General features: G+C 41.7%; 1 protein-coding gene across 1 annotated transcript; it reads right to left on the bottom strand.

The window, feature by feature from the left end:
• Nucleotides 1–32,348: 32,348 nt before the first annotated feature.
• Nucleotides 32,349–66,229, bottom strand: BARX2 (BARX homeobox 2). The gene is made up of 4 exons (XM_075278562.1): nucleotides 65,831–66,229; nucleotides 36,806–37,112; nucleotides 35,271–35,355; nucleotides 32,349–33,271 (listed from the first exon to the last, which is right to left on the bottom strand). Exons 1-4 carry the CDS (start codon nucleotides 66,015–66,017, stop codon nucleotides 32,972–32,974), a joined length of 879 nt encoding a protein of 292 aa, XP_075134663.1. The 5' UTR covers nucleotides 66,018–66,229; the 3' UTR covers nucleotides 32,349–32,971.
• Nucleotides 66,230–72,089: the final 5,860 nt, after the last annotated feature.

The raw sequence follows: 72,089 nt of genomic DNA, 5'->3' as shown, positions 1-72,089 counted from the left end.
TGTACCGTGAGTATAGATTAGTGACAGCTATTGTAATCTAAAATAGTGATCATGCCTTTATCCACGCTAACGTTTTATGGTACATGTATGTGCAAAAATGTGTATTTGTCATGCACTCATTTTTTCCTTTTTCCTTTCTTTGATTGTATATTAGATTTACTGAGACAGTAAGCAGTGCTTTTTATCCCGGCACCTATTTAGATTTGATACATACTTACCTTTATCCGAGCCCTCCTTTAGTTGATACACTGTAACGATCATTAGTGTTCTTTTGTTGTATGGTATATGTTACCTGTGGGATATCCCTAGTTTTGATGTAGCCAGTGCACACTTAGACCCTTTTAGATATGTGAGAGTAGACTCTTATACTCCGTTATCAGCACCAGCCGAGATCCTAGAATATTAGCCTAGAGAGTGTTTCACTCCAGGCCAAGTGGTATGATTGTATCCGTGCGTTTTAACATTTTTGCGCATGCACGTGACGTCATGGTGTATGTAAACAAATGTTATTGATGGAGGATTCTACACCTCGTACGCGCTAAGCGTGTGTAATATTAGGAACGCGATACACTGTGTCTAGCAGAGATGATGCCCGATGTAGAGATACAGGATGGAGATCGGAGCTGTGGGGCAGTCGGAGATGTGGAATGCAATGCGCATGCGCTGCTACGGCCCCGATGTTATGACAGCTCAGCTGATGTATACACCCCTGGTTGGGTGTTGAAAGAGGCCGATTGGCTGATGGTAGGAAGGTGTGTCGGGGTTACATGTATTGAGTCTCATATGTTATACATATACCGGGCCGGATTGGCTCGGCATGGACGTAGGGGGTGTGGCTACTGGCCTAAAAGACCGGCAAGAGCAGAGCGTTTTACCGCTGCTGTGGAGCGGTCCTGCCGGCGGTCAGTGCACCTACCGCTAGTCTGTTTATCGGTACATGGTGGCTGCTGCCACATGTAATGCAACAACTTTCGTACATTCTAAGCCCCTGATGATTCTCACATCGAGATGAAACACGTAGGGTGAAGTTGCAGTTTAACTAGTTATATGCCAGTACATGTAGTTCTGAAGCTCCCTGACTATTGGTGTATTAGTGGTCCTACTTCCTTCCCTGTTGGTGTTGCACAAGGCCAGTATCCTCAGGGGGGAGGAGGCGACTTTCACCGTGTTATGTTCATCTGGAGTCAGTGGAGTAATTTTTGATTCAGGACTATCAAATATCTGGCATATTCTAACTGATATGGATAGGGAGTCAGGTTATTAGTGGTAAGGGCGATATAGTGTTGGACAGGTACACTTACCCTTCACGTATACCTCACTTACCTTTTGGTGTTGCTTGATCCTGAGCACACTTGTTGCACTTGGGTGTATTTACCGCCTATGCGGCCGGATTCCAACATCTGTTTTTACCTTTTTCTATGGCTTTTATCGACATTATCAATAAAGGTGAAGTTTTATTTTTATTTTTGTACTCCTTTAGGAAATTTTCCCCCCAGTGAAACTTTTGTAATTAGAAGTACACAATATCTGTAAGCCAGTGAATTCCCAGTTATAAAGTGGTGTTATAACTTTATAAAAAAAACATTATTAAATATCACCAAAAGTGATCCCTTTATGGTAGCACATACGGCACAAAGGAGTGAAAATTACAGAATTTCAAGCAATATTTCTGGCATATTGTCAGAGAGCCTAACAGTTTAAAAGTGATAAATCATTGACTTTATGAAAAAGCCAGATGCAACACCAAGGAGATAAAGTGAATGACCGGATGCAGATTGCTTTTTTCTAGACACATTTTCCATTATGGGTGACTGACATGGGGTTTAGACGGGAGAAGAAGGAAATGGAGATAACAACAATGACTATGTGCTAGGTGTGGATGTGACCAGATTTCATAGAAGATCATGGGGAGAAGGAGTAGGATGGTGTTGCTCACTTTGACAATTCTATTTTGCCAATGAGCTGGTGATGCCATTTCACTCGAGTATGGATATATATAGTTCCTACATGTGTGACCGCCTGGCCATGACTAATCTTCTGCTTCCAGATCATGCACCTTGTCATCAATTTGTAATTTGGCAATGTACAAAAAAAATTTCCATACCAGAGTTGATGACCACACATAGCTGCTGCCACCAACACCAGCAGCAGTGGAAACATGTTTGCCTTAGATCTATTCCAGGCAGGTTTTTTTGTTGGAGCACATGGGATGGAATTCTTACTACTGCAGCTGCCACTCTGACCCAGTTGCCCGTGTTATCTGCAATAGAATCATCATCAGATTCAGTAATTTAATCATCTTCTCCACTTTTTTTTTTACTTATTATGGCACTGGGATCTCTTTATACCTTAACAATTCCCACTTCCATATTTTCCTCTGATGTCCTTACTATTATCACACCATCTTGCAGTGATAAATAATGACAGTTTCTCTGTATTTGTTAACAAGAACACTACTTCTAAAAATACCTAAAGGAGTAATTCCATTTCATTTCCTATCTTTACTGCTAATTTATGTAAATTCGACAGTTTTCCTAAATACATTGCATTAGCAATGCTGCATTGTTTGCCTGCTATGTGAAATTAGTCCTCACATTGTTTATAGATTGCCTGTTATCTGATCCAGGTCAGATGCTGTTACTCACTGCTCACTATTCTGTGGTATTGACTATCAGGTCAGCTAATTATGAATTGCTGATAAAGATTGGGAAAGAGACTGTTATCGCATTATGTAAACAGAAAGATTACATTTAGTTTAATCTAAGTCCTTTATCTGTCCAGGTAAGATGTACAGTCATGGCCAAAAGTTTTGAGAATGACACAAATATTATATTTTCACATGATCTGCTGCCCTCTGGTTTTTATGTGTGTTTGTCAGATGTTTTTATCACATACAGAAATATAATTGCAATCATATTATGAGTAACAAAAGCTTATATTGACAGTTAGAATGAGTTAATGCAGCAAGTCAATATTTGCAGTGTTGACCCTTCTTCTTCAGGACCTCTGCAATTCTCCCTGGCATGCTCTCAATCAACTTCTGGACCAAATCCTGACTGATTGCAGTCCATTCTTGCATACCGTATTTTTCGGACTATAAGACGCACTTTTTTCCCCCCAAATTTGGGGGGAAAAGAAGGGTGTGTCTTATAGTCCGAATGTGGCGCCTGGCACCCGCTGTACTAGAGAGGCGGAAGCCGGAAAGGGATAGACGCCGGGGCCTGAGACATCGCTGTGCTCCTCTGCCCTGCATGAAGCCAGCAGCAGGAGGAGTGATGCTATTCCGCTCCTCCGTCCCCCCGCCGCTGGCTTCAGGCAGGGCAGAGGAGCGCAGCGATGTCTCAGGCCCGGCACCTGTGCCAGCGTCTATCCCTCCCCGGCATCCGCCTCTCTAGTACAGCGGATGCCGGGTCAGTATCGGTGGCCACTTCTCCCCCGGGGCCGGTCCCCACCAGCCCCGTACCTGTAGAGTTGCAGGCCGGCTCCTGCGCAGCGATATCGCAAGAGCCGACCTGTTCGGGTGACAGCCGGGAGCCTAATGAGGCTCCCAGGCCTGTCACTGCTATATTAGTATTGCGGCTGGTCCAGCCGTAATACTAATAGACAGAATGTCCCATAGACGGCAATACAGTTGTATTGCCGTCTATGGGACTTGCAATCAAGTGACCGCAGGTTCAAGCCCCCGGGGGGAATAAAATAGTAAAAAAAAAAAAAAAAGCTTTAAAAATATAAATAAAAGTTCTAAATCACCTCCTGTCCCTAGAAAAAAAAAAAAAAAATATATATATATATATATATATATATATATATATATCATAAACCACCGGGGTTTTTTTCAATACAAGGTGATCTAAGCAATAGATATTCCCCAAAATGGTATAACTAAAAAGTACAGCTGGCCCCACAAAAAAAAACACTCTATGCATCCCCGTACAGCTGCAGGGTCACCTGTCAATGTGGCCTTGCAGCTGTTGCAAAACTACAACTCCCATATATTAAATATTTTACCATTTTTTGCTTCAAAATTTTTTTTCCCTATTTTCCTCCTCTAAAACCTAGGTGCGTCTTATAGTCCGAAAAATACGGTAATCAATGCTTGCATTTTGTCAGAATTTGTAGATTTTTGTTTGTCCACCCGTCTCTTGATGATTGACCACAAGTTCTCAATGGGATTAAGATCTGGGGAGTTTCCAGGCCATGGACCCAAAATCTCTATGTTTTGTTCCCTGAGCCATTTAGTTATCACCTTTGCTTTATGGCAAGGTGATCCATCATGCTGGAAAAGGCATTGTTGATCGCCAAATTGCTCTTGGACGGTTGGGAGAAGTTGATCTTGGAGGACATTCTGGTAACATTCTTTATTCATGGCTGTGTTTTTAGGCAAGAACGTGAGAGAGCCGATTCCCTTGGCTGAGAAGCAACCCCACATATGAATGGTTTCAGGATGCTTTACAGTTGGCATGAGACAAGACTGGTGGTAGCGCTCACCTCGTCTTCTCCGAATAAGCTGTTTTCCAGATGTCCCAAACAATCGAGAAGGGGATTCATCAGAGAAAATGACTTTACCCCAGTCCTCAGCAGTCCACTCCCTGTACCTTTTGCAGAATATCAGTTTGTCCCTGATGTTTTTTCTGGAGAGAAGTGGCTTCTTTGCTGCCCTCCTTGAGACCAGGCCTTGCTCCAAGAGTCTCCGCCTCACAGTGCGTGCAGATGCACTCACACCTACCTGCTGCCATTCCTGAGCAAGCTCTGCACTGCTGGTAGCCCGATCCCGCAGCTGAAACACTTTTAAGAGACGGTCCTGGCGCTTGCTGGTCTTTCTTGGGCGCCCTGGAGCCTTTTTGCCAACAATGGAACCTGTCTCCTTGAAGTTCTTGATGATGTGATAGATTGTTGACTGAGGTGCAATCTTTCTAGCTGCGATACTCTTCCCTGTTAGGCCATTTTTGTGCAGTGCAATGATGACTGCACGTGTTTCTTTATAGATAACCATAGTTAACAGAAGAGAAACAATGATGCCAAGCAACAGCCTCCTTTTAAAGTGTCCAGTGATGTCACTTCTTACTTAATCATGACAGATTGATCTCCAGCCCTGTCCTCATCAACACCCACACCTGTGTTAATGGAGCAATCACTGAAACGATTTTAGCTGGTCCTTTTAAGGCAGGGCTGCAATGATGTTGAAATGTGTTTTGGGGGATAAAGTTCATTTTCTAGGCAAATATTGACTTTGCAAGTAATTGCTGTTAAGCTGATCACTCTTCATAACATTTTGGAGTATATGCAAATTGCCATTAGAAAAACTGAAGCAGTAGACTTTGTAAAAATTAATATTTGTATCATTCTCAAAACTTTTGGCCATGACTGTATGTGTTCTACAAACCTGTGTAATGTAATATACAGGGTGGGCCATTTATATGGATACACCTAAATAAAATGGGAATGGTTGGTGATATCAACTTCCTGTTTGTGGCACATTAGCATATGGGGGGGGGGGGGGACTTTTCAAGATGGGTGGTGACCATGGTGGCCATTTTGAACTCGACCCTTTGGGATCCAATTTTAGTTTTTTCAATGGGAAAAGGGCAATATGACACATTAAACTTATTGAGAATTTCACGAGAAAACCAATGGTGTACTTGGTTTTAACATAACTTTATTCTTTCAAGAGTTATTAACAATTTTCTGACCACTTATAAAATGTGTTCAAAGTGCTGCCCATTGTGTTGGATTGTCCGTGCAACACTCTTCTCCCAGTCTTGACACACTGATAGCAACACCACAGAAGAATTGCTAACACAGGCTTCCAGTATCTGTTGTTTCAGGTGCTGCACATCTTATATTTTCACAGCATAGACAATTGCCTTCAGATGACCCCAATTGCCAAAGACCTCATTTGCATATTGACAAGAATGGCAACAGAGATTACAATTTACAAATGAGAAACACTGTTTGATTCAGGTGACCTTAATTTATCTATATCTTTAAAATTATTCTCATTGACCTGGTATCCTTAATATCCCACGATGGAGCGAATACAGAACTTTGTCACACCAGATGAGACATATTACTCTGAGTAATTATTGCCATAAATTTTCTGTATCCATTTTCTAAAACTTTCTATAGATGTCAGGTTGCAGGTTTGTTGTTGAGTATTATCTATAAGTCAGCAGCAAAAGAGTTAATGTGAAAATACAATTTTTTTAATAAACTGCTTCGTAAGCACCAAATTAATCTAGGCATATGAATGTAGTAAAACAAGCTTTATCCTGTTCTTCTTTTCAAGTGAATGTAGTTTATAGGATTATAAAATTAATATGTAACATTTTATCTTGTTAAATCGTATTTACCGTGACTCTATCACCCAGAAGTCTCACCTGCCAATGCGGTACATTCATTAATTTATATCTGCATTTGTTCAGAAATGTTATTGCATGTTCATTTTACCTAAAACAAGTTCATCCTATGCTTTACTGAATAACTAAAAAATAAAGGGAGCAAACACCAGCACTGATCTCACTGCTTACCTAACCTTGATACTGTAATTTTTATGGTTTAAAGGGGTATTCTCATCTCAAGGATCCTATCTAATCTGCTGGTTTAAAGGGGTATTCTCATCTCAAGGATCCTATCTAATCTGCTGGTTTAAAGGGGTATTCTCATCCTCCTGCTGGTTTCCTAAATACATTGCTTTAGAAATGTTGCTTGCTATGTGAGATTATTACTCTAATTGTTTACACAGTGTTTCCTTGGTGCAGCTGTAGCTGATCTTATCTCTCAGTACAGGATGAGTGAACTAGGCATGGGACCTTCATGTAGTAAATGAAGATTGAGTGTCCCTTCAGTCCTCTGCTGGAGGACTGGTCCGTTCTCTCACTGCCCTCCAATGAGAGGGGGTGAGGAAAGCCCAGAGGTGGAGCTCATCCTTACAGCACAAGGATCCTGCCTGGACCCTGCTCAAGCTGTCTGCATCCTGCAAAGGCTTCCCTAAGAGAAGAGCTCTATACAGCAAAGTCAAAGATAAAAAAAAACAAAACAACAACAGGTACATGCTGGGGTAGAAAAAACACACACAGGCATGCAGCCCACTTATAATGTTCAAAGGAATCCCAGTCTGAACCATGCAGATAAGGCCACTGGTGCACGGATGAATGAATGTCTTCAGCTTGAGGCAAAGGTATGTTCAGATAGCAGTTCCAACTTATCAATAAAACTTAAAAGCTGTCGCCTTTCTCCTGCATATCATGGAGTAATTATTTCATGATTTTTATAAATTTTTCATAATTGCTCATTTGGAATAAAAGCTAAGTTTTATTTATAAATTGGAACTGCTAGAGTCTTCATCTGAACATGCTGGGGTTACTATTCCTAGTAATGTCAGGCATTTGGGGTTATTAATTTAGTTTTAGTAACTCCATGTGTCTCACATTAATACCAATTAACCCCATCATGTCCCTCACATTAACCCCTGTGTGCCTCACATAAGGGTTACTAATATGTGAGACATACATAGAGAGGTACTAATAAAGGGCTTTGATAATGAAGATACCTAATTATTAAATCCATATATCTTACATATCAGTAACTCTTATGTGAGGCACACAGGGGTTAATGTGAGGGACATGATGGGGTTAACTGCTATATTAATATGAGGCACATGGAGTTACTATATTGTAATGCACATTGACCAGACTTTTTATCCACAACTGAGGATAAAAGTATGGACCTGTATATTTCAATGGCCACATACACACAGCCGTTCTTTTTGTGGAAATTTTTGCCAAATTGAAGAGCTGCAAATTATGGAGCAGGTCCTATACCTGTCCTATGCCTGTCCTATATCTGTCTGCATTTGTAGCCATGTCAATTCATTTTTAAAATATAAGTAATTGAAAACCACATCTGTGCCATTTGTGTGCAGGAGGCCTAGGGCTGAGGCCTCATGTCGTGGAAACACAGCGTTTTTTTGAGCCAAAGCCAAGAATGGCTACAAAAGGAATGGGAAATATAAAGGAAGCTCTTAGGCTAAGGCCCAACCTTGAGGAAACACAGCTTCTTTTGTTGCGTTTTTTTGAGCCAAAGCCAAGAATGGCTATAAAAGGAATGGGAACTCTATAGAAAGTTCTTATACTTCTCCCTTCTGCTCAATCCACTCCTGGCCTTGGCTCAAAAAACTGCAACAAAATTTGCAACAAAAAAAGCTGCGTTTCCGCAATGTGGGGCCTCAGCCTTAGGCTGCGTTCACACTGAGTTTTTTGGTCAGGAAACTGACTCTAACTCCTCCTCCAAAAAACGCCTCACCGTACAGTCCTATGTAATCATTTATCTTTTTCTGCTAGCAGATTTTCCACTAGCAGAAAAAATCAGCTAGTGGATTTTCTGCTAGCAGGAAAATCCGCCAGCAGAAAAAAGAATGAACATGTCCATTCTTCAGGTGGGTTCTGCCTCAGGAAATCAATGCAAGTCAATGGGAGGCGGAAAAAATGCTTGCATTTTTTGCCAAAAACCACTAGCGTTTTTTGGCATGTTTATGGAAAAAAAATGCCTCAAAAAACACCAGGTGGATTTTCCACCTCCCATTGACTTGCATTGATTTTTTTCAGGCGGAAACGCCTGAAAACCGCTTCAAAAAACGCCTTAAAAAAAGCCTAAAAAAACTCCTCAAAAAACACCTCATGAATTCTCCTGAAGCAGATTTTTACTGACCAAAAAACTCTGTGAACGCAGATACTTCTACTTTCTGTTCAGTCCACTCCTGGCTTAGGTTCAGAAAAAGCAGCAAAATACACAGCAAAAAAGCTGCGTTTCCACAATGTGGGGCCTCAGCCTTAGGCGAAGACTCCATGTTGCGGAAACGCAGTTTTTTTTTTGTTACAGAATTTGTTGCAGTTTTTGAGCCAAAGCTAGGAGTGGATTGAGCAGAAAACAGAAGTATAAGGAGCCTCCTTTATATTTCCCATTCCTTTTGTAGCCATTCTTGGCTTTGGTTGAAAAAAAAAAAACGTATCAAAATCTGCAACAAAAAAAGCTGAGTTTCCGCATCATGAGGCCTCAGCCAGATGTGGCTATAGCCAAATCCAGTTTCCTGGCACCAATGCTGTCACTTTGGGGTAATTGTGACACCTATTAATTCCTGACAGGGGTTTTGCTGTTACCGCACAGCCAGGAATTAAAAGTGGCTGAAATTAATCTGCGTTTACAAAAAAGTAAAAGTACTAGGCGGCCGGAGACTGGATGCAGCATCCAGGCATAGTGTGTCGCTGCTCTATAGGTGTTACCTCTCTCTGCTACCAGTCACATACATTTACTACTAATTGCAGGTTACACATGTACTTACATCGCTTCTAATGGAAAAGTACAGCATGTGGCTGGGAGCGCACTATGACAGCACCACTATGTTACAGTTTAAGCTATATGACTTTAATGTAGGTATCACCAATATTAAAATTATTGTGCAGCACTCTAGGACCTCATATTCAAATTTTTAATTTAAACTGACACACCAAACAAAAAAGGTTGCCTACCCCTGGTCTATATCTACTGAGGTACTTCGTAGTGTCCAGTCAAAGTCTGCCCACCACCTTGCTGAAGAATCTAGGAAGTGAAATGAAGATAGAGCAGGCAAGTTTGTGAGTAGGGAAATGGGAAAATCCCATTAAATCCAAAGAGTGAAAATGTCTTCTATGTTCTCCTTTTGTACATCTGTTGACTCCCATTTTTAATCCCTCTCCTTTTTCTCAGTTTTATGAACATTAGGATTGGTGGGGTTTAGGCTCTGAATAAGCAATAGTTGTCTTAAAATTGTTACATGTATAATACAGTGTATATTGAGATTTAATAGCTAGAAATGAAAGGACATAAATATAGCCATGTGAATAGACCTATAGACATTATCAGGTTTTAAAAGGGCCGTGTGACTGCCGTTCAGAAAATATCCATCCATGGCTATTATTTACTGTCATGTTAATAATCCCTAAATAAGATCTTTAACCCCTTCCCGCCGATGGCATTTTTTGATTTTCGTTTTTCGTTTTTGACTCCCCTCCTTCTAAACCCCATAACTTTTTTATTTCTCCGCTCCCAGAGTCATATGAGGTCTTAATTTTTGCGGGACAATTTTTTCTTCATGATGCCACCATTAATTATTCTATATAATGTACTGGGAAGCAGGAAAAAAATTCAGAATGGGGTGGATTTGAAGAAAAAATGCATTTCTGCGACGTTCTTACGGGCTTTGGTTTTACGGTGTTCACTGTGCAGCCAAAATGACATGTCCCCTATATTCTGTGTTTCGGTACGGTTCCAGGGATACCAAATTTATATGGTTTTATTTACTTTTTGACCCCTAAAAAAAATTCCAAAACGGTGTTAAATTTTTTTTTTTCTAAAAGTCGCCATATTCCGACGGCCGTAACTTTTTTATACATAGGTGTACGGGGATGCATAGGGCGTCTTTTTTTGCGGGGCCGGGTGTACTTTTTAGTTCTACCATTTTCGGGAAATGTTATTGCTTTGATCACTTTTTATTCAAATTTTTAGCAGAATTAAAACAGTGAAAAAACGGCGGTTTGGCACTTTTGACTATTTTTCCTGCTACGGCGTTTACCGAACAGGAAAAATATTTGTATAGATTTGTAGAGCGGGCGATTTCGGACGCGAGGATACCTAACATGTATATGTTTCACAGTTTTTAACTACTTTTATATCTGTTCTAGGGAAAGGGGGGTGATTTGAACTTTTAATACTTTTTATATTTTTTTATATTTTTTTTTACTTTTTTTTTTGCATTTATTAGACCCCCTAGGGGTGTTGAACCCCAGGGGGTCTGATCACTAATGCAATGCATTACAATGCTAATGCATTGCAATGCATTGCAAAAAAGCATCATCTCTTTTGCAGGCTGTATACACCAGCCTGCAAAAGAGAGAATTTGCAGACCGGCTGGGAGCCTTTAACAAGGCTCCCGGCTGTCATGGCAACAGGGGGTCGGCCCTGGAGCATGCTCCAGGAGCCGGCGATCCCTGCCAAAATGGCGGCGCCCATGCGCCGCCGGGAAAATGGCGCCTCCGGCGCCTTTGACAGCAGCGCCGGAGGGGTTAATGCCTCCGATCGGTCCGGGGACCGATCGGAGGCATTAGAGCCGGTTGTCTACTGCTTGAAGCAGTAGACACCCGGCGGCTATGACGGCCGCCCGGCTCCCGGGCGGTCGCCATAGTTACAGACCCGACACGCGCCGTACTATTACGGCGCATGTCGGGAAGGGGTTAATGAACAGACAAGACTGTTTTCATGGATGATAGGTCTATGTAAAAAGGTTTGGAAGTGTGTCCCATTAAAGGGATCCTATCATTCAGATCAAATTACATGTAGGAATAGCCTTAAGAAAGGCTATCCGTCTCCTACCTTTAGATGTCTTCTCCGCGGCGCCGTTCCGTAGAAATCCCAACACTATTGTGTTCCTCCAAGAGGAGTGACATGACAGGTAGAAGACGCCCATCTACAAAAACTGCCATGGGAGTAGAAAACATCAAAGAGAATCATTGCTGTTCTAGGTGGTTCAATTAAACATATCAAAATGTGTTCTGGCACCTGGAATAATGATCATTAAATGTTAGTGCAAATGTCAGTGCAAATGTCAATGCAAGTGTCAGTGCAAATGAGTTCTCTCGCAGCACTGGGGGCGGTCCTCTGCACTCAAACAGCACTGGGGGCGTCCCCAATGCTGTGAGAGAAGTCTCCAGCGCCGCCTCCATCTTCTTCAGGAACATCCTCTTCACGCCTCTTCTTCCGTCGCAGGCGGTGAAACTTGGAGGCCTCGGGCAGAGCCGACTGCCCATGCCCGTGGCCACAAGAAAAATGGCCACTTACACTGTATCTTGTAGACTGACCACGACTGTGTGAATAAAACTTGGTGCATTATAGCGAGTTATGATGCAATGAGCTCCCAAATGGCCATAGCGATACTTTACTGAACTGACATAAAGCTGTGTCTTTCGTACTGTCGTGATCTGGCGATTTGCATCATAGCTCACTATGATGTAGCTAGATCTATTGACATGGGCGCAGTCACTCTGGGAAATACAGTCCACACATGGACAGAACACAGTTCTGTGAATAGTCCCTTAAATTGTACAGTTTTCCTCTTGTTATGATACGCTTGTAATCATTAAACAATTTTCACGTATTTTCGCCATCTGCACATTGTAATGTCATAAATCACATAGAACGCGAAACAAAGGTTTTGTTCCAGTGCAGACGATATCAAATGATAAATGGGCAGTCACCCCTGGACCAATACTCTTTTCACAGTTGATGGTTACACGACCCTACTGAGATACTCTGGGGAGTTGGACCGGCTCCTGCAGTATCTTGTAGTTTATAGCCTTCCATTTGGCAACTGCTTTGCTGTACATTCATTTAATGATCATTATTCCAGGTGCCAGAACACATTTTGATATGTTTAATTGAACCACCTAGAACAACAATGATTCCTTCTGATGTTTTCTACTCCCATGGCAGTTTTTGTAGATGGGCGTCTTCTACCCGTCTTATGTCACTCCTCTTGGAGGAACACAATAGTGTCAGTGTTATTCTGGAGCATCATGCACAAGTTTTAACAAAGCGGTGAGGTGAGGCTTGGTATTATACGTAAAATTGGTCTTCTCATTTAATCACGCCCTGCCCAAGCAAAACCATAAATATCAGTGCCATGTTTATTTAACCCTTTACACTTTAGTGCATCCATAAATCATGTAGCCTTCCAGTAAGGGCAAGTAAATACCATATGATAGAGATAGATCAGTAATATTGATGTAATTAAGCATACACCCTGAGAGAGGACTGAAACAGCCATAATTAAAGCCATAAATGTGTTGTAAATAGTCCCATACTGAAGTGTGTATGCTCTGGAACCTTCTCTAATGTTTCCTTACTGTGTCCTCGGGACGTCATTATGAGACATAGGCTAGAAGTGCTCGGGTGTGGACATCCAGACATAAATAAGATTGTTCAGGGACAACAGGATCAGGCTATACAAAATATTTTTTTATATGGGCTGGTATATCCAAAGTTATAATAGATCAATTATCTATGATACGGTTCTTTACTGATACTGTCTGAGGTTGGGTTCACACCTGCGCCTCATATCCATCTGCTTGCCAACAATTTTTAAGAGAAAAATGGTTTGGTACAAAAAGGATTCCACAGCAGATTTTGGATATCAGTGCAAAAAAACTGACTGTGTCAATTCATGTCAGGGGGCATTCACATTTGCACCGCTGTCTGCCCATCAGGAAAAACAGCTTGGGGATGGCTTGCTGGTGGTCAGTTTAAAGACCCATTAATTTCAAGGGGTTTTTAAAGCAAACCGCACTTGTCTGTATGCAGCCTCTCCGCTGTGAAAATGGCTTTTTTGCACGGCCACAAAGTCAAACATGCAGGAAATGAAGCCCCCGGGGGCTTCAACCTGCAACAATTTGATTGCAAGTCCCATAAACTGCAATATAACTGTATAGGATATTCGCTACATTCCTATACCAGCCTCAATAGTAATACATACAGCTGTTTTATACTTAATTGTGGAGAAAAAATTGTGGAAGTATGCCTGGTTGAAAAGCAGGTTAAGGGGATATGGCCACTCCTTAGGGAGAGACCACCATGTAGGTGTGTGGAGTCTTATTAAACCATTTGCACTCCACTGTGAGGGATCATGGGAAGAATATGCAAATCTGTCTCCCATGATGTAAATAGGGAAGAAAGTGCCTCAGTCATGCTGCAGTCATGCTGCCCACTACATGGTGGTCTCTCCTTAAGGAGTGACAATACCTTAACCTGGTCTAGAAGCCTCTCACCTCTGCCAAGTCAGTCTTCTCTGCGCCGGGCTGAAGAGATCCAAACAGATCAAAACAGCTGTCCTCGGCTGAGAGACTGACTTGGTAAAATCCCACATCATTATAGCAAAGGCCTCTGGGAAGGTCGGGCATAATGTTAAAGGGAGCTCCCCCTAGTGGGCAGCATGACTGAGGCACTGTCTCCCCTATTTACTTCATAGGTAAAAGCAAAAACAAATTTCCATCTCTTCATATGGGGCATTTGTGCTTACAATGAATATACACCACATGATAACTATATAGTGGTTAATTTTGCTGTGATGCATTCAATATTTGTATTTTGTTTTTATGATGTAGCCTATACACTTGAGAAAGGGCGGAGAGCCCAAAACGCCTAGTGTCTCTTTCAACATAAATAAAAGATTACCTATTTTAACGTTTGGCTGAGCGCGGTGATCCCCTTTAATTTCTGGTCCTCATCACTATTTACATCATGGGAGACAGATTTGCATATTCTTCCCATGGTTGAAAAGCAATGAAGAAGTGGATTTCCAAAAAATCATGGCCTAAAAAACTTATCCCTTCATAGGAGCAGAATGCTTCATCAACATGGTATGGTACTGTAAGGAGCAAAGGTGGGATTTTTTTTGTTTTACTTTGTTGTTATTATGCCAACAATGTGGCATTGACAAGTGGCAGTTGAAAAGTGATTAAAAAACTGAGTTAATTAAAAAAGCCTCCAAAAATGATTCCTTTATGAGGTCAGATGTGGCATAAGGAGTGACAATGGCAGAATTTCAGGAAAACTTTCTAGCACACTGTCAGAGTGCCTGCTGTGATAGCTGAAAAAGCTGGAATATCTACCCCAATAAGCAGAACACTTGGGAGCTAGAAGAGAACCTGGACTGACCTGTCCGTCATTCCTTTATGGAAGCAAATGCCACAACTACATAGTGTTGGCAGAGTGACAATTTACAGAATTTCAAGAACAATTTCTGGCATATTGACATTGTGTCTGGCCTGTCAGCTAAAAAGCACAACATACAAATCAGGCTATCAAGTTTCTAGAAATAAAGTTTCAAGAAATAATGTTTTTGTATACGTATAAAAACACAACAGATACAGTTACACACAGTGACAATTGTTGACAATCACTATTGTAGTTAAACTGTGCGTAGTGTCACAGTAGTCTATTACATCTGAGGCCTGGTTCACATCTGCGTTTGGTAATCCGTTTGGGGAGTCCGCATGGGGACCCCCCAAACAGACTACCGAAAACATTGGCAAGCGGTGAATAGTGAAAGCACATGGACCTCATAGACCATAATGGGGTCTGTTTGATTTCCGCACGGTCTCCGCACGAGTCATGTGGACTGGAAAGTAGATCGTGATGTGCTTTTCTGTCCACACGTTCTGTACAGACACTGCAAGAAAACACTCAGACCCACTTCTAGTCTTTGGGGTCCATGTGCTTTCATAAGCTCACTGCTTGCCAATGCATTTGGTAGTCTGTTTGGGGGAGGTCCTCATGCGGACTCCCGAATGGATTACATAATGCAGATGTAAGCCAGGCCTGAGAGTGATCTGATTTTGAGTCAGGCATCTGAGTGTTCCTCCTCTAATGCTGGTTCTCCAGTTGCTGCCAAACCACTTAGTGGATTCCACCGCATTTTGCCAACTGATGGCATGTGCTCAACCTACATAATTTCTCTCGGAAATCTGTTTCTGCTTTATAATGCCATGTGTCACAGAATGTGAGCCTTTCCTTGGATATATCAGTTTGTGGCACCGTCAACATGTAAAGCAGTAGTTATGGGCAAGGAATATACATGACTTTCTAGGTCAATGTTTTAACCCTTTCCCAAGATCCGCCATAATACACTCAGTGGCCAAAAGTCATGGGAAGGCGTGTCCTAGTACGGTTGTGTCGGATTTGATGCTCAAACAGTGTGACGTGATGTGGCCTATGACACTAGTGTCGTCAGGATATCTGAGCAGTCTGATGCAGACAGGTGTCTCGTGAACATGGCAGCACATCACAAGTTAAGTGACTTTGAAAGTGGGATGGTAATCGGTGCAAGATGCATGGGACATAGCATTTTGGAGATTACCCAGGAATTTGGGATTCCGAGGTCAACAGTGTCTCAAGTGGACCTGCAATATCACAGAGACAATGTTGGCAGCTGAGTAAACTGGCGCACTGGTCAACCACGAGTCTTCGATGAACAGATGTCACATTACCTCTGCAGAGTCATACGTGGCTCTTGATGGTCTACTGTGGGTCAAATCACCACTGATTTGAATGTGAGGCACCAGGACCCCATTTCTACCAGGACTGTACACCGAGAACTGCACCGCATAGGCTTCAACAGTCAACGTCCGACCCATGTCCCTTTGCTGACGCCGCAATACAGAGCTCGAAGACTGGCATGGGCCTGTGACCATCGTCATTGGACCAAGGAACAGTGGAGGCCTGTGGCATGGTCTGATGAATCACAGTTCCAATTGTACATAGGCAATGGGTGTGTGAGAGTGTGGCGTATGCCCCATGAAGCCATGGATCCTGCATTCCAACAGGGACATGTCCAGGTGGGAGGTGGCTCCGTCATGGTCTGGACCGTGTTCACATGGTTGCAATTGTTCCCCATTGTCCGGGTGCATTGATCAATGACCGGTGCTCAATACGTGCAACTTATGGCAGACCATCTGCACCCTGTCTGGTGTTGGAGATCCCTGATGAGGATGCTGTGTACCAACAGGACAATGCAACATGTCATCACTTATTGGTGGCACAGGACTGGCTTAATGAACACACCAGTAACCTCACGACTCTTGATTGGCTTGCCCGCTTGTCCGAACCTAAACCCCATAGAGCATTTATGGGATGCTGTGGATACCAGTGTCCGCTCCATGGACCTAGTGCCAACTACACAGGACTAGAGATGAGCGAACACTAAAATGTTCGAGGTTCGAAATTCGATTCGAACAGCCGCTCACTGTTCGAGTGTTCGAATGGGTTTCGAACCCCATTATAGTCTATGGGGAACATAAACTCGTTAAGGGGGAAACCCAAATTCGTGTCTGGAGGGTCACCAAGTCCACTATGACACCCCAGGAAATGATACCAACACCCTGGAATGACACTGGGACAGCAGGGGAAGCATGTCTGGGGGCATAAAAGTCACTTTATTTCATGGAAATCCCTGTCAGTTTGCGATTTTCGCAAGCTAACTTTTCCCCATAGAAATGCATTGGCCAGTGCTGATTGGCCAGAGTACGGAACTCGACCAATCAGCGCTGGCTCTGCTGGAGGAGGCGGAGTCTAAGATAGCTCCACACCAGTCTCCATTCAGGTCCGACCTTAGACTCCGCCTCCTCCGGCAGAGCCAGCGCTGATTGGCCGAAGGCTGGCCAATGCATTCCTATGCGAATGCAGACTTAGCAGTGCTGAGTCAGTTTTGCTCAACTACACATCTGATGCACACTCGGCACTGCTACATCAGATGTAGCAATCTGATGTAGCAGAGCCGAGGGTGCACTAGAACCCCTGTGCAAACTCAGTTCACGCTAATAGAATGCATTGGCCAGCGCTGATTGGCCAATGCATTCTATTAGCCCGATGAAGTAGAGCTGAATGTGTGTGCTAAGCACACACATTCAGCACTGCTTCATCAAGCCAATACAATGCATTAGCCAGTGCTGATTGGCCAGAGTACGGAATTCGGCCAATCAGCGCTGGCCAATGCATTCTATTAGCCCGATGAAGTAGAGCTGAATGTGTGTGCTAAGCACACACATTCAGCACTGCTTCATCAAGCCAATACAATGCATTAGCCAGTGCTGATTGGCCAGAGTACGGAATTCGGCCAATCAGCGCTGGCTCTGCTGGAGGAGGCGGAGTCTAAGGTCGCTCCACACCAGTCTCCATTCAGGTCCGACCTTAGACTCCGCCTCCTCCGGCAGAGCCAGCGCTGATTGGCCGAAGGCTGGCCAATGCATTCCTATGCGAATGCAGACTTAGCAGTGCTGAGTCAGTTTTGCTCAACTACACATCTGATGCACACTCGGCACTGCTACATCAGATGTAGCAATCTGATGTAGCAGAGCCGAGGGTGCACTAGAACCCCTGTGCAAACTCAGTTCACGCTAATAGAATGCATTGGCCAGCGCTGATTGGCCAATGCATTCTATTAGCCCGATGAAGTAGAGCTGAATGTGTGTGCTAAGCACACACATTCAGCACTGCTTCATCAAGCCAATACAATGCATTAGCCAGTGCTGATTGGCCAGAGTACGGAATTCGGCCAATCAGCGCTGGCCAATGCATTCTATTAGCCCGATGAAGTAGAGCTGAATGTGTGTGCTAAGCACACACATTCAGCTCTACTTCATCGGGCTAATAGAATGCATTGGCCAGCGCTGATTGGCCAGAGTACGGAACTCGACCAATCAGCGCTGGCTCTGCTGGAGGAGGCGGAGTCTAAGGTCGGACCTGAATGGAGACTGGTGTGGAGCGATCTTAGACTCCGCCTCCTCCAGCAGAGCCAGCGCTGATTGGCCGAATTCCGTACTCTGGCCAATCAGCACTGGCTAATGCATTGTATTGGCGTGATGAAGCAGTGCTGAATGTGTGTGCTTAGCACACACATTCAGCTCTACTTCATCGGGCTAATAGAATGCATTGGCCAGCGCTGATTGGCCGAATTCCGTACTCTGGCCAATCAGTGCTGGCCAATGCATTCTATTAGCTTGATGAAGCAGAGTGTGCACAAGGGTTCAAGCGCACCCTCGGCTCTGATGTAGGAGAGCCGAGGGTGCACTTGAACCCTTGTGCACCCTCAGCTCTGCTACATCAGAGCCGAGGGTGCGCTTGAACCCTTGTGCACACTCTGCTTCATCAAGCTAATAGAATGCATTGGCCAGCGCTGATTGGCCAATGTATTCTATTAGCCTGATGAAGTAGAGCTGAATGTGTGTGCTAAGCACACACATTCAGCTCTACTTCATCGGGCTAATAGAATGCATTGGCCAGCGCTGATTGGCCAGAGTACGGAACTCGACCAATCAGCGCTGGCTCTGCTGGAGGAGGCGGAGTCTAAGATCGCTCCACACCAGTCTCCATTCAGGTCCGACCTTAGACTCCGCCTCCTCCAGCAGAGCCAGCGCTGATTGGCCGAATTCCGTACTCTGGCCAATCAGCACTGGCTAATGCATTGTATTGGCTTGATGAAGCAGTGCTGAATGTGTGTGCTTAGCACACACATTCAGCTCTACTTCATCGGGCTAATAGAATGCATTGGCCAATCAGCGCTGGCCAATGCATTCTATTAGCGTGAACTGAGTTTGCACAGGGGTTCTAGTGCACCCTCGGCTCTGCTACATCAGATTGCTACATCTGATGTAGCAGTGCCGAGTGTGCATCAGATGTGTAGTTGAGCAAAACTGACTCAGCACTGCTAAGTATGCATTCGCATAGGAATGCATTGGCCAGCCTTCGGCCAATCAGCGCTGGCTCTGCCGGAGGAGGCGGAGTCTAAGGTCGGACCTGAATGGAGACTGGTGTGGAGCGACCTTAGACTCCGCCTCCTCCAGCAGAGCCAGCGCTGATTGGCCGAATTCCGTACTCTGGCCAATCAGCACTGGCTAATGCATTGTATTGGCTTGATGAAGCAGTGCTGAATGTGTGTGCTTAGCACACACATTCAGCTCTACTTCATCGGGCTAATAGAATGCATTGGCCAATCAGCGCTGGCCAATGCATTCTATTAGCGTGAACTGAGTTTGCACAGGGGTTCTAGTGCACCCTCGGCTCTGCTACATCAGATTGCTACATCTGATGTAGCAGTGCCGAGTGTGCATCAGATGTGTAGTTGAGCAAAACTGACTCAGCACTGCTAAGTCTCTGCATTCGCATAGGAATGCATTGGCCAGCCTTCGGCCAATCAGCGCTGGCTCTGCCGGAGGAGGCGGAGTCTAAGGTCGGACCTGAATGGAGACTGGTGTGGAGCGATCTTAGACTCCGCCTCCTCCAGCAGAGCCAGCGCTGATTGGTCGAGTTCCGTACTCTGGCCAATCAGCGCTGGCCAATGCATTCTATTAGCCCGATGAAGTAGAGCTGAATGTGTGTGCTTAGCACACACATTCAGCTCTACTTCATCAGGCTAATAGAATACATTGGCCAATCAGCGCTGGCCAATGCATTCTATTAGCTTGATGAAGCAGAGTGTGCACAAGGGTTCAAGCGCACCCTCGGCTCTGATGTAGCAGAGCTGAGGGTGCACAAGGGTTCAAGTGCACCCTCGGCTCTCCTACATCAGAGCCGAGGGTGCGCTTGAACCCTTGTGCAGCCTCGGCTCTGCTACATCAGAGCCGAGGGTGCGCTTGAACCCTTGTGCACACTCTGCTTCATCAAGCTAATAGAATGCATTGGCCAGCACTGATTGGCCAGAGTACGGAATTCGGCCAATCAGCGCTGGCCAATGCATCCCTATGGGAAAAAGTTTATCTCACAAAAATCACAATTAAACACCCGATAGAGCCCCAAAAAGTTATTTTTAATAACATTCCCCCCTAAATAAAGGTTATCCCTAGCTATCCCTGCCTGTACAGCTATCCCTGTCTCATAGTCACAAAGTTCACATTCTCATATGACCCGGATTTGAAATCCACTATTCGTCTAAAATGGAGGTCACCTGATTTCGGCAGCCAATGACTTTTTCCAATTTTTTTCAATGCCCCCAGTGTCGTAGTTCCTGTCCCACCTCCCCTGCGCTGTTATTGGTGCAAAAAAGGCGCCAGGGAAGGTGGGAGGGGAATCGAATTTTGGCGCACTTTACCACGTGGTGTTCGATTCGATTCGAACATGGCGAACACCCTGATATCCGATCGAACATGTGTTCGATAGAACACTGTTCGCTCATCTCTACACAGGACCAATTGTGAACTGTAGTGCAGACTGCGTGGATCAATATCCCTCCAGAACTCTTCCAACACCTCGTGGAGTCCATGCCTCATCGTCTTGCTGTAGTTATCAGGGCTCACAAAGGGGCGACCCACTATTAATGGTGCATCTGGTACCTTCCCATGACTTTTGGACACTCAGTGTAGTACCCACACAGTATGCTACCCCTTTTATTGGTCTCCACACAGTGCACTGCCCATGTGATTTATTGGCACACACAGTATAATGTTCCCCTTCCATCTTTTCCCCTAGGTTAATGTAGGTTAATGTTCCTCCTCAATTTGCCATCAAAGTTTAACATAAAAACTTTGATATTCACCTTTTCTTGATCCCCTGCTGTTCTGTCTGCAGTCTCAGTCTATTCTGGAAAGCTGTGGGTGCGATGTGAGTGACGGACACAGATTAGTTGAAACTGGGACATACATCCTGCCGACCAGGACTGCGGGACATGACCCTGAATCCAGGAATGTCCCGCAGAATCCGCGATGATTGGGATGTATGATTAAGGCAGTAAGTAGTTATGTAATGTCTATATGTCAACTGTCTACTTTTGTAATATAGGTAGTAAAGTTAACTAATACATCATCTGGCAGATCGGTGAGGTGTAACACGTCCACATTTTAGTTAATGTTAAGGATTTGTAGGAGAGAAAAAAATCACCATTTTATTCTAGAAATAGTGTCGCTCGATTCTACAGGCTATGCTTGGTATTGCAAAAGTAGTGTGAAACATATGTGAAAATAATATTATTCATATTCAACTTGCTGGAATACTGGAATGACATCACCAGTATCACAACATCACAATGCACATGACATCACAGCAACTGCAGAGAATAGAAAGTTCTAAAACAGAAGCAGCTTGTGTCACTCGAGGAAGACATCTCAAAGAGGACAGCTCCTGTGTGTACTGCTTAATCCCTCAATGTTATTTAGCCTGGTTCACACATAGCATGTCTGGGAGGGAATGATGATTTCTTGAAATTTTCTTTTTATTTATTCTTTATTTATTGAACAAGAGCAGTTAATAAAATCAAACAGCAAGAAACATTTGCCAAATAAAAGGAAGACACAGAACCTGGAACATCCCAAAATAAGATGATACATTCAAGATTATTTTTCAAAATATAAGGGGATGAATGGGGAAGATTAGTGTGGAAGGGGACAGGTCTGGTAGGTAAGATTGGAGGGAGGAAGAAAGGTGGAACATGTCTGTCAAAGATCAACAGCTATATTGTAGATACAGGAAAAAGCATACTTAGTCATCATGGCTCAATAAGTGCATCAGAATAATTAAAACACATTGAATCCCATACAGCAGGAAGAAAGTAATGGGAGCTCACAGGTAGGCATCCAAAAACACCATACAGCACTATTTTAAACTTGAGAAACTTAGCCAAGGAGACCAGCTCTGAAGAAATTTATCATGACTGCCCGTAGTCCAATTGGAGATCTCAAATCTTCAAATTTGATGTGCTTTTGTTTCCCATTCAGAATGAGTTGGTTGGTGGGGCAGACCCTATTTCAGGGGAATTAAGAGTTCTGCAGCAGATAGTAAGTACAAGGTGAGGTCGTTCTTAGATGTTCTAAAGGTACAAGACTGAGTTACTGCACTCCTACCAACTGGCTCCCTTTAATCTCTGCTGGCGTTGTAATTGGTTTTGGTGGTATTGTCTTGACATGGAGGCAATGGCACGCATATTCTCTTAGGGTTTAAGTTATATGTAAGGTGGGATTCTTATTTGGTCAAATTTTGAATTTTTTCCTCTTTTCCCCAATTGTGCTATGTTCTTGTTTTTCTTGGCGTTGTAATTGGCAGGTTGGCGCTCTCTCCCACCTGTTCTTTCATGAATTATAAAGCTCAATTACCAACACCAAAATTTTTAAGAAAGACTTGGCAATGGTGTTTGGAGGTGGATTCCAACTCATCAGATATATCAATGTCATATACTCAGAAAACCCCTCTAACATCTAATTTTGTTGTCTACTTTTTGCATCATTTGGTAGATCTGGGATAGTTTTCAAGTGCCAAGTCTCCTTTGCAGAACCCAAACAACTTTTGCAGTATGCCATGGTAGGCTAAAAGTAAAGCAGAGGTAGGTCTTAGCCAGAGTGGAGATAAAAGGGTTGAGATGAGCGAACGCCGTTCGATCGAATAGGTATTCGATCGAATATCAGGCCGTTCGAGGTATTCGTTTCCAATCGAATACCATGTGGCAAACGCAGTAAAACTTCATATCCCCTCCCACCTTCCCTGGCGCGTTTTTTGCACCAATAACTGTGCAGGGGAGGTGGGACAGGGACTACGACAACGGAGGCATTGAAAAAAATTGAAAAAAACCATTGGCTGCCAAAAACATGTGACCTCTGATTTATACGAATAGCCAGCGCCATCTTCGTTTCATTTTCCGGCTTTCAGAAATAGGGACAGACGTGCTGCTGAGGGCTAGATAGGGATTAGCTTCAGATAGGCAAGGAAAAACAGAACAACAACTTATAGCTTTTCAGAGCTATATACTGAAGAGAGAGGAGTCGATATATGCTCAACCCAGCTTTGCCGGCGGTGTCTGCCCGAACACCTAACAGGGATACAGAGCAATTCAGTCCAGCGATATACGCTTAACCCAGATTTGCAGGCAGTGTCCCCCCAAACACCTAACAGGAATGCAGAGCAATTCAGTCCAGCAATATATACTCAGCCCAGCTTTGCAGGCGGTGTCCCCCCCATAAACACCTAACAGGGATACAGAGCATTCAGTCCAGAAATATATGCTCAACCCAGCTTTGCAGGCAGGGGTGAACCTACCCCTTTCATCGCCCGAGGCGAACTACAGAAAGCCGCCACCCCACCCCCCCTGCCGGGAGGAGGGGGCGGATCGGAGGGGGCATGGCGGCGCGGAGGGGGCGTGGCGGAGCAGAGGGGGCGTGACAGTGGAGAGGGCGAGGTGAAGGGGCGGGGCTTGGCGTCGTTCGCTGGCAGAGAGCAGGCACAGAGAGGACCTGCTCTCTGCCTGAGCGTGAGGGGAGGCCGCTGGAGCAGCGCTGCTCCAGTGGCCTCCCCAATCCACCGCTCGGTGCTAAGCCAGTCCAGGACAGCTTGTCCTGGACTGCCTTAGGTAACCAAAAATGCCGCCCTCCCTGGGGCCCTGGCATAGCGCCGCCTGAAGCGGTCGCTTCAGGTTGCCTCATGGGAGGTGCGGCGCTGTTTGCAGGCAGTGTCCCCCCAAACACCTAACAGGGATACAGAACAATTCAGTCCAGCGATATACGCTCAACCCAGCTTTCTAGGCGGTGCCCCCCAAAACAGGGATACAGAGCAATTAGGTCCGGCTATGTACGCTCAATCCAGATATCCACGATGTGTACCTCCAAAATCTAGGTGGGAGACACAGAAATTCAGTCAGGCTATGTACGCTCAATCCAATTTTTCACGGTATGTACCCCCAAAACCTAGGTGGGCGACACAGAAATTCAGTCAGGCTATGTATGTTCAATCCAATTTTTCACGGAGTGTAACCACAAAACCTAGGTGGGAGACACAGAAAATCAGTCCGGCTATGTACGCTCAATCCAGTTATCCACGGTGTGTACCCCCAAAACCTAGGTGGTAGACACAGAAATTCAGTCCGGTTATGTACGCTCAATCCAATTTTTAAGGGTCTACCCCCCAAAAGCTATGTGTGAAACACAGCAATTCAGTCACGCTATAAAAGCTCAATCCAGTTTTTTAATGCTGTACCCCCAAAAGCTAAGTGGGAGACACAGCCGTTCAGTCAGGCTATATCAGCTCAATCCAATTTTTAAGGGTCTACCCCCCAAAAGCTAAGTGTGATAAACAGCAATTCAGTCACGCTATAAAAGCTCAATCCAGTTTTTTAATGCTGTACCCCCCAAAGCTAAGTGGGAGACACAGCCGTTCAGTCAGGCCATGTATGATCAAACCTGTTTTTAATGTTCTACCCCCCAAAGCTAAGTGGGAGACATAGCAATTCAGTCAGTCTATAAATGCAACATCCAGCTTTCCAAATGCTGTACCCCCCCAAAGCTAAGTGAGAGACAGCCATTCATTCAGTCCATGAATGGCCAAACCTGTTTTTAATGTTGTACCCCCCAAAGCTAAGTGGGAGACACAGCTGTTCAGTCAGGCCATGTATGGTCAAACCTGTTTTTAATGCTGTACCCCCCAAAGCTAAGTGGTATTCACAGCAATTCATTCAGTCTATATCAGCTCAATCCAATTTTTAAGGGTCTACCCCTCAAAAGCTAAGTGTGATACACAGCAATTCAGTCACGCTATATAAGCTCAATCCAATTTTTTGTTCAATACAGTATTGTTTGCTCTCCATGATGTGAACTATGTCTTTGTCTCTTGAAAAGCAACCCAACATGAAGTCAGTCATGTGTGCCAGTGTGTTACTTGGCATGACTTTGCTGCCCCCAACTGTAAGAGTCACTCTCCATTTCCTCCATTTTCCAATCCCCTTCACACCATCCGTGCTGAAGCAATGGGATGCACTGAACTTCACCCTCAAGCCTCGTGTGGGACAGTGACATGTAATGTCACTTCATCCCCCTCGTCTTCCTCCACCAGCCAACGGTGCGAAGATGACAGGAGTGTGCTCTGAATGTTTTCAGCCTAGCAGAGGTTACTTTTCACTTACGAAAATGGCCACACTTTGACCAGTATATCAGGCACAATGGTGTAGGTTTCAAAGAACCTTTGCACCAACAAGTTGAAAACGTGGGCCATGTGTGGATCGTGTTTGAGTCTGGCAAGTTCCAGATCTGCTACCAGGTTCCAGCCATTATCACATACACAAACATGCCTGGGCCCTGGTGCAGCGGGGAAAACCATATTGCCATCTCATCCAGAATGGCATCCCTGACCTTGGAGGCAGTGTGCTGTCTGTCCCCCAAGCTGATGAGCTTCATCACAGCCTGCTGACATCTCCCTACGCCAGTGTTACAGCGTTTCCAGCTCGTAGCTGGGGTCGAGGTTGCAGCGCAGGAGTAGGCTTTCAGAGAACCCCTGCCATGATTTTTGGGCTGGGAGAGGAGATAGCCCACCCCAGTTTGCACCCCGAGCCCAGACTCCACTACATTCACCCGGCCTGTCATTAAAGAGAAGCAGCATCTCTGACCGCAGGCGCTTGTCGATGCGTCGGTGGTCAAAGTGGGTACACCATGTTGGGCACTGAAATGGCATATTTCTTTAAAAATTTTAATTTTCACTTTGTACATTAATTGTTGTCAAGCACTCTTGGGCTCGAAATGATAATACCCCTTGAGACATTTTTTGAGGGGTGCAGTTTCTAAAATAGTGCTGTATGGTGTTTTTGGATGCCTACCTGTGAGCTCCCATTACCCTCTTCCTGCTGTATGGGACTGAATGTGTTTTAATTATTCTGATGTACTTATTGAGCCATGATGACTAAGTATGCTTTTTCCTGTATCTACAATATAGCTGTTGATCTTTGACAGACATGTTCCACCTTTCTTCCTCCCTCCAATCTTACCTACCAGACCTGTCCCCTTCCACACCAATCTTCCCCATTCATCCCCTTATATTTTGAAAAATAATCTTGAATGTATCATCTTATTTTGGGATGTTGAAGGTTCTGTGTCTTCCTTTTATTTGACAAATGTTTCTTGCTGTTTGATTTTATTAACTGTTCTTGTTCAATAAATAAAGAATTCATTAAAAAAAAAAAAAATTCAAGAAATCATCGTGAACCAGGCTAAATAACATTGAGGGATTAAGCAGTACACACAGGAGCTGTCCTCTATGAGATGTCTTCCTCGGGTGACACAAGCTGCTTCTGTTTTAGAACTTTCTATTCACTGCAGTTGCTGTGATGTCATGTGCATTGTGATGTTGTGATACTGGTGATGTCATTCCAGTATTCCAGCAAGTTGAATATGAATAATATTATTTTCACATATGTTTTACACTTACTTTTGCAATACCAAGCATAGCCTGTAGAATTGAGCGTTTCTAGAATAAAATGGTAATTTTTTCTCTCCTACAAATCCTTAACATTACCTAAAATGTGGACGTGTTACACCTCACCGATCTGCCAGATGATGTATTAGTTAACTTTACTACCTATATTACAAAAGTAGACAGTTTACATAAGGGTTCTAGTGCACCCTCGGCTCTGCTACATCTAATGTAGCAGAGCCGAGTGTGCACACTCGGCTCTGCTATATCAGATGGGCTGACCGGCACACGGTGTAGTTGAGCAGAACTGGCTCAGCACTGCTAAGTCTCTGCATACCCATAGGAATGCATTGGCCAGCCTTCGGCCAATCAGCGCTGGCTCTGCCGGAGGAGGCGGAGTCTAAGGTCGGACCTGAATGGAGACTGGTGTGGAGCGATCTTAGACTCTGCCTCCTCCAGCAGAGCCAGGGCTGCTTGGTCAAATTCCGTACTCTGGCCAATCAGCGCTGGCCAATGCATTCCTATGGGAAAAAGTTTATGTCACAAAAATCACAATTACACCCCCGATAGAGCCCCAAAAAGTTATTTTTAATAACATTCCTACCTAAATAAAGGTTACCCCTAGCTATCCCTGCCTGTACAGCTATCCCTGTCTCATAGTCACAAAGTTTACATTCTCATATGACCCGGATTTGAAATCCACTATTCGTCTAAAATGGAGGTCACCTGATTTCGGCAGCCAATGACTTTTTCCGATTTTTTTTGATGCCTCCGGTGTCGTAGTTCCTGTCCCACCTCCCCTGCACTGTTATTGGTGCAAAAAAATCGCCAGGGAAGGTGGGAGGGGAATTGAATTTTTTGGGAGTTTGCCACGTGATGTTCATTTGAATCGAACACATCGAACAGCCTGATATCCGATTGAACATGTGTTCGATAGAACACTGTTCGCTCATCTCTATTTATAATAACAGCTGGGTAAATGGCAGCTTCCAGATGGGGGAGGCCATTGAGGACTTCTGGTAAAAGAAGACAACCATGCAGCAGGCCTAATTAAATTTAAAAAAAATTAAAGCCTGGAAAATGTTTTTAAGTCTGTCTGGGATTACTTGCACCCCAGCTGGATTCTGGCCAACAGTCGGCCATTACAGCCCTTGGAGGACTACTTATCACCCCAGGCTCATCCAGAGATAGCCCTGAAGCAGGGAGCTCCTTTCTGCATCTCTAAGAGAACATTTTAAAGCTGTGCCAGGAGGAGCAAGGGAGGAACTGACAGGAGAAACTCATTTGGGCCTAGTCTCCAGGTAACAAGAGCCCTGTCAGGACTCCTTGCCCTACTATAACCCTCATCATCCTACATTGGGAGTGGCATGAGAGGAGGAATAGTTGTGGACTTTGGATCATAGAGCCTGTTACATCTCTGGGCAGCCTCCTATAACCAAGGCAGGGGATTGGACTGTGTACTAGTACCCCCATCTGCAAGCTGCTGGTTTTCACTGCATACCTGGATTTCTGAGTCGTGCCAGCATCACTTTCAGGGCCCTTCTGAACACCACCACACTGGCTCAAAGTAGAGAGGTTCCCTCTCCAACTAGAAGTGGAAATTCTACTATTACCACCACCATGCTTTATACAGAAAGAGTTTTTGTTCACAGACTTTCTGTTACAATTAAATCTATGGGGAAACCATTGATGTTTCTGTAGATATACTTGACATGCTGCGATTTCCAAAACTACACCGGTTTTACCGCAAAGTAGGCATGGGATTCATATGAATCCCATCCACTTTGCAGTTACTGTAAACTCATGCAGTTTACAACCCATGGGGCCCCGGCCTAACTGCAGATTTCTTTTATTTAGGATCTGGGTCTATTCTACATTTAGGCCCCGTTCCCACGGAGTAACGCGCCACTCATTTAGATACGTATACACGTGTCAGAGCGAGGCGCTTCAAAACAGATCTCATTGACTTCAATGGGTGCCGGTCTTATGCGCACTACACATTGAAATCAATGGGTTATAAAGCCTCCCATTGATTTCAATGTGTAGCGCGCGTAAGCCGGCACCCATTGAAGTCAATGGGATCTGTTTTGAAGCGCCTCGCTCTAACACATTAATACGTGTCTAAATGAGCGGCGCGTTACCCCGTGGGAACGGGGCCTTACTTATCCTCCTGAGCAACCGCTAGTTTAAATTTAGAGGGGGGAAACACATTGAGGAAACAATAATAGAACTGTTGTCCTTTTGAGGGACAACTTGCATTATAATTCCCCTTATGGGAGTCCTACAAGAGGTAACAAAAACAGAGTTGTTATTTTTTGAAGGGCAATTGTAGTATTATTTTCTTTATGGGAATCTAACAGAGTTTAGGATAGTTTATACGCCAATATCGGCTATATAGGTAATCTAAGGAGGTTTGAATTTAGTGAATATTATCAGACTCTAAACCTCTAAGTGGTTGAATTCTTAGCTGGTATCTATTATTTATATGCAGTTTTATGTATCGTCATTACTAACAGTTACGTTTTAGCTTTTCTTCTACGCTGATTTGGTTTATATGAATTTGTGGAAGCGTCCCTCAGTAAATGATCACTACTTCACCTATAACTAGAATTCAGGAAAAGGATTGAATTGTTAATCAGTATCGTTCCCAATTTACAATGTCCACCCCTCATTCAATGACATCAGTTTGCTCAACATCCAGAGCGAAGAAACACAGGACAAATATTTTTATATTTCACTTCTAGATTTTCTTTAAAAATAGATATTTTATTATAAATCTTATTTCAAGTCAGTGATACATAGGAGTTACAAAACTTGACTCATAACTCGTAACATGTACAGTGAGCTCTGCATGGCTCCATTTCCACTGGTGCTACTGGGATCCATTGTCAGAGACCTAGCGATCTGCACATATGACTCCGCCATCATACGTGCACTCCAGTGAGACCCGTCTTCAAAATGTCTTTTTTGTAAAGCAATTTTAAGAAAGAAAAGAGAGAAATGAAAATTCTGTATTCTGTGTGGATGAATGTGGATTAAGAGATAACATTTTCGGAGGATTGATATCTGCTCACAGCCTAGAGCTGGCACTTTGTCTGCCAGGAGGTGATTTCAGTGTAATTCTGCCAGAGACATGATATCATCATTGCCTGAAATGTATGATTCCGACTATGTGTGCCATTTGTCGGGCATTAATTGTCCTCTTAGACAGACATTGACCTGCCAAGATTGTCAGACTCAAAGTCAATGGTAATTTTATGCTATAAAAACAGATGCAATTGTATCATTTTATGCAGGGGATTTGGAACTCTATATCAAAAAAGAACAGGCTGACTACTAAAAAAAAACTATTATACAAGGAATCAGTGCAGAATATTGACCCAAAGAATGCAGCAACGTTGAGGTTTCCTTCACACTGGCATTATTTTGTTTTTAAAAATGTATAAAATATGTCACTTTTGGTTTTGCCTTTTTTTTTTGTCGTTTTTTTCCCCACACATTGTTTTTCCAGTGTTTCTTTTCAGACGCAGAACATGTTGCGTCTTAAAAAACCACCAAAGAGGTGAACAATGGTAAGAAATGGATAAAAAATGGCAAGGAAAAAAATATTATGTATGTAATGCTTTTCACTCATACAAAGACCACCATCCCTTCACTGTTTACATTGCACGTCGTCTGATTCTTGACAGCTATATAATGTAACGACAGCCTCATCCCATTGAAACAGACCCGCTACACTGTATACAGTACATGTCCCTTCAAACAGCTGATCAGTATGGATGCTAGGTGATAGATATTACAAACAGCTGATCAGCATGGATCCTAGGTGATAGATATTACAAACAGCTGATCAGCATGGGTCCTAGGTATTGGATATTACAAACAGCTGATCAGCATGGGTCCTAGGTGTTGGACCACCACTATCATATGGATTATAAAATATCCTGAGGATAGGCCATCAATAAAAAAGGAATTGACAGCTCAAATAATAATTGTATAACATTCTAAAAAGTTCAGCAAATTCCTGACAAATGTATGACTTAAGTGAATATTGTATTACAGTGCTTTAAGCAAGTTCTAGTTCTGCAGTTCTGTCAGCTTTACAGCCTTTGGATGTAAAATGTTCATTGACATCAGAGATTCAGGAAATGGCAAGGAGTTGAAACACAATGTAGAACTTTGCAGCATACAATTATAAATCTGGGAACCCTTTGTTACAGATTTCCCAGTATCCCTATGTGTAATATCAAACTACATATTTCATGAAGATGGTTCCTGCTGTATTAAGGAGGTCCTGAATGTCGCAGCAAATAAATCTGTCACACTTGGTGCTTATAGTTACTCTTTAGCTACAATTTGGCATGGACGGAATCATAATAAGGCACATATTGGTGAATAAGACCTATATCTAGTTCCTGAGATTGACTCAATGGGGGAATATTTAGCCTCTTGCTTGCCCCCTTCATTCATAAACCTGGCCAATGCAAATAATTTTGCTTTCCATTTGAAAGACAAATTGATTTCTATTGTGAATAAAGCTTAATCCTTGTATGAAGGAAAGGTCAACAATTTTCAAGATGTCTACTTGCTGTCAGTGAATGGGCACATTGTGGTTTCTAATCATATCCTGTGGAGTTTCCAGGTGGAGAGGCCACATATGGACACCGGCAGTTACCTTTCAAAACCCATTCAAATGAATGGGTTTTAAAAATGACCGCTGGCAAGCCGTCCCCTGTCTATCTTCCCCGGGTTTAGGACGGAGACCCCGACGCAGACAGCGGCGGTAGTATCAACACCCCCTAAACAGGAACTTTCCCATTCACTGACAGTAAGCATCTGCAGCTTGAACATGGTAAAAATACAGACACAATGGGACAGATTTATTAAGGCTGACATTTTGTACATCAGTCTCCATAAAGAGCCCGACAGGCACAAGGCACACCTGATTTATGAAGGCAAGTAAGGCACAAAATGGAGAATATGTCACATTTAGTGCAAGAGAGATGCAACACATTTCCACACATCTATGCCAGAAAACTGTCATACCTGTATTAATGAATTCCCCTCATTGTATATTAAAAATGTCATAACTTTGATTATACAGTACAATGACAACATATGATGTACATGAGCCAGAGGCAGCGATTTGATTCATGTTCTTTGTATGATATCTAGTAACATTTGATCACATAGTTATATGGCCTTTCCTCCATGTTTGTGTCCATAAGGTCATTTACCTTCTGATTATTTTTTATTACCCTGAGGGGGCGGCTACAGGTTATACATTGAGTCTTTGGTGACTTGCTGATATTTAGAGCACCTGGTACATTGTATACTTTATATCAGTGGTTCTTAACCTTGTTTGAGGTACCGAACCCACCAGTTTCATATGCACATTCACCGAACCCTTCTTTAGTGATAAATCAAATATGATTTTTTTCCAAATTCAAGATATAGGTATATATATTTTTTTTTTACTGGTACACAAAATGAACCGTGCATAGGGCCTAGGGTTCGATCGAACCCTGGTTAAGAACCACTGCTTTATATAAATGTACAATGTTCAATACTATAAGATACGATAAGATATAACCTCCTATTACAGTAAAGATGCTTTGGATATATTTGTGCAGAGTCCTGCTCTCTATATGACCTGCTGTAACTCCCAGCTGGTACTGAGACCTAACTATTGTACAATGAAAGGACATCTGCTCTGTACAGTGACTGAGCGCAGCTTCTTATGGCCCATTTTATGGACGTTAAGTCCCATTTGTGAATAGAGAACAGATAAAATAACTGCGGTCATGAATTAACACATAAAGATTGTTTTACAAGATTTAACATGCAAAAAGGCACTTAATGTGAAAGCATTCTCAAGTAAGTTACACTGGGGAAACAGCTTCTTTCCCCTTTGCTTTGGCTTTTTTCACCCTTTCCACTGCAGTTTCTGGCACAATAATAAAGAACACTATATATACACTGTCCAATTGTTTTCCAAACACAGCAAAAATTCCCAGTCTTGTCTGTACAGACCCTATTAGTCACGGAGATCCTCCATTCTCTTCCCTCCTCCATGTGGCTTTAACCTTTTCCCTACTACATAAAAGGACTTGGAGGGAAGATTCCCTTAAGGGTCAGGGTCTACACATAGAACGAATCCAGGGCATACACCGGGTAACCACCAGAGACTGTGGGCATAGCTTGATGCACCGTCTTGTTGAAGAATTGTGTCTTTTTGTCTTTAGCTGGAGCAGCCTCTGTCATTTGTTGAGATGTTTAGCTGTGATGAGGATGTGGTGGGAGGTGACCCTGACTCCAGGGTTTTTCCTTCTTCTTGTTCATTTCCTTCCAGTGTTTGTTTGTCCTGGTCTTCTTTTGGTGCATCTTGATGCTCCTCTACAGCTTTATCTGCCTCAAGTTGAGCCTCTTGGGCCAGTCTTTTCAACTTCTCTTCTGCCTCAATTTCCTCTGAAGTTGGGATTGAATTTTTCTTCGGTCGTCCTTTTGGCTTGGTGGGTGCCTCTTGTCCACCCTTGAGGACCTGTTGGAAAATAAGTGGTGTTTGCTTACTTACTGAACATGAAATTAGGCTTTTGCTTACAGTAAAATAGTGAACTGGTTCGCCACTGTTGTTTTTTTTTTTTTTTTTTTTTTTGGAGTGGTCATTATTTATAATACAGGGGTAAGGGTAGCAGTAGGTCTGATGGTGGGCTTTCATGGCATTCATTCAGGAGACCCCTGGCCACTTTGTCTTGACAGTAAACATTTGAGTATCTTATTTGTCTCGACATGGTAACTGTGGATCACTAATAGATATAATTGTGGAGAAATGGATCTGGTTACATAAATAGGACAACCAGCTGATATCTGTCTTGGTTGTTAGTTGATCACTAACCCTGACATCTTGTGATACATCTTTGTCATCAGGTACATACTGCAGGAACTAAGGACAGTCCCTAGTGACATAAAACTATGGGGACAAAAAAAAGCGTTCCAGGGCAGATAATATCCCCAACAAAAGACATTGAGATCTAAAACTTACTCCAACATGGGGGAGATAGAATATGTATCACACTTATTCCCCTCTAGCTGATGATTTTCCAGGGTAGTAATGTAGTGGGGTCAGTGGTGTAACAAGTCTTTTGAGCCCCAATGCAAGCTTTTGTCCTGGGCCCCCTACCTCATCCCGACAGCAAATTCTTGATAGTGATGGTTACGGGTGCTAAGGAGTTTAATCAACCTTAGTGCACCCTCTCAAGTTACGCCCCTGAGTGGAGTCACTAGTGGAGCGCAGTTACATCAAGAGATGTCTGTGTTCACCTTACATGAACTATGTTTTACTCTGATACACTCAGGTATTTTAGAGAAAACTGGTTGGGCACAGATAAATCTGCAAATGTTAGGCTTTTCTCTGCCCTGCTTAGCTTGAGTGACAGTTTGTATATAAGGAGACCTGTCAAGACCTGTCAATCAAGCAGGGTGGAGAAGCTGAACAGAAGATCATCTCCCCGTTCCCAACACTGTACAGTATTTCCACAAAAACAGTAATACAGTACATGGCTCTCTGTTGGGATTTCATGCTGCCAATAGTCCAGGCTGAGTAAACCTGATGAAAGGTTCCCTCTAATTTCTTTAGCACTTCATATTAAGGAAATATTTGTTAAATTACTGTCTGAACAATAATGCCTGTGTGTCATTTTAGAGTCCTAGATTATCCAAATTAAGGGTGCATTCACATGGAGTAACGTGCCGCGTGACCTGGCACGTATACACCATGTGAGATTTTGAGTGCCGTATATGCTCCCATTGATTTCAATGGGAGTTAGTTTTGTATACGCCATGTTATTTTGCAGCTGCAAAATAATGTGGTGTATACGAGACTAACTCCCATTGAAATCAATGGGAGTGTATACGGCGCTCAAAATTTCACACGGCGTATACGTGCCAGGTCACGCGGCACGTTACTCCGTGTGAATGCACCCAAAAGTAGAATTTCTGCTGTATTGAGAGCAGGACTTTAACCAGGCCTCTCCTCATCTTCTCCTGCAGTACTAAAGTCGGAAGAACACTTTAAAAACAAGAATAACCAATGGCTTAACAACATGGACTTAAAAGATGCCACAGTACTACAAAAAGTACATAGATTATAACCATTTTATAAGTGTTCAATAATTTAAACAATACAAACAATTCTTGGGGCAACCCGGTAGCTCATTGGGGGGCAACACGGTAGCTCATTGTAGCTCACTGAGGGGGGGGCAACACGGTTAGCACAGCAGCCTTGCAGTGCTGGAGTCCTGGGTTCGAATCTCACCAGGAACAACATCTACAAGGAGTTTGTATGTTCTCCCCGTATCTGTGTGGATTTCCTCCCATTCTATGGGAAGAAAAAATGTACATTGTGATCCCTATGTGGGCTCACAATCTACATTAAAAAAAAAATACAAACAATTCTTTGGACATGGAAATTATTGGCGGCATAATATGAAAATTCATATATTCATCTATGGCAACTGGTAATTTCCATAGGCTAGACTTACAATTTTTTTCCACTTCATTCTTCGATTCTGATACCAAGTCTTGACCTGTAGTTGCGTCAGACCCAAGGATTGAGCTAGGTCTAGCCTGAAAAATAAGTGGATCTGTCAGTACCAAAGATTTGGAGGATGCTTACACAGCAGGTTAGTAGTATTTCTTACTGTCAACCAGAATATGTCCACAAGGCTAAAGCTCTACATAGCAAAACTCATCTAAAAAAAAACATTACGGGAAAAAAACAAAGCAAAAAAGATGTCATGTTTTTTTCTGCTTCGTTTTTTAACTCAGTTTTTGCTGCATATTTACTTTCTCCTATTAAATCTATTGGGAAAACGCTCGCAATTCTGCAGTCAAAATTAACATGTAGGGATTTTGAAAATAAAAATAAAAAATTAGTTTAAAAAAAAAACAACAGCTTTTTCGAAAACCAGCATGAGGGGTTATCTTGGAGAAGGAATATTCATTATCAACTGTATAGAATTATTATTTGAGCACTTAACGGCATTGATATTTTGGCATTATACGGCATTGTTATGTATTATCTGTATGGCACTATTATGTCACCACTGGTATGCAACCACTTCAGCTGTTGCAAAACTATAGCTCAATAAAAGTCCAAATAACCAAAGGCAATATATGGCAGCATTATGTATACGATTATTTAGTACAGTGGGGTAGGAGCTTTTGGGTATTAATTGGCACAAAGCGACAAAAGCTGTAAATCATTTCTTTGAGCCAAGTATGTGATAATATATTTGTTGAATCTGAGCAAGTTTACTATTACCACAAGATCTGATCTGACATTTGACTGTACGGGAGCTTGAAATTCGCCATAATGAATGTCTCAGTCTAAAGCGGTTCCTCTCTATTTGTGCAATTGCTTCTGATCTCTGGCATGTGGGTAACAGGCAGACTGATTGATCTTCCATAGCGAGTACTTGTGCCAACTCAGATGCCAGAGCTGTATATGGGATTTGGCCATGTTGAAGGCTGACATCACCCTGCAGCTGGGAAACCGTTTAAGCCACAAACAGCTGGAGCGTACTTAGGTTGGCAGAGAATGCGGACAGACCAAAGAAATTGTGTTTCTTAAAACAGTCTGAAATGAAAGTGAATAGAATCATTTATTGTCATAGGATGCCTGCTGCTAGGGGAGGAGGATTGTCCTGGTTTCTAAGTGCTGACATTCAAGCTCGTACACCCGTACAGCCAGTTATCTGGAGAGAGAAGCCTTTGAACTTCTGCACAGTGTAACATTACAGTCTAGTCTTGTCTATTTGTGTCCAGTCATTTTGATCAAGCTTAGAATGCTCTATTTCCACTGAGAACCATAGGCCAGCAAGGTGCAAGTAAAGGGGATGCAGAGGTTGCCATTGTCCTTAGTCACTGGTACCTGAGGAGCCCCTGTGCCTTGTAAGAGAAAAACAGTATAGATCCTGCACAGTCTGAAGCCAAGACATATAAACAATGAACAATTTTGACCAAGATACATACTCTACATAGGGGCCCAGGAGTCTAAAATTACAAATGTACTCACCGGTCTGGAGTGGACAAATATTTCTGCTTCTGAAATTTCTTTTCCAGCCCCATGAGCTGAATCTCTGTGAATATGGTTCTGCTGCGACGTGGCTTCTTCACACGAGGAGCTGTTTGTTCAAGTTCAGATTCACTGCTTTGTGGAGCTTCACTGGCTGGTGTCTCTGAGCGTGCACATGGCGGAGAGAGATGTGTGGGAGACAGGACCTGGATAGGCGAGGATGATGTTGAGGGGACAATGTGGCTGAGGACGCCGGGCTGGCGACTGATGACTGACAGAAGAGGATACGATCGAAGTGGTGATGAGCCTGCCAGTGAGAAGACAGAATGAAAGGCTCTAAAATAGGCAACTTATACGTACGTCATACAACATGAAATATTTTGTTACTGTGAACCTGCTACTTATGTAAGGCTACAGAGTGAAACAATGGACATTATAAACAGATGAAAATGTCAGTATATAATGTCTGTTTTCTCTCAGTCAGTTATTTTTCAGTTTCTCCTTTTTTTGCATAAGTTTGTCATCTGTTTTTAACATGACAGCTAAAAGGATGGCTGAAATTCATTGCTTTGTTTTTTTGACCCAATGCTCATCCATTTTAAATGGCCGTCAAACAGATGTAAATCCGTTATGACATCACTTGCATTGGTGCCTCTGTTCTAAAAAGGACAAAAATAGAACATGTTAAATATAACTTTAGGAGTTGCAAAGGGTGCAGTCCCATCAGGGCCCAGGAGCCTTAGGGGTCCCATAAGCACTGTCATCACTATTGAGATTACAGCTTCCATCTGGCCCATAAACCAAGGAGACCCACAGATTACCTTAACCATACTAAGGTTCATTAAACTCCTTAGCACCCATAACCATCACTATCAAGAATTCACTGTAGAGATGAGGTAGGAGGCCCCGGACAAAAGATTGCACCGGGACCCACAAGACTTTCGTTACGTCACTGTGTGTAACAGACATGAAGACAGTCTGTTTTTCATGTTTGTGTGCACTAGGCCTATCACTGATAACTAATTATATTAGATGTATGTAATTGTAAATCATAAAGGAGTATAGACACATTATTATACCATATAGAAACATCCTGATTTGCTTGGAAACAGGCATATGACCTTTAGCTGCATTGATCTGCTGTGTGCACTCTTAGGTCCATGTTGCTGTAGCTCACGGACAGCAAGCAAAGAACCAGACAATGATGAGGAATGAGGACATAAAGTATATTTAAAAGTTTCATACCATTTAATAATATAGTGATGATGTTCCCACGAACTGTTTCCTTGTACATGGCAGATGGCAAAGAAGATATGTGTAATAACCATATATAATGTAAAGACTTCACTGGTGTGATTTCACCATGGAGAGCGCATGTCTTTAGGAATGTTTCCCTTATAATTAAGAAGCCACTAATAATGGTGTCAGCTCTGCCGCTTTGATAAATTAACAGCCGCTTTAATTAATGAAGGGCTTGAACTGAATTGTTCACCGCAGTTGTTTATAGTTGGCTCAGAGCGTGCACCTCCAGGCTCTAGCAATGAGGATCTTCGAGGTCAGGCTGAGAACATCTTCCTTGTGTTTGCATATTGACGCAGAATGATTTCCTGCTTTACTCCACTACTCAGAACTGAAAAGGTTAATCTGCCAGAATATACCTTCTGGGTAAATACAACCTGTTCTGGTATGGAAATAGGGGGTGAATAGAGAAGATTAATGGTAGCCTTGGCAAGTGAATTTAGCAAGCAGCCAAAACACTTACATCTATTTCACAGACCAATCTGTACGTATTGTACGGGTAAATATATGGCAATAATATACGCTCTGCCTGGTACAGTGTAGTTGTGTTATGTAGACTGCACCGGAAGGAAGCTCCCTCCATGTCTGCCACATATACACATACACCTATAGGGAAATGCCAGTGTTTCTGGAGCTATAATTGACATGCTGTGATTTCCAAAGCAGTTGATGGGTAAAACAGCGTTTGTGCCACAGTGCTTCAGCATCAGCAAAAAAACGCTGCATTTTCACAATGTGGGGCTCCTGTTTTGGCTGCTGCAGAAACTAATGCTGCATTTTACAGTACCAGCAAAGTGAATGAGATTCTTGCTAATCCTATCCACACATTGTGGAAAAAAACATGCTATGGAAATGTTTTTGAAAAATGTAGCATCTCAATTTTACCTGCTCTTGATGTTTTTTAGTTACATTCTGCAATGTGGGGCTTTGGTCTGATGTGACGTAAACACATCAGTTTGCCCATGGCGTTTTACAGTCACAGCAAAGCAAATCCCATCCCCACTTTGCGGAAAAATACTGTTGCGGTTTTGGAAATAGCAGCATTGCAATTATACCTACGGAAACGCCAGCGATTTCTCTATAGATATTATGGAAGCAGAAAGTCACTTTGTGCTCCTTTGTTGCTTCTATGGCACAATAACTGTGTGCCTATCGCTTCACAGTACAAAACCATAAGGTCGCCTTCATGTCCATGTCTCCATATTTGTTTATACCAGGTCTGTGTATCCTATTAATATTATAAATGTGAAAGTTTGTGAGTTTGGATGTTTGTGGGTTTGTGTGTTTGGATGTTTGGATGTTTGTTCCTCAATCACGCAAAATCCGCTCGACCGATTTGGCTGAAAGTTTCCACAAACATAGTCACTACACTCGATTGCGCAATAGGCTACTTTTCGTCACAATAGCGCACATACGTTTGTGCCAGGACCCCCACAAAACCCAAACTCACACCACCATCTCTGCAATCTCACACACTTTGGACCATAGCAAGCCACAACATTCATATTGCCCTCTACAGCCTTGCCCCTAACCCCACACAATCTCATATACATATACTTTACCACTTTGCCCCTCACCTTAACGACACTCCAGGAGGCTCTCTTTAACGCTCCGGAGCAGCCATGTTTGCCGACCCCCACCGCTCTGACAATCCGCGACACCGCCCACCCATGTCAATACCCCTAGGAAGTCTAATAAATGCAAAAAAAAGTTTTAAAAAAAGTAAAAAACATATAAAAACAAATAAAAAGGATTAAAAATTCAAATCACCCCCCTTTCCCTAGAACACATATAAAAGTAGTTAAAAACTGTGAAACACATACATGTTAGGTATCCCCGCATACGAAATCGCCCGCTCTACAAAGCTATACAAATATTTTTCCTGTTCGGTAAACGCCGTAGCGGGAAAAATGGTCAAAAGTGCCAAACCGCCGTTTTTTCACTCTTTGGATTCTGATAAAAATTTGAATAAAAAGTGATCAAAGCAATAACATTTCCTGAAAATGGTAGAACTACAAAGTACACCCGGTCCCGCAAAAAAAGACGCCCTATACATCCCCGTACACGCACGTATAAAAAAGTTACGGCTGTCGGAATATGACGACTTTTCAAAAAACAAATGTTTTAACACAGTTTTGGATTTTTTTAAGGGGTCAAAATGTAAATAAAACCAAATAAATTTGGTATCCCCGGAATCGTAACGAAACACATAATACAGGGGACATGTCATTTTGGTTGCACAGTGAACGCCGTAAAACCAAAGCCCCTAAGAAAGTCGCAGAAATGCATTTTTTGGTCAAATCCACCCCATTCAGAATTTTTTCCCTGCTTCCCAATACATTATATAGAATAAATAATGGTGGCATCATGAAGAAAAATTTGTCCCAAAAAAAATTAAGACCTCATATGACTCTGGGAGCGGAGAAATAAAAAAGTTATGGGGTTTAGAAGGAGGGGAGTCAAAAATGAAAGACCAAAATCAAAAAATGCCATCGACGGGAAAGGGTTAACTTCAAATACTTCTGTCCCAAAGTCACTATGTAAAGTTTCTCACAACACCGTATAGCAGCTCAAATACAAATTAACTTCAACACAAAAGTCTCACGTATTCTCTGAATTACAGCAAAAACAAGATACAAACTTACTTTTCATATCCCATACCTTATACACAGTACGAAAACCTTACCCGCGCCTGTGTATACCCACTTCTACAATCACCGGGATTTGACCAAAAAATGCATTTCTGCGACTTTCTTAGGGGCTTTGGATTTACGGCGTTCACTGTGCAACCAAAATGACATGTCCCCTGTATTATGTGTTTCGTTACGATTCCGGGGATACCAAATTTATTTGGTTTTATTTACATTTTGACCCCTTAAAAAAATCCAAAACTGTGTTAAAACATTTGTTTTTTGAAAAGTCGTCATATTCCGACAGCCGTAACTTTTTTATACGTGCGTGTACGGGGATGTATAGGGCGTCTTTTTTTGCGGGACCGGGTGTACTTTGTAGTTCTACCATTTTCAGGAAATGTTATTGCTTTGATCACTTTTTATTCAAATTTTTATCAGAATCCAAAGAGTGAAAAAACGGCGGTTTGGCACTTTTGACCATTTTTCCCACTATGGCGTTTACCGAACAGGAAAAATATTTGTATAGCTTTGTAGAGCGGGCGATTTCGTATGCGGGGATACCTAACATGTATGTGTTTCACAGTTTTTAACTACTTTTATATGTGTTCTAGGGAAAGGGGGGGTGATTTGAATTTTTAATCCTTTTTATTTGTTTTTATATGTTTTTTACTTTTTTTTGAACTTTTTTTTTGCATTTATTAGACTTCCTAGGGGTATTGACATGGGTGGGCGGTGTCGCGGATTGTCAGAGCGGTGGGAGTTGGCAAACATGGCTGCTCCAGAGCGTTAAAGAGAGCCTCCTGGAGTATCGTTAAGGTGAGGGGCAAAGTGGTAAAGTATATGTATATGTGATTGTGTGGGGTTAGGGGCGAGGCTGTAGAGGGCAATATGAATTTTGTGGCTTGCTATGGTCCAAAGTGTGTGAGATTGCAGAGATGGTGGTGTGAGTTTGGGTTTTGTGGGGGTCCTGGCACAAACGTATGTGCGCTATTGTGACGAAAAGTAGCCTATTGCGCAATCGAGTGTAGTGACTATGTTTGTGGAAACTTTCAGCCATATCGGTCGAGCGGGTTTTGCGTGATTGAGGAACAAACATCCAAACATCCAAACACACAAACCCACAAACAAGTCACTATGTAAAGTTTCTCACAACACCGTATAGCAGCTCAAATACAAATTAACTTCAACACAAAAGTCTCACGTATTCTCTGAATTACAGCAAAAACAAGATACAAAGTTACATTTCATATCCCATACCTTATACACAGTACGAAAACCTTACCCGCGCCTGTGTATACCCACTTCTACAATCACCGCAGACGAAGTCGCGGGTACCAGCTAGTGTATATATATATATATATATATATATATATATATATATATATATATTACAAATAACATAAAAGAAATCAATGTATAGGGACATAAGTGCATTACAATTGTATATATTGTATATTTTTGATATTACTTAATGTTTTCATCCGTGAAATTACCATTTGCTTTGCAATTTTCCTTTAGTATTGAACAGATTTGAACAGATCAGTCATTGTGCCTTTATTTTGGGATTTCCATGACTTGTAAATGCCTTTCCACAACCATCCAATAACCCAGAATATGAACAGGAACAGTTCTGTATATAGGTAAGGATTGAGCGCCTTTAGCTGACTGTTTACGCTATATTCCATCCAACATTCTCTGCTTATATTGTGATAATTATTATCTGCCCATGCTGTGTATTAGGAGCGTACACAATATCCTCAGCCCAATCTGGGTGGCATGTCCGCACCTGCAAGTAGTAAGTAATTCTATGGGGATGAAAAATGCTGCTTCAATGCTAATGATTCCTCTCCTGCAGCTTGTCATCATTAAATTATAATACATGCACAGCTGGATTTTCATAATTAAATATGGTAAACATATAATTAGATTTTCATGATTGAATATAATAAACTTGTCATAAGTAGCAGCAGTGAAAAAAAAACTGTTAAGGCTGAGTCATAGAGACAGCACAGGTGAACTTTTGGCCGCTGCTTCCTTACTGCGCACATCTTTCTTCCACAGAGCTCAGTAGAAAAACATGATTGTTTTCCCACTGTTTATATAACTGTGACATATAATCGCTCCCATCATCCTTGCCATAGGAACTTACAATCTATTCTCACATAAATAGGGTATCATCTATAGCTGTGGTGGCGAACCTATGGCACGCGTGCCAGAGGTGGCACTCAGAGCCTTCTGTGTGGGCACCCAACTGTGAAACAGATTATACTGCATGGGGGGCCACTGTGGAGCAGATTATACTGTGTGGGGGCCACTGTGAAACAGATTATACTGTGTGGGGGCCACTGTGGAGCATATTATATTGTGTGGGGGCCACTATGGAGCAAAGTGTTCTGTGTGAGGGCCACCTTGAAGCAGATTATACAGTGTGTTGTAATAACATTGCACTGTCACTATGACACAGGTCTGTGCAATGTAAATAGTGAATATTATTTGTTCAAAAGTCCCAAATACAGAGACTATTACCTTCTGTACAAAGTTGTTTTGTATCATTGAAAGCTTGGTAAAGCCCCATTTACACAACCTTATTTTGTCTGTATTTGTGGATTTGCATAATATGAAGGTTAAATTGCTGTGTCAGCACTTTGCGGTAAATTAGTACAATCTGTTCTCTTATTCAAAATGGAGTAAATTTATTAAGACTGGCATATGGTATGTCAATCTTAATAAACAACCCAGATGGCGCAGGGACCGAGAGATTTATGAAGAGGCTGCAGTCTCTTTATAAGTCTATTTGCTGTTGTTGCACCAAAATGGAAACCTATGCCAAAAACATTGTGAGTTATAATTAGTCTGTTGGACCTAGGCATGGATGTAAGGTGCAAAACAAGGGTCAAGGCACAAGTTTGGTACAGGAAAGGGCCAGTTTTCTGATGCAGAGGAAATGAAGAATATGCCCTAATGTACAATGATTCTCATCACTCACCCATAAGCTTACAGTCTAATGTATCTCTTTACCTCATACAAGGTAACACTCCAATTATCCCTGTCTCCATATATAATATCAGCGCATGTAACAACGAAGACACAATTAAGTGAAAGAACAAGCTAGAAATCTAAACCAAATCAATATTTGGGGTGACCCCCTTTGCCTTCAGAACAGCATCAATTCTTCTAGGTATACTTGTACACTGCTTTTGAAGGAACTCGGCATGGAAGTTGTTCCAAATATTTTTGAGACCTAAGCAAGACTCTTCTGTGAATGTAGCCTGCTCACATCCTTCTGTCTTTTTATGTAATCCCACACAGACTTGAAAGGATGGTATTCTTACAAAGCTTCATCACATCAAATACTGTTTAGGTTTGGATTTCTCTTTTGTTTGGATTTTTTGCTAGTCTTGAAGCTGTAAACATCTCACGGCCGTGTGTTTCTTGCTCGGTGTACTTGGGTCTTCAATTGCATCAGTTTCACACTCTGTACCTGCTTCACATTAATTTGTCCTGGCAGTAAAGTGTGCCAAGGAACTCCCAGAAAATCCATTAACATCTCTGCTGCCTCTGAGGCTATCATTACATCTATTATTTGCTTTGGTGATATCCGTAATCTCATGTTGCCATCCTTTCTTTTGCGTGGGAGTTTCTGCCTGATGTTCTGCAATGAACGTTGAATGTCACAGCAATTTATCCTCAAGTCGAAGAGGACAGCAATGTACTTCTGTAGCAGAGCATCTCATTTATGTGTTACCTTCAATGGTTAAGTCTCTACATGACTTTGATTTTACGTCTATTCACACAAACGTCCTCGGCCGTGTGATGGATGGATATTTTGACCATCACACGGCTGCATTAAAATCAATTCATGTAAATGAGGCCTCCTACATGACCGATTTTTTGACAATCTGAAGACAAAATCTTGGACTAAGACTACTCGGGGCACAAAACCCAACCAAAGATCGCTATCAACACAGATAGAGGAAGTCACATTGTCAATTACAATGTCCTGCAACCAAAGCAGAATGATCCCAAAATATCCAGTTTATTACTTAAAGGAAAATAAAGAACAAAACACGTTTCCATTTTTACTGCTTTTCCACTGCATGAGGCCCGATTCACATCTGCATTTGCTATTCTGTTCAGAGAGTCCACTTGGGGACCCCCTTAATGGAATATCAAATGCATTAAAAAGCAGTTAGCTAAGAAACCACATGGACCCCAGAAGAAAAACACAGAGGAAAATGCTGAAAAAACTCAATGATAAACGTTGCATAAAAAAGTAATACATTTTCATTGAGTTTTTTTTTTTTTTTGCAGCTTTTTTAGCTGCATTTTCCTACATGGGACCTTTGACAAAAGCTGAGACCCCACATTGCGGAAATATGGGGGGTTTGCAAATTTTGCTGCATTTTTTTATTTTTATTTTTTAACAAAAGTCAAAAATGGCTACAAAGGGAATAGGCAATATATAGCAAGCTCTTATACTTCTCCCTACTGCTCAATCCACTATTGGCTTTGGCCCAAAACCACCTAGCAAAATCTGCAACAAAAAAATCTGCATTTCAGGGGCCACATGGTGGCTCAGTGGTTAGCACTGCAGCCTTGCAGCGCTGGAGGCCTGGTGTTCAAATCCCACCAAGGGCAAAAAACCATCTGCAAGGAGTTTGTATGTTCTCCCCGTGTTTGCATGGATTTCCATCCCATAATCCAAATAAAGACATACTGATAGGGAAAAATGTACATTGTGAGCTCTATGTGGGGCTCACAATCTACAAAATAAAAGAATCTGCATTTCCACAAATTTTCTGGTTTTCTATAAGTAAACCTGAATCATGGTATGAATAAAACGCTCTGAAATGTTTTGTTCCAGTGATTTAAGAATTTCAAGCAATTTGTATGCTCTTGCTTACATTGCTTTAAGCCAGTGTCTAGTATAATGTTAGCCAATATCTTCGCTTATTTCTAGATTGATGTAAACCCCCTGCTTCAGTCATCGTGCAGATAACATTTTATTTATTACATATATTTTTAGTTAGCTTTATTTTCACAAATTACCCTCTACACCATACAGAAATGATCCCAGAATATTCCGCCGTCCTATAAATGGTGCATAGTGTTCTCTCCTTGGCACATACTTCAGGAACTGTGGGAGAATTCTGCAGTTGTCCCGAGTTCACATTGGGTTCTGTGTCGAGCCCGCAGCCTCTGGGAACAATCCTTCATGAGGAGATTAAAGCAGCCGCTCGTCCACACTTAATACACAGAATACACTGATCCGTCAACAGCATTACACATGTGTCCTACAGCTCATAGCTGCAGCACCAGATTCAGCCCACTGTAAGGACTCATTGATATCACTAGAATCATCTGCAATAACCATCTAGTCTAACAATATGGTGGAGGGATGACGTGCCTGCTCCTAAGGATATTACAGGATTTGTTCTAAATACATGTTATAAAATATACAGAAGAACCTAATACTAGTCAGTGTGAAAAATGATCCTATAAAATGTCTGAAGTCATATGAATCAAATATATTAGATTTATCAAAATATATGCATGTATTATTTCAAATTAAACTTTTTTTTTTACATTTTACATAGAACAGTTAGGTCGATTTGTTATTGCTTTGTCCCAGAGTTGCAATTCTGGTGCAATTGTGCTTTATCCTGGTTTGCGCTCTGTTTCTAAAGCGGCATGCCACATTTTGCTATAGATTTTTTGCCTAGTATGTATTTTCAAAATTGACAAGTATTTGACAAATTGTTAAAAATTAGAGATGAGCGAACAGTGTTCTATCGAACACATGTTCGATCGGATATCAGGGTGTTCGCCATGTTCGAATCGAATCGAACACCACGTGGTAAAGTGCGCCAAAATTCGATTCCCCTCCCACCTTCCCTGGCGCCTTTTTTGCACCAATAACAGCGCAGGGGAGGTGGGACAGGAACTACGACACTGGGGGCATTGAAAAAAATTGGAAAAAGTCATTGGCTGCCGAAATCAGGTGACCTCCATTTTAGACGAATAGTGGATTTCAAATCCGGGTCATATGAGAATGTGAACTTTGTGACTATGAGACAGGGATAGCTGTACAGGCAGGGATAGCTAGGGATAACCTTTATTTAGGGGGGAATGTTATTAAAAATAACTTTTTGGGGCTCTATCGGGTGTGTAATTGTGATTTTTGTGAGATAAACTTTTTCCCATAGGGATGCATTGGCCAGCGCTGATTGGCCGAATTCCGTACTCTGGCCAATCAGTGCTGGCCAATGCATTCTATTAGCTTGATGAAGCAGAGTGTGCACAAGGGTTCAAGCGCACCCTCGGCTCTGATGTAGGAGAGCCGAGGGTGCACTTGAACCCTTGTGCACCCTCAGCTCTGCTACATCAGAGCCGAGGGTGCGCTTGAACCCTTGTGCACACTCTGCTTCATCAAGCTAATAGAATGCATTGGCCAGCGCTGATTGGCCAATGTATTCTATTAGCCTGATGAAGTAGAGCTGAATGTGTGTGCTAAGCACACACATTCAGCTCTACTTCATCGGGCTAATAGAATGCATTGGCCAGCGCTGATTGGCCAGAGTACGGAACTCGACCAATCAGCGCTGGCTCTGCTGGAGGAGGCGGAGTCTAAGATCGCTCCACACCAGTCTCCATTCAGGTCCGACCTTAGACTCCGCCTCCTCCGGCAGAGCCAGCGCTGATTGGCCGAAGGCTGGCCAATGCATTCCTATGCGAATGCAGAGACTTAGCAGTGCTGAGTCAGTTTTGCTCAACTACACATCTGATGCACACTCGGCACTGCTACATCAGATGTAGCAATCTGATGTAGCAGAGCCGAGGGTGCACTAGAACCCCTGTGCAAACTCAGTTCACGCTAATAGAATGCATTGGCCAGCGCTGATTGGCCAATGCATTCTATTAGCCCGATGAAGTAGAGCTGAATGTGTGTGCTAAGCACACACATTCAGCACTGCTTCATCAAGCCAATACAATGCATTAGCCAGTGCTGATTGGCCAGAGTACGGAATTCGGCCAATCAGCGCTGGCTCTGCTGGAGGAGGCGGAGTCTAAGGTCGCTCCACACCAGTCTCCATTCAGGTCCGACCTTAGACTCCGCCTCCTCCGGCAGAGCCAGCGCTGATTGGCCGAAGGCTGGCCAATGCATTCCTATGCGAATGCATACTTAGCAGTGCTGAGTCAGTTTTGCTCAACTACACATCTGATGCACACTCGGCACTGCTACATCAGATGTAGCAATCTGATGTAGCAGAGCCGAGGGTGCACTAGAACCCCTGTGCAAACTCAGTTCACGCTAATAGAATGCATTGGCCAGCGCTGATTGGCCAATGCATTCTATTAGCCCGATGAAGTAGAGCTGAATGTGTGTGCTAAGCACACACATTCAGCACTGCTTCATCAAGCCAATACAATGCATTAGCCAGTGCTGATTGGCCAGAGTACGGAATTCGGCCAATCAGCGCTGGCTCTGCTGGAGGAGGCGGAGTCTAAGGTCGGACCTGAATGGAGACTGGTGTGGAGCGATCTTAGACTCCGCCTCCTCCAGCAGAGCCAGCGCTGATTGGTCGAGTTCCGTACTCTGGCCAATCAGCGCTGGCCAATGCATTCTATTAGCCCGATGAAGTAGAGCTGAATGTGTGTGCTTAGCACACACATTCAGCTCTACTTCATCAGGCTAATAGAATACATTGGCCAATCAGCGCTGGCCAATGCATTCTATTAGCTTGATGAAGCAGAGTGTGCACAAGGGTTCAAGCGCACCCTCGGCTCTGATGTAGCAGAGCTGAGGGTGCACAAGGGTTCAAGTGCACCCTCGGCTCTCCTACATCAGAGCCGAGGGTGCGCTTGAACCCTTGTGCACACTCTGCTTCATCAAGCTAATAGAATGCATTGGCCAGCACTGATTGGCCAGAGTACGGAATTCGGCCAATCAGCGCTGGCCAATGCATTCTATTAGCCCGATGAAGTAGAGCTGAATGTGTGTGCTAAGCACACACATTCAGCACTGCTTCATCAAGCCAATACAATGCATTAGCCAGTGCTGATTGGCCAGAGTACGGAATTCGGCCAATCAGCGCTGGCTCTGCTGGAGGAGGCGGAGTCTAAGATCGCTCCACACCAGTCTCCATTCAGGTCCGACCTTAGACTCCGCCTCCTCCAGCAGAGCCAGCGCTGATTGGTCGAGTTCCGTACTCTGGCCAATCAGCGCTGGCCAATGCATTCTATTAGCCCGATGAAGTAGAGCTGAATGTGTGTGCTTAGCACACACATTCAGCTCTACTTCATCGGGCTAATAGAATGCATTGGCCAGCGCTGATTGGCCGAATTCCGTACTCTGGCCAATCAGCACTGGCTAATGCATTGTATTGGCTTGATGAAGCAGTGCTGAATGTGTGTGCTTAGCACACACATTCAGCTCTACTTCATCGGGCTAATAGAATGCATTGGCCAATCAGCGCTGGCCAATGCATTCTATTAGCGTGAACTGAGTTTGCACAGGGGTTCTAGTGCACCCTCGGCTCTGCTACATCAGATTGCTACATCTGATGTAGCAGTGCCGAGTGTGCATCAGATGTGTAGTTGAGCAAAACTGACTCAGCACTGCTAAGTCTGCATTCGCATAGGAATGCATTGGCCAGCCTTCGGCCAATCAGCGCTGGCTCTGCCGGAGGAGGCGGAGTCTAAGGTCGGACCTGAATGGAGACTGGTGTGGAGCGACCTTAGACTCCGCCTCCTCCAGCAGAGCCAGCGCTGATTGGCCGAATTCCGTACTCTGGCCAATCAGCACTGGCTAATGCATTGTATTGGCTTGATGAAGCAGTGCTGAATGTGTGTGCTTAGCACACACATTCAGCTCTACTTCATCGGGCTAATAGAATGCATTGGCCAGCGCTGATTGGCCGAATTCCGTACTCTGGCCAATCAGCACTGGCTAATGCATTGTATTGGCTTGATGAAGCAGTGCTGAATGTGTGTGCTTAGCACACACATTCAGCTCTACTTCATCGGGCTAATAGAATGCATTGGCCAATCAGCGCTGGCCAATGCATTCTATTAGCGTGAACTGAGTTTGCACAGGGGTTCTAGTGCACCCTCGGCTCTGCTACATCAGATTGCTACATCTGATGTAGCAGTGCCGAGTGTGCATCAGATGTGTAGTTGAGCAAAACTGACTCAGCACTGCTAAGTCTGCATTCGCATAGGAATGCATTGGCCAGCCTTCGGCCAATCAGCGCTGGCTCTGCCGGAGGAGGCGGAGTCTAAGGTCGGACCTGAATGGAGACTGGTGTGGAGCTATCTTAGACTCCGCCTCCTCCAGCAGAGCCAGCGCTGATTGGTCGAGTTCCGTACTCTGGCCAATCAGCACTGGCCAATGCATTTCTATGGGGAAAAGTTAGCTTGCGAAAATCGCAAACTGACAGGGATTTCCATGAAATAAAGTGACTTTTATGCCCCCAGACATGCTTCCCCTGCTGTCCCAGTGTCATTCCAGGGTGTTGGTATCATTTCCTGGAGTGTCATAGTGGACTTGGTGACCCTCCAGACACGAATTTGGGTTTCCCCCTTAACGAGTTTATGTTCCCCATAGACTATAATGGGGTTCGAAACCCATTCGAACACTCGAACAGTGAGCGGCTGTTCGAATCGAATTTCGAACCTCGAACATTTTAGTGTTCGCTCATCTCTATTAAAAATCCAAGCGAACTCTGGCAAAAAATGTATGAACCATAAATGTACCCTACAAAAAGATGAATCAAAAAAGTGATTTCCTAAAATAACTTCATTATAAATCAGTCCCAATATTTTCAAAAAAATTTTTGTCAGATATTATAAATTAGGTGTTATGTTAATAAAAAAAAATATCCTTATAACTGTATCAAAATGGAGGCCCCAACCCTACAGTGTTTTTCTTAATTTATATAAAAATTTTATTAACTCCTTAATGGCGTTGTAAATTAAGTAGTCTAGAAGGATGGAGAACTGTAATGAAGGTACGTAGGTAATATTTCATTCACTTGCATTTTAAAAAAAACTTTTTTCCTTATACCAATTGTCTCCAAACTTTGACTCTCCATTTTCTCCAGTTGAGAGTTGTAGTTTCTCAATAAGTTAAGATTTGCAGGACTGAATTTTGCAATAATTTATAGCCCATTTGTCTTCCATACTGAATGCGGCAATTGTGTTCACATTATATGGGTCAACCTACATTAGGTTAAGGCCCTACATTGTGGAAACAGTGCAGGATAGTGACACAAGTGGCAGTGTTTTCAGCATATTCATTTTAGCTAAGTGTTTTCTATAAATATATATTTTACTAGAGGGATGACCCGGCTTCGCACGGGTATATTACATTTTATGTTTGTGTAGTGGCCTCATAAGAATTGTCCAGTTTTGCACTGGTGTATTTTGTATGTGGTTTGTGTGTATGTCCATAAGCGTCATGTGAATATGTGTATCTCATTTTGGATATCAGTGAAAAACCTGTGATCAGTTGTTATGGATACCTGGAGTAAAGCTGTATCTAATCCTTCCCCATGCAGTACTGTGTTTAGACGCAAGTATCTAATCCTTGTTGGTGTGGTACTGTGTACAGATGTGTGTATCTAATCCTCCGGTAAATGAAACTGTGTGCAGACGTGCATATCTAATCTTACAGCATGTGGTACTATGTGCAGACGCGTGTATCTAATCCTCTGGCGTGTGGTACTGTGTGCAGACAGGTGTATCTAATCCCTGGCGTGAGGTACTGTGTGCAGATGCGCATATCTAATCCTCCCCCGTGTGGTACTGTGTGCTGAGATGCGTATCTAATTATCTGGCATGTGGTACTGTGTGCAGATGCATGTATCTAATCCTCCAAAGTGTGGTACTGTATTCAGACGCATGTATCTAATCCTCCCCTGTGTGGTATTGTGTGAAGAGGCGCGTATCTAATCCTTTGGCGTGTGGAACTGTGTGTAGACGCGCGTATCTAATCCTACAGCATGTGGTACTGTGTGCAGATGTGTGTATCTAATCTTATGGTGTGTGGAACTGTGTGCAGACGTGCGTATCTAATCCTCTGGAGTGTGGAACTGTATGTAGATGCGTGTATCTAATCCTACGGCATGTGGTACTCTGTGCAGACGTGTGTATCTAATCCTATGGCGTGTACAACTGTGTGAAGACACGTGTATCTAATCCTCCCCTGTGTGGTATTGTGTGAAGAGGTGCGTATCTAATCCTATGGCGTGTGGAACAGTGTGTAGACGCGCGTATCCAATCCCCCAGCATGTGGTACTGTGTGCAGACGCGCGTATCTAATCCTATGGCATGTGGTACTCTGTCTAGACACGCGTATCCAATCCCCCGGCATGTGGTACTGCGTGTAGACGTGCGTATCTAATCCTCCCCCGTGTGGTACTGTGTGCAGACGCGCGTATCTAATCTTCCCCCGTGTGATACTGTGTGCGGAAATGCGTATCTAATTCTCTGGCTTGTGGTACTGTGTCCAGAGGCATGTATCTAATCCTCCAAAGTGTGGTACTGTGTGCACACACACGTATCTAATCCTTCCTTGTGTGGTATTGTGTGAAGAGGCGCGTATCTAATCCTTCGGCGTGTGGAACTATGTGTAGACGGGCGTATCTAATCCTATGGCATGTGGTACTCTGTGTAGACACGCGTATCCAATCCCCCGGCATGTGGTACTGCGTGTAGACGTGCGTATCTAATCCTCCCCCGTGTGGTACTGTGTGCAGACGCGCGTATCTAATCCTCCCCCGTGTGATACTGTGTGCTGAGACGCGTATCTAATTCTCTGGCTTGTGGTACTGTGTGCAGAGGCATGCATCTAATCCTCCAAAGTGTGGTACTGTGTTCAGATGCACGTATCTAATCCTCCCCTGTGTGGTATTGTGTGAAGAGGCGCGTATCTAATCCTTTCGCTTGTGGAACTATGTGTAGACTCGCGTATCTAATCCTACTGCATGTGGTACTGTGTGCAGACGCGTGTATCTAATTCTATGGCGTGTACAACTGTGTGCAGACGCGCGTATCTAATCCTCTGGAGTGTGGAACTGTATGTAGACGCGTGTATCTAATCCTACGGCATGTGGTACTCTGTGCAGACGTGTGTATCTAATCCTATGGCGTGTACAAATGTGTGCAGATGCGCGTATCTAATCCTCTGGAGTGTGGAACTGTGTGTAGATGCGCGTATCTAATCCTACGGCAAGTGGTACTGTGTGCAGACACTCGTATCTAATGCTACGACGTGGTACTGTGTGTAGACACGCGTATCTAATCCTACGGCATGAGTTACTGTGTGCAGACGCGTGTATCTAATCCTATGGCATGTACAACTGTGTGAAGACACGTGTATCTAATCCTCCCCTGTGTGGTATTGTGTGAAGAGGCGTGTATCTAATCCTATGGCGTGTGGAACTGTGTGTAGACGTGCGTATCCAATCCCCCGGCATGTGGTACTGTGTGCAGACGCACGTATCTAATCCTATGGCATGTGGTACTGTGTGTAGACGCGCGTATCTAATCCTCCCCCGTGTGGTACTGTGTGCAGACGCGCGTATCTAATCCTCCCCCGTGTAATACTGTGTGCGGAGACGCGTATCTAATTCTCTGGCTTGTGGTACTGTGTGCAGAGGCATGTATCTAATCCTCCAAAGTGTGGTACTGTGTGCACACACACATATCTAATCCTCCCTTGTGTGGTATTGTGTGAAGAGGCGTGTATCTAATCCTTCGGCGTGTGGAACTATGTGTAGACCTGTGTATCTAATCCTACGGCATGTGGTACTCTGTGCAGACACGTGTATCTAATCCTATGGCGTGTACAAATGTGGGCAGATGCGCGTATCTAATCCTCTGGAGTGTGGAACTGTGTGTAGACGCCTGTATCTAATCCTTCGGCATGTGGAACCGTGTGCAGAAGTGCGTATTTAATCCTCTGGTTTGTGGGACTGTGTGCAGACGTGTGTATCTAATCCTCTGGCGTGTGATACTGTGTGCTGATCTGTGTATCTAATCCTCTGATGCGTTTATCTCAGTTTGGATATCAGTGTTGGGTTGTGTATGTGGAGTGACCGTGTGTATTGCAGTTGGAATATGAGTGAAAGTCTTGCAGGTTTGTATTGGCTAAGGGGGGGCACTGTGTTTGGAATGCTGTATCTCAGCAACGGTGCGTCCGAGCGAGTTGGAGTCTCGTCTTAAACCTTCCCGGATATCTGAAGTATCTCCGTACCAAATTTGGTGAAGATCGGTCCCGTCGTTCGGTTCGCATTAGAGCACAGACAGACAGACAGACAGACAGAGACAGAAATTCATTTTTATAATATAGGGAGATAGGGGAAGAAAAAACACAGCAAAGACTTAATGAAGAATGTATTTACGCTGTGTTTTTTTTGGCAGCGTTTTTTTAGCTGCTTTTCGCTATGTGAGGCCTACATGGTGTAGAAAGCACCAGCTTTATTAAGAGGAAGGCCTCTTCTTCTTGCCAGCTATGAAATGATCCAGCTTTGTGGTGTAAATTATGGGGTGCAAAAATGTCCACAAGAAAACTGGCACAATGCCCTTGATAAAATGACTCCCTCATGTCTGAAGTTCCAAACACAGACCTTGCGGTGTGAACATGACATTGAGAGGAGCTGCAGAATTCACAATGACTTTCTGTTCCCATCGATAAGTTTTGGTCTAATTACGTTTCATTATCTGTATATAGATGTGCTGACACTGACACCTGCTCCTATATCTCCAGTGCTGCCAGGCTCCGACCTCTCACAGAGGCTGAAATTCCCAATTAGCATTTCTCTGTGTGTGTCCGAGTTACTTAAGAAATGGCCACCCATGATAATTATACCTGCCCATCAGAATGACTGACGCCATATCATTGGCCCATATAGTTATGGCTTACAGTGCTCGATAGCCGCACATGCACCTGTGACTGACAGTTATTGATAGAGATCAAGTAAACCCCCAAATATTCTGAGGGGGGAATTTATTTATTCTGCATCCTGATACACAGGGTTATAAAACTAAAAAATAATAACATTTTGTTCTTTTCAAGTTTTGTATAAATGTTGGTTAATTATACTATAAGAATACGAAATTCTGAACCTTTGTAACGTACTTTGCACGTTCCTCGCCATCTGTCGTTTTGTAGCGTTGGGGATTTGGGTTCGAATCCAACAAAGGACAACATCTGCATGGAGTTTGTATGTTCTCCCTGTGTTTGTTCTGATAAAAATATAGTGAATAGATATGGGGGAAATGTCAGGTTTGAGTCGAATATTACATATTGTTTGGTTTTTATGAAACTGAACAAATGAAGATCCCTCTCAATAAACTTGTGACTTGATGTCATTATGGAGGCAGAAGGAGAGCACTGGACACCTCAAGGAAGCCTAAAACAGGTATGGGAAGGAAAGTATGAAGGTTTTTTTTTTTATTTTGTACAGCTCCCCTGGGTCTCCATCTATCGGTATTATACTCTGAGGTCTGAAAAGAAATAATAATGAAAAGTATAATAATGTCATTTTTTTCTATGACATATCTTTGGCTTAGATAGCTAGAAATAAGATAGATATGTTCTGAGGAATCCTGAGAGTGTTCAACACTATGTTTTAAGCCAATTTTAGCTATGGTCTATACTGAACTTGTTCGACCCGAAAAGAATCTTAGACCCAAGCCACCCGAACCTGAAACAAAATGAATCCTGAAAAGTTCGACTCTCTCTAATAGTAAACCTTGTGAGTGCTTGGAATGAGCACCGGTATGGCAGATGCTAACGCTACAATTCTCCACGTATTTACATCCTGGAAAACAGATTTGCATATTTTTCCCACAATCCCCCAGTGGAGCGAAAATGGCTTATAAGTCTCCACGGACTGTTATACCCCATACCACCCACCCCACCCCACCTCCCCATATAGCGGCCACCAACTAAGAGGAAGACGAGACTCCATGGACTGTTATACCCCAAATCAACCACCCCCCATACCCACCACTCCCCCCCCCCGACTCCAACTCCCCACACACACACACACACACACACACACACACACACTTTACTAGCTTTGGCAATGCCAAATATCTATTCGGACGAGCCAATAAAGCCTGTTTGATTTGATTGGATTTGAGCCCCCATACGTCTGTAAAGGTGCACACTCCCTAAGGAGTGTTATTATCCCCTGATCCTGTATTTTGAGTCATGTCAACATCTCAACTTGCCGTCACTGAATGAAAACATTTGTGTTTCAATACAGAGACGAAAAACCTGTCTTGAGCTCATATTTCTTGCCACTGAGGGTTTGTTAGAACAGTATTTAGTAATGTCAAACACCTCTGCAGTACAAATCTCTATCCTGTACTGTTGCTACAGTGTATCCGTTTAGGCAAAATGTTAATGGCTTTTTAATGCACAGATAATTGTTTAGACTAGAAATGTAAATGTATCAAAATTTATAGTGGTAACAGCTGTACGTAAACCCCACAGTATAGGTATTTTCCTATAATTAAAGGTGTTGAGACATCTGGACATAACTGTGGTATCCTATTTCTCTATCTCCCACAGAAGTAAACAGAAGCTATGTAAATAGCACAGCACAAGGATTGAAATAGAATAAAGACTAATATTATAATATCTAAAATAATATTTATGATAGATATATCTTGTGTAATTCTGCGACTAATAATGCTTTAGTCATGAGTATGATGGCCATGAATGAGGCAACCACTTCTAAGACTAATAGTCGGATGACTTTGCTCTCAGGTGATAACATCATTTATTCTCCCAGGTCAGTGAGACTCAGATTGTAGAACTGATTGAAGTCAGTACAGAATGCTCATTCATCATGCTGACATTTCTGACATTACCCTAAGTGCGTGCACATGTATGAAGCCACTTATTTCCTAGCACATGCAGCGGGAGGATTTTCCCTGCAAATGGAGCCTTACTGGAGTATGGCCCAAGCTGTGATGCCAGTTATTATGGCAGTACGCCACTCACTCTCACTAATAATTATATATAATGCAGTATCCATAACTAAGTGGTTACCCTGTGGGCAGACAGGTGGCCACATACTTATGCTGTACTCAGTTCCCATAAATATGGGCACAGAATGCATATACCCATTTACACGTACTACTACACCCACTGTTACTCAATGACTTAGTCATACTGTTTGCTGCCTGCAGGGTAATACAGGACGTATGTGTGGGATGGTAGCTTATACAATGTCATATAACTAACAGAGGAATACTTTTAAAAGAGGGAAATAATAAATTTGTAGCACTAATACAAGTGAAATATTATAACGATATAATGCTGAATTATAAAGCTACATCATAGTCCTATAATATTGTGTAAGAATATCTGCTTAATGATAAGTCTAATTGACTTTCTAGCAGACCTTAGGTTTCAAGGGCTCTGCTTGTTGTCAGTGAATGGGAACATTCATACTTATATCCAGAAGCTGAAAACACATATTGTTTCACACAGCTGAGCATTTGCTAAAATTGTATCCAATCCAAACAATCCTCTGTGAGCCATACACAGCCGCAGCAGCAGCCGCAGCAGCACACATCCCTCTCTTGTTGTTACTATACATCACACTTGTAAAAGTATCAGCCTGGAGTACAGTGTGTTTAGCCAACAAAGGGATTGTCTGGACTGAATACAATTGTTGCAAATGTTTACCGGTCATAAGTATTGGGACAGGTTTTAAACAATTATTGAGCATTATGTAACATGACTGTGCTTTTTACTAGCCTTCTACATTCACCCACAAAAAGTGTGACAAAGAGCTGACTATGGGCCATCACACATAGTGACCAGAGAAGAACCGACTGTACCTAAAACCCCATATAGAATGTATTTCTGTAAAATGCCTTTCATCCCAAAAGTAATTAGGGAAATTTGCTGAGATTTCTGGTACTGACAAAATCTGTTTAGCACCTTTCATATGAATGAAACTGTTTCTGTAGCAGGTGCCTCTGATTTCTAAGGAAACTAGTAGCGAAATATACAGATATACAGCTAGAAAACACAACGGAAAAAAATGTATCAAAAATACTGCAATTTATTATAAGACGTTCCAAGGTATTACCAACCATATACAGAGCACCGATATCCCCAAACTAGTCATACACCTCAATATACCTATGGGTTGGCATAATCAAAACGCAGCATGTTCATTTTATCTACAGAAATTTTGTGTATTTTCCACATAGACTTATATCAAACCAAAGAAAAACCATGAGGCACGATATTCAAAGTAGTTTTCAACAAAAAATATATGCAACTTTTATTCATTGAAATTTTTATTAGATTTTTCTATGAATAAAAATTAGAATTTTATCCAAAACTGTGTGTAAAGATTATAGGGGAGAGTTATCAGTCTCCTATTCCAGTTTTCTAATGTAAAAATTTGCAAATCAGCTCATTGAACCTTTTGTAACGCCATTTGTGCAGATATTTTTTGTACACAGTGTTTTCTCGCTGGCCATGCCACTTTGGGAAAAGGAGCCATGGCGACTGCGTGGCAAGATTAGGAACAGGGTAGATTTTAGTCTTGGTGCAAGCACAGCCAGAGGATCTGCTTAAATTATGAAAAGGTGATATAAAGACCAGCATTAAAAGTGCCAGTTTCAATAGAGCTCCTCCTATGTATATGACATAAAGAAATATCTGTCAACATCTGAAATTCCTCATTTGTAATACATGAAATCAAATAGTACTACATCCAGCAGGGGTTATTAAACACAAAGCTTTCCATTCCCCAGGCATACAGTATAGCCCCGCCATTCCACAAACACAGTATATAGACCCTCCATTCCCCAAACATACAGTATAGCCCCGCCATTCCACAAACATACAGTATAGACTCTCCATTCCACAAACATACAGTATAACCCTGCCATTCCCCAAACATACAGTATAGCCCCACCATTCCCCAAACATACAGTATAGCCCCTCCATTCACCAAACATACAGTATAGCCCCGCCACTCCCCAAACATACAGTATAGCCCCGCCATTCCCCAAACATACAGTATAGCCCCGCCATTCCCCAAACATACAGTATAACCCCTCCATTCCCCAAACATACAGCATAGCCCCGCCATTCCCCAAACTTTCAGTATATCCCTGCCAATTCCAAAACATACAGTATAGCCCCACCATTCCCCAAACATACAGTATAGCCCCTCCATTCACCAAACATGCAGTATAGCCCCGCCATTCCCCAAACATACAGTATAGCCCCGCCATTCCCCAAACATACAGTATAACCCCTCCATTCCCCAAACATACAGCATAGCCCCGCCATTCCCCAAACATACAGTATAGCCCCTCCATTCCCCAAACTTTCAGTATATCCCTGCCAATTCCAAAACATACAGTATAGCCCTGCCATTCCCCAAACATATAGTATAGCCTCTCATATTACAACACCATTTTGTGCCTCTCAGTAGCCCACATCTTACAATATTGACAGTAAGCAATAGATATATCACTTATGTGCAGTTGGTAAATGCTGAAAATTCAAGAACGCTTCCAGCAGCAGAAAAATTTTTAGAGCCACAACAAGGGACTGCCCCAGAGAAGGGGAACAGGTGACAACGATGCAGATATGAAGCTGTTCTAAATTTAACGTGTGATACGCAGATGTTGTTCCATTTTCAGTGCGTTTTGCTGAGCTTGTATACATCATATCATAGCAGCCCCTGTGCACCGGCCCAGTGTTTCTTCCAGCTATATGAAGCGTACGTGTACAATTAAGGATGGAGCGAGTCCAGAATTCCCTTCTGAATGTGAAAGATTGTTCGGAAGATTCAGTTCCAGCCAAAGCCATCCCTGCCTGAGCTCCCATCTCCTGCAGCTAAAAATAAAAGAGATCTTGTCTTTTTTTAGAGCACTCTCATCTTATTGCTTATATGTAAATTCAAAATTTATCTCCTTGGGAGTTCGAAGAAGATTTTGAAATAGGAATTTGTATTTGGCAGAGTCTAAAACATGATTTTATTGATTTCCTATTACTACTAATCACCTGTCCCTTCTGCTTGACATGTTTAGGCCATGCTCACCCTTGTTGGTACAAAGTTGTTTTCATAAAGCAAAAAAAAATTGAAAAATTACTTTACACATTCAATTTGATTCCAAGATGTGTAAACTAAGGTTAAAGCCACATATTAACTGCAGTATAAAAACACACAGTGGAAAAAAACACCGCAAAATCCTTGCAATGTTCACTGCTTTGCCACTTCACTTTTTATTTTTGCTTCCTTCTGCAGGTAAAATTAACATGCTACGTTTTTCCAACAACGTGCGCATTTTTAGATAACGCTGTGTTATTCACAGTGCTCTTTTTCGTAAGGGGTGGCTGAAATTATATGAGATCTCATTCACTTCGTTCGTATTGTAAACAGCTACGTTTTTTTCTGCATTTCTGTAACAATCTGACCTCAATCTAAATAAAAAAAACCGATCAGTTTGCATCAGTCAGATTCACCAAACTCTGATACCTTGGCTTTAGGATTTAGGTACGGGGAAGGTTAACGGAGAAAATGTCATATAAACTGCGCTAAGTTAACTTTTAGCACATAAAGTTCCAAGTATTTCATTAACTATTGAAACAAACCTAATGATAATAAAACAATTGAATGGAATTAAAAGAAATTCAGTTTTACATGATAATAAAATCACATTAAGTAGCAAATTTATATGTTTGTCAAGGATTAGTTTCAGGGTTTTTTGTCAACAATGTATTATTATTATTTCACATCCAGGGATTTATTGTACAGGGAGCAGAGTAAGGAAAAGCAAAAAGCAAAAATTACCACAATAAAAACAGTTTCTCTAAATGAGTACAAACATATACCTCAAACAAGGTGCACCAGGTATTATAGTGTCAGGGACCATAATGCAACACTAAAATAAAACAAGGAATGCCAGCTATCAGCTGCTGCGCTATGAATCCTCAAGATATTTACTTGGCTTATTTTTTTTGCTATTTTTTTTATTTTTTTTTGCAGCAAATTTATCAAAATTTTTTACTTTGCCTCCTAAATTTGTCACAATTCTCTAGGGGAGGATAACAGAGCTCAGTAAGGATTTTTTTGGCGTATTGAGTCAAGTTAGCGGTGGTGTTGTGCAACAAAATAGTGTCTCTTTAAAAAGTTCCATATAGTAAATTGAGCTTACAACAATGCAAGATCTGAACCTCATGCACATTACAAGTCAGCTTTGTAAAAAGGTGTATTAGGAGCAAATGAATAGAAAAAAAGGAGCATAAAAAGGCACAAAATAAGTAAAAATGTACTAGAATTGTGGTGCAAAATAAATAACAGATTTTGTACATAAAATACTTGTGTCCTATCTAATATTTATGTGACCCCCTGTAATCATTCTTTTTTTATTTTATTGTATAATGTAAGTACAAAATATAAAGGACAATTAATTGGAATAATTGGTTTTCTGTCAATTTGAGTAAATTATTAATAATTACTGAGAGTTTATTTCAACTACAATGTAATAAGCAAGCTGCCAAAATCCCATTATTATATGTAAAAAAATAAATAAATAAATAACAACTGGAGACTATTATAACTAGTCAGACTGATCCTTGAGACTTCATCATATATCTACTATTTTTATTAAGTGATGCAGAATGGCAGGACAAATCACACCTAACATCAGACGCAGCATTTGTTCCCATTGTTGCTGCTTTTATACAGGTACCTAATGGGGTGCTGCTTTTTCAGTTTTTGTTTTTTTGTTTTCTTGAACAAAATGAAAAGGCAAGGCGACCCATGTACCCATGTTTAGAATGAGTTTATGAGACTGTTTTAAGTCCAAATGAACTAACACATTTCATTTTATACTAACATTTATATATATTTTATGTGGCAATTTTTGATGCACTTTTTTGACCAAAGCCAGAAGTGGATCTAATAGGAAAGATAAATGTAGAGATAGTCTGATGTATCATCCCTCTTTAGTATCCACTCCTGCATCAAAACCTGACAACCTGATCTGTTTAATTTCAGCATAATTCAGACTCCAAAATTCTGTCGTTTTACAATTGTCTGAAATGGAGATGGATTTATTTCTCATATGTTAAGTTATTTTAATCCTGAATGAACTATTTTACAGCCTATAGAAAAGAATAGGTTGTTTTGTTACAAGACACATGCCTAAAAATACTAATGTTATGAAAGGTAACCCCAGATGTAACCACATGAGCTAGCAATCTAATGGGTGCAGATCAGAGGCAAGGGGCTAGGAGAAGGTGTGTGGAAGTCAGAGAAGAGATTAATCTGATAGAAGGTGAAAGTACATAAGAATAATCCCATAAATAAGGGGTCATTGATAAATACATTATAGTGGACCTGGTTAGAAGAAAGAATCTCTCCCCCTCCCCTGGTTATACTGAAGACTATTAGTAACTATTCCTGCCATTTTATTGCAATATAAGCAGAGGTTTTGCTGTATCCTGTATAACTCAGAGTCTCAGCACTTTGTACTTTATGATACATATTTATCTCAAATAAAGGCATATTACAGAAGAAAAATATAAAGTTATGAAATTGCAAATATTTCACATAAAAATTAATGTGATATCTGAGGTTCTGCTATTATATCATCCAGATGTGTGTTTCAGGGTCAGATCATGTAGGAAATATAGTATTCAGGCTATATCTTGTGGCTATGTCTGGGCTATTATAGAGCAGTATGGCTTCGGGTCTAAAGCTCATGGTTCCCGACCACTACTGCAGTGTAAACTGTTATGAGCAGTATCCCTTTTATTCAATATCGATTTAGGTAATTTTCTGTTCTTGTGATACATATAATGTAAAATACAGTCAAAATCTATCTCATCCCACTGGGCTGCAAAGTGACAGCACTTTGCTTCATGTTCTATAAATTCAGAATGTAAAACTATTAATCTGCATCTTATGTGTACTGAGAATAGTCTGACATAAACCAAGCAAACCAAAGACAACCAGCTGCAAGAAAATACAAGAAATATAGCAAAAAATACTAGCCCCGACCTGTAACAACAAAACTAAACCTGATGTTAGCACTAGCAGGACCACAGCCTCATATAGCTGAGCCTATATAACGAGACCCGACAATTCCCTGCTAGGAGAGGCTGCCAGGAAGAGTAACCGCGGAATATTAGGCGGAGATATCCCGAATCGCATCGAGCTCTGTTAGCTCTGATCGCTTTCATCGATTTTGTCTCTAATATTTTTCGTTATAAATTCTCTATATTAATTTATATACCAGAGGTCCTTCAATGCAATCCAATGCAAACTACATCCAAGTAACAGAAAATCTTAATTAGATAGATAGATAGATAGATAGATAGATAGATAGATAGATAGATAGATACAAAGCAAGACACATAGCTAGTGAGATAGGTAGACAGATAGATGAGATAGATAGATAGATAGATAGATAGATAGATAGATAGATAGATAGATAGATAGATAGATAGATAGATAGAGATAATAGTGAAATAGACAGATAGATGATTGATTGATTGATTGATTGATTGATTGACTGATAGATAGAAAGAAAGCACAACAATTAGACAGCAGATCCAAATGTGAACAGGTGCATAAAGCATTTTTAGCTCTATATCTATAGTTCTTGCTTCAGTACTTTCTGTATTTCTAGACAGATAAGGCACAGCTTCACTGGTAGGTTTACTTCCCGTCATATATCAATCAGTCGGAATATTTTTCTGGCATTTATAGCTTTCCATAATCTTTCTAAAAAACTATCCCAAGGAACTGCAGAAACTGCTCATCTATTATTAGTGTCAGTGTATAGAACCAGAACATTATATGTGCCAAGAACATTATAAGAGAGACAAAGTTCATTTCACACACTCTCTTCTATTTCACAGTGTATGTGGCAGAGACCCTGCTCAACTATAGATGGCAGAGACCATGCTCCTATATACATGGGAAAGACCCTTCCCTAGTGTACTTGGCAGAGACCCTGCTTCAGTGTACTTGACAGAGACCTTGCTCCAGTGTACATGGAAGAGACCCTGCTTCAGGGTGTATGGTAGGAGGACCCTTGCTCCAGTGTACATGGCACATAGACGAACATGGCACTGCTGGTGTTCCCAGGCCGGCTCGCCTGACAGGCTGCTGCATTGTTCCAGCAGGAGACAAGTGACAGCTCACAAATGCTGCGGCTTCACACAAAAGCTCAATTGTGCTCTGATGATTTTTATTTTCCAACGGTCTCTCTTCATTCAACAAGAACCAAGTGCTGTCATCTCTCTCCAGTCCCTGCTAAACCTCCTGCTGACCTCTGCTCCAGGTTCATGCAGAAAGGCTGCTCTAGGGGTAAGCAGAGGATGCGGGGAGAAGAGGCAGCTTTAGGGGTGACTAGAGACTGCAGCAGGACTAAGCAGGCCCTGCAAGAACTCTCACTTCTGAGGGTGACAAGGTGGAGGTCTGGGGGCTAGTAGAAGTGTTAGGAATTAGTGTCAGCTCTAGGAGTGAGTGGAGGTTGGAAGGATTGGCGGCTGCTTTTTTATTATAAAGTCTCTTCACACTTGCGGAGATTTCTTTATTCCTATATTTCTATGGTGTTACATTTAGCAATAATTCCTTTTGTATCATCAGCTTATGTTACAATAAAATACTGAAATCAACTTTCCTGTAGATTAATAATAAGATTAAAGGTAATATCTGCTGAGCTGCCCTGACCAACAATTGAAAAAAGTGGCAGAATGGTTTCTAAAGGACACAGAGCATCAACCAGAACAGGTAGCTCCTGTGCACACGGAGTGCGGAACCGCTATACACCACACATTATTTACCGCAGATGAGATATATATGAGACAGACATAAATAGAAAAAGACAGGGAAATAGACATCATATAAACAGATTGAGACTGATAAGTACAGATAGATACAGTAGATAGATAAACAGTTACTATAGATAGACATATAGATAGATAGATAGATAGATAGATAGATAGATAGATAAATGATAGATAGATAGATAGATAGATGATAGATAGATAGATAGATAGATAGATAGATAGATAGATAGATAGGAGATAGATAGATAGATAGATAGATAGATAGATGATAGATAGATAGATAGATAGATAGATAGATAGATAGGAGATAGATAGATAGATAGATAGGAGATAGATAGATAGATAGATAGATAGATAGATAGATAGATAGATAGGAGATAGATAGATAGATAGATAGATAGATAGATAGATAGGAGATAGATAGATAGATAGATAGATAGATAGATGATAGATAGATAGATAGATAGATAGGAGATAGATAGATAGATAGATAGATAGATAGATAGATAGATAGATGATAGATATAGCAAACAGATGATTCACCTGTACAGATAGATAGACAGAGGGATAACATAGATTGACAGACAGATAGAAATCGGTACAGTAGAAAGATAAACATAGATAGACAAACAGATAACTACTGTATATGGAGAAATAAAGAGATAGATAGATAGATAGATAGATAGATAGATAGATTAGACAGATGACAGTCAGACATACATATATAGATAAATAGACAGAGTAGATATATTATAGATAGAGCATATATATTATAGATAGATAGATAGATAGATAGATAGATAGATAGATAGAGTAGATTACAGTCAAGTATACATATTTCTATATATATTTCAGTCAGATATACTTATAGATAGATAGAGTAGACAGATGACAGTCAGACATACATATAAATAGACAGAGGATATATATGATTGATAGATAGATGATAGATAGATAGATAGATAGATAGATAGATAGAATAGATTTCAGTCAAGTATACATATTTCTATATATATTTCAATCAGATATACTTATAGATAGATAGACAGAGTAGATATATTATTGATAGATAGATATTTAGATAGATATATGATAGATAGATAGATAGATAGATAGATAGATAGATAGATAGATAGATTATACAGATCACAGTCAGATATACAGATAGATAGAATAGATAGAGGTTCTGTATATGGCCATTACAATAGGGGGTATCTCGCAGTCTCTTACCGGGGCAGGAGTGCAGGGGTTTCGGTCGCACCAGTAAGGAGGGACACACAGAGTACAGCGACAGCTTCTCGAAGTAATCGCAAGTCTCCTTGGACAGAATCTCGTCGATCATGAAGGACTTGTAGCGCCGCCTGGCTGCTTTCAGCTGTCCCGGGGAGGTGAGCCTGAGCTCGGCTTGGCAGTGCATGTTGTACCCAGGTAATGAATCCTTGGGGGGTTTTGAGGTGGGTTTGTGGGGTGGTCAGGGTGAGGCTGCGTGTCTCGGTGGGGTCTGGGCTCCTCTGCTATATAAACTTCATTTCAATCCCTTTTTGGGAGAGAGCAGCTGTCAATCAGCGCTGTGGTGCTGTGCATGGTGAGAGCTGCCCACGGTGTGCTGCCACCTCTGTCACTGCCTCTCACTGTCACTGAGACTGCTCCACTCCCTCCACTGCTGCACTGTACGTGGATGTCACTCCCCCTCTATTAGTGGGTGTCTCTCCCGGCTTTCTGCCGTCTCTTTGTTGCTCCATTGCTGCTTATTTCATTGCTTGTTCCTAAACTCCACATCCTCCTCACACCCCCCAAATCTCGATGTCTGTCTTTGTGATCTCCCGTTTATTTTAACTATAGATAAGTACCTGACAGCAGGGCTCTGCCCCCTCCCCACAAACAGGACAGCTCTAAGGTAAGGAACTGATGATAACAGAAGTCATGTAAAAGATATTGCCCCTCTCTGGACACAGTATTGCCAAGGATGGGATTCAGATACATTATCCTGAGGGTATCTACCTGTACAGAGCTCAGATACAGAATGCTGAGGGTATCCATCTGTACAGAGCTCAGATACAGTACCCTGAGGGTATCTACCTGTACAGAGCTCAGATACAGTACCCTGCATATATCCATCTGTACAGAGCTCAGATACATTACCCTGCATATATCCATCTGTACAGAGCTCAGATACATTACCCTGCATATATCCATCTGTACAGAGCTCAGATACATTACCCTGCATATATCCTTCTGTACAGAGCTCAGATACAGTATCCTGAGGGTATCTACCTGTACAGAGCTCAGATACAGAATCCTGGGGTATCCATCTGTCTGTACAGATGGATACCCATGCTTAGATACAGTATCCTGTATATATCCATCTTTACAGAGCTCAGATACAGTATCCTGATTGTATCTACCTGTACAGAGCTCAGATACAGTATCCTGATTGTATCTACCTGTACAGAGTTCAGATACAGTATGCTGATTGTATCTACCAGTACAGAGCTCAGATACAGTATCCTGATTGTATCTACCTGTACAGAGCTCAGATACAGTATCCTGCATTTATCCATATGCACAGAGCTCAGATACAGAATCCTGTACATAGCTCAGATACAGTCTCATTATATTCACCCATATCGAGCTTAGATTTAGTATCCTGTGTATATCCACATGTACAGAGCTCAGATCCAATCACCACTCATCTTGCAGAGTCTTGCTGATACCTGAGGCCTGCAGATTTGTGGGCACATATGCCCAGCTCACAAAAGACCCTAGTTCAAGGCAAATGCCAGGCAGAGAGGCTACTGACAGGAAAGAAACATTCAGAGCCAAGGGCTAGGCCACAGGCTGCTGACAGGACTACAAGACAGAAACAATCAGAGGTGAAGGTCAGCCAGCAAATTACTACTGGAAAATACATTTATGTTAGTGACATTCAATGTGTGAATAAGTGTCAGGTAATATTCAAATGAAGCTGTACAGTCAGCCCCTAGAATCAGATTTTCTGGTGGATTCTAGGCACCTCAGCCTAACACTGCATTATCCCTAGTGTATCCGAGTACAGAGGTCAGATATAATATCCACCTGTACAGGGCTAAGATTGGGTTCCCATTCTTGGATATATACATCTGTACATTTCAGATACAGTATATTCAGTGTATCTTTTGAGCTGAGATAATGTGTCCTGTGTGTATCATGTACGGAGTTCAGATAGTGTACCACTCAACTGTACAAAACCCAACTCTAAAATATAGTACCATGTATACCCACATAGGTCACTAAATGTATCTTTGCTCTGAATCTGGGAACACACAATGAGAGAACACCATAAACTTAAGGCAGTTCTATATACCTACAAATTCATACTGGGGAGAATTTTTGTGCTGGATTCTCCATAAATAGTATATGGTGGCTGCTTCATTACAAGTCATGTAATAGAGCTATTCTGCACTAGAAGCTTTGTGATAAATATTTATGACCAATTTGATCTTTTTTTCTTATTGATCTGCACCTTTGCTTGTCTGTTTTATTATTTTTTTTATCTAATTTAGAAGGTAGGGTTTGCTTCCCCCATATAAGTCTATGGGGAAAACACAGCATTTGTGCAAAAAAAAAATTAACATGTGTTTTTGATAATGCTACATTTTCTGCGGTGTTTTTTCAGCAATGTGTATATGAGATTGTCCAGAATTACTAACAGGCTCCAGCCTTTAGTGCATGTAGATACACCGGATCCCAAATGTACCGCCATTCAGGTACTGTCTTAGATTTGTGATATAACTCACATCAGAATTTTGGTTTGCCACAATTCCCACCCTGCTCCATTCCAAAAAAAATTGCTGAGTAGACAGCAGAGTCAAGTTAGGCCAAGTTAGGCAACTATGTTTCAACTACAAGTGGCCTCAGCGTTTGACATGTTTCTAAAGTCAAATATTTGTCCCAAAACAAGCTTCAGTTCTGAGTCTCCATAATTGAATTATACATGTATTAGCAACCAACTTTTTTGTTTTAAAATTAATAATGCAGGAAACTTGTAGCTGTGGAGGAGGGGGAGAGGGGCAAACTTTGGATTGTCTTTATCTAACACAGGTTAGATAAAGACAATCTACCTGCTTCAAATTATAGAACAGGAAGCTTTAGAAAAGACAAAGATTTAAAGAATTTTTTTGTTCTTGTTTCTAAGCATGCGCAGAAAAAAACAGACAGAAATAACGGACGACATAACTGACAGCCATCCGTTACATCTGTCATATGTCTGTTAGCCGAGACATCATGTTGAAAAATAATGGATTGTTCATATCCATCATGAATCCTTCATTTTGAACTGACCCAAAAGTTCTGCACCCGGCGTTATTCTCTCCACCAAAATAACTGACCTACGACGGATTTGGTGAAAACAGACACTGACAGATAACAGATCAAATCCCATTGAAATCAGTAGGATTTTTGATGGATTTTTAGTATCCATTGTTATCATTATCTGATGACAATGGACACTTACAATGGTAATGTGAGCGGCCCATTAATATCCAGTATTTCTGGGATACAGTGTGGTCCGTTTCCTATTCTCCTGGTTTGTCATAGTACAGATGTTAACATAGTGTAACACTCATTTATGTCACTGCAGGAGATTACAGCTGAATCTGTGTCGGATTTTTTCATCCTGTGTGGTTTTTACAGAATGAACATTACTTATTATCTGGGCTTTTGTTGTTTGTGAGACGCAGAAGGATGACTTTAGGGCATTTTATGATGCAGGTTTTTTGTTAGTTTTTTAATTGCAGTATAATATTTTACTGTAATCTAAATCTAACACAAATCCTGTGGATATGAATATATGGCAGAATGAGAAAAGAATGAATCAATGGGCTATATATATATATATATATATATATATATATATATATATATTTGTTGCTGGAAACTATGGGGCTATTTTATCATGAGGGGATTTTTTCTATCACTTTTCTATCTTGGTTTATCTTTTTAGAACAAATTTATCACAATGTCTCATGCTAGTTCATACATTTGTAGCAATTCTCTAGGTGGGGGGCGCCAGAGTTCCAGGATTTTTTTGGTGCATTTCTTTACCAAGTATAATCATCATTGTTATTATGTTCACTATTATGTGTAGACAGTTCTAGGATCTTCATCCTCATTATCATCATCTTCATCACGGTTATTGTTATATATTGATAGTCCCAAAATTATCATCACGGTTATTATAATATCTAAATATTATCCTAACTATTATGTTTATTACTATTATTTATAGACAGTTCTTCTATGGTTATTGTATAAATGATTATTGATAATAAGTTCTGATATCATAATCACTGTATTATTATTCTGTATATATCAGAATGAAGAAAAAAAAGACCTTAAAACAAGCGCTGCCAAAATACAATTTAGTTAAAAATATAGAATTAACATTAAAAAAAGGATAACATGACAACGCGTTTCAGTAGAAAAACCACTGCCATTCTCAAGCTTGGAAAATCATAGTATACATGGGTTATATATAGTACACAGGAAACACATGTAATACAGGGTGAGTCGTAGATGATATTTCATTAAAGCAGAATATTTCGAATATTAGGTCTAAATAATGAACCAAAATAAATATAAAAAAAATTAATGCCAGTTTTTTATATGCAGTAATTATGATTTAAATATATATATATATATATATATATATATATATATATATATATACAAAAAACCTATAGATGTGAACAGTCACCATATATATGAATCGCAAAACAACAATTATATGAAGATATATAAAACAGATGAATAAAGCTTCATAGTGAATCGATTATATTATCATTTTAACACCTAACTGACGTATAGTTCTCAATGCTAGATAATCAATTACAATATTATAGAGAAGGTGTATAAGCTGGAAAACAGCATGTACTGAACAAGCAAAAAATATGAAGACTACAACAACAAAGATAAATAAGAAAATTAGAGTTCTATGCACATAATACATGTTAGTGAAACTTATATGTGTTAAAGGTAAATAATCAGTCTTTCAATTGAATGAAGGTGTGAATGTAAATTAAATATAAAATGTGATATAAACCTTATTTTATTGTATCAATTATTATGTTTTTAGAAGTAATATTTGTAACAACAGTCGACCTATAATATTTCCAATATTTTTAGTACGCCTGTAAATAATATTAGGACATGAAGCTTAAGCTAAATTTTTTTGCTCTGATAAATATTAATTCTATAAACAAAGATAGGAATCAAAGTCAACATTCAGGTATTTTCGATGTAATCCTCCCCTTTGTAAACGTTGTGAAATCATACAAAATAATATCCGTTCATGTCCACATCCACAGGTGAAACTATATGTAAAAGATCATTGTAATTCTGGATATATTGTTTATATGATTCCGTTCAATATGTAGGTCAGACTATTAATACAATGATGGTATGTCTTAACCAGCACAGGTATAATATAAATAACAAAATTATGACCCGTAGTTTATCCCGCCATGTTATCACAACCCATGCTGTAACTGATGTTAATGGCAAATTATTTATCATAGATCAAATTCCATTCACTGTGTGTAATAAATATCAGAGACTTGTTAACTTTGAATCTTTTTGGATTTTCAAATGACATTTCCTCAAATCCTTTGGTTTAAATATATTATTTCATACAATTAAATAAGGTTTATATACAGCCTTATTTACATTTCATATGTAATTTACCTTCATACATTTCAATTGAATGGATGATTGAAGATTATTTACCTTTAACACATATATGTTTCACTAACATGATTTATGTACGTATAAGTCTATGTTTCTTATTTATCTTTGTTGTTGTATTCTTCCTGGGTCCTCCTTTACTTTTAGTTTGTTCAGTACATGCTGTTCTCCAGCTTATACACCTTCTCTTAATATTGCAATTGATTATCTATCATTGAGAACTATATGTCAGTTAGGTGTTAAAATGCTAGTATAATAGATTCACTATGAAAATTTATTCTCATATATACACGTGGACAAAATTCTTGGCACCCCTCATTTAATGAAAGAAAAACCCACAATGGTCACAGAACTAACTTGGATCTGACAAAAGTAATACAAAATAAAAATTCTATGAAAACTAACAAATGAAAATCAGACATAGCTTTTCGCTTCAACAGAATTTTTGTATAAATAAATTGATGAAATAGGCCTGGACAGAAATAATGGTTCTTGTAACTTAATATTTTGTTGCACAACCTTTTGCGGCAATCACTGCAATCATACGATTCCTGTAACTGTCAATGAGACTTCTGCACCTCCAAACAGGTATTTTGGCTACTCCTCATGAGCAAACTGCTCTAGTTGTCTTGGGTTTCAAGGGGGCTTTTTCCAGACGGCATGTTAAGCTCCTTCCAAAGATGCTCAATAGGATTTAGGCCCGGGCTCATAGAGGGCCACTTCAGAATAGTCCAATGTTTTCTTGTTAGCCATTCTTCAGTGTTTTTAG

Source organism: Leptodactylus fuscus, chromosome 6 (genome assembly GCF_031893055.1).
Source record: "Leptodactylus fuscus isolate aLepFus1 chromosome 6, aLepFus1.hap2, whole genome shotgun sequence".
Lineage (NCBI taxonomy): Eukaryota > Metazoa > Chordata > Amphibia > Anura > Leptodactylidae > Leptodactylus > Leptodactylus fuscus.
Note: the sequence above shows the minus strand (reverse complement) of the source record. Positions and strands in the feature narration are given on the sequence as shown.

Coding starts and splice junctions, on each gene's coding strand:
- BARX2 (XM_075278562.1), bottom strand. CDS start 66,017: ATGCACTGCCAAGCCGAGCTCAGGCTCACCTCCCCGGGACAGCTGAAA. Junction 37,113..65,830: donor ACCCCTGCACTCCTGCCCCG/GTAAGAGACTGC, acceptor TCTCACTGGCAG/GCTCATCACCACTTCGATCG. Junction 35,356..36,805: donor TATTTGTCCACTCCAGACCG/GTGAGTACATTT, acceptor CTTATTTTTCAG/GCTAGACCTAGCTCAATCCT.